Source organism: Chrysemys picta, chromosome 7, assembly GCF_011386835.1.
Source record: "Chrysemys picta bellii isolate R12L10 chromosome 7, ASM1138683v2, whole genome shotgun sequence".
Lineage (NCBI taxonomy): Eukaryota > Metazoa > Chordata > Testudines > Emydidae > Chrysemys > Chrysemys picta.
In genome coordinates this window covers 29,251,227-29,312,900 of record NC_088797.1, presented here as the reverse complement: position 1 = coordinate 29,312,900, position 61,674 = coordinate 29,251,227, and the positions used below count along the sequence as shown (strand labels likewise).

The window sequence follows — 61,674 nt, the reverse complement described above, 5'->3', positions numbered from 1 at the left end:
ATCCAGACAGGTCTTGCCCACCCTGCACATGGGAGCGCCCCCATCAGCTCCCAGTTGTGCAGAAGCAAGGTCAGAGAGGTGTGCTCCTCGAGGGGCTGTAAATGGACCCCAATGAGTCCAATGATCCAGCCAGCCCTCATCCTCCTGGCCCAGCGGTGCCCCACCACCACCATTGGGGTGTCCACATCTCTGCAGGTCACTCATCCCACTCCCTGGAGCTATCGGCTGCCATGTCTTCACACTGCCATCTGTGCTGGCATGCTCAGTGTGGGATTGCTGGGGGGGGGAGGGGAGAGAGACAGTCTCTGCCCACATACCAGCCCCCCATTGCCTGCTCCCCTGAGCTAGCTAGTCCTGCTGCCCTGGGTCTGGTGCCCTCAAGAGGGGAAAAGGCCCATATCCCACTCCCTGGGCTGGGTACGGTCTATGGTGCAGGATGGTCCTTCGCCCTCTGCCAGGGATGTGTGAAGCCAGCTGCTGCCATTGGTGTCACTCTCTCACCTTTATGGTACAAGGGGGCAATTACTTGCTGCCCCCCTTGTCCTCCACTCTGTGACCCCCAACCCCATTCTGCATAAGAAGGTCCAGGAAAGGGGGGCACAAGATCCCTGGGGCACGCAGTCTGACCACTAGATGCCCCCCTCACCCTGTACCAACATGCCCATTGCCTAGGCCTGCTGGGGGCATCTGTGCAGCTGCACCTCCCCTCTCCCTGCTACCTGCCAATGCCTCTTCCTTTGCCCCACACTGACCCCTTCTCTCCACGGCAGATCTCTGTGGTCCATGCCCTGGGGACTCCCTGCCAGGGGCTTATGGGCAGGGGGACCCCTGTTCTTGCCTCAAGACCTCTGTTGGAGCTAGGCTGAGACCTAGCAAACCCAGCTCTGGGGGACCTGCTGGAAGGGGAGCAAGGGTTGGAGGCTGGGAATGAGGCACCTGGTCCCCTCTACCTGACAACACTCCTGCAGTGAGTCCAGCATCCATCGGTGCCAGCAAGCCAGTCACCATCCTCAAGAACCAGCCCTCAACTCCTCCCCAGACACAGCTGCATTGGTCCCTAGAGTCACGCTCAAGGTGTGTGTGCAACACATGCCATGTGTGCCTGACTGCCCCCCCTCAGGCTCTGGCCACATGGAAGATAACAACCTCCTACTGCTGCCAGCTACGGGCTCCAATGTCTGCTGAGTGTCAGGGGTCACACCCTGGGGTACCCATGGGGCAATGACCCACAGAGAGCCACCCACCAGAACCTCCCACCTGCCCCCCATGAGCCACAGACACCAGAGCAGACCAGGCACCTCACAGAGTCCTTTATTGGGGGCAGGTTCCCATCCCCCTGACAGTTGTTCAGCATCAGCCTCTTCCTGGGAACCCATTACCCAGGGAATGGCTCATGGGGCGGGAGGAGCCAGGCTGTGCCCCCTTGGGGTCTCAGGGAGGGAGTCACTCCCTGCTGGGACACTGTCGCCTTGCCACACCAGTGTGGCACCCTGGCGAGGGTTGTGTGTGTGTGATTGCACAGGGGGCCAGCTGTGAGTGATTGTGTGTGTGACACTGTGCACGTGTGCAACCAGTGTTTAATTTGGGCCAGGGCTTGTCAGGGCGGCGCCCCAGCACCTCTGGGCCTGGCAGTGCCTAGCCCCAGCACCTCTGGGCTTGTTGCATCAGGTATGAATGAAAAAAAATGGCTTGAGCCCCGGCACCTGTTTCATGACAGATTAAGCACTGTGTGCAAGGTGTGTGGGTAAACACAAGTGGGGGTGGGGACTGATAGGATGTGTGCGCTATCTGTGATGAGGGGGTGCTCTGCGAGTGATGGGGGGTGTCTGTGTGCGATAGGCTGTGTGGTGTTGTGTGCCTGGCCAGGGGAGGTTCTCTCCTGCAACCCCGGTGCTAGTGTGAGGGGCCCTGCTCTGTTACCTGGGGCAGGGGTTCAAGTCCCGCCTCCCCAGGGTTGACCTGGGCCCTGTGTCTCCCATGAAGTGCTATGTCCGCATGTGAGTGGCAGCACTAGGGGGAGGTATGGGCCAATGCTGGGGCGGAGGAGCACTAGTGGAGAAAGGCTGGAGTTGGGGGCGGCCACCATCTTGGCCCCAAACCATAGACACTGTTGTTCCGTGCTGAGTTGCTGGGCGTCCCTCCCAGGCTCCCGCTGCCTCAGTCCCCAGGCTGTGATTGGTGGATTTCCAAATCCAGGTCACATGCAAACCATCCAGAACCTGCAAATGGACCCGACGCAGGCTCAGGAAGGGGGCAGCTTCCCAGTGCCAGATCAGGCCTCAATGGCGTTCAGTTCAGATCCAGCCCTCCCAAAGGGACGTGGAATGCAGGGGGAGGGAGTGGGGCTGTTGTGCAGGATGGGGACTGTCCCAGGGAGGGAGCAGGGGGCCAGCAAAGGCCGATCCGAGGGCAGGGGGCACAGAAAGCCAGGTCCACGATGCCTGCACAGCCCCACACCCAGGTGTGAGTCTCTAATCTGGGCTAAGGTCCCAGCCCCTGTTCAGGCTGCCTTGGGCATTGCGGGGTGGCGGAGTGGGAGGGCCCTGGCTGGGCGCGGGACTCCCCGGGGGGGCAGGGGGCGGTGGAGCATGGCCCTGCGGCGGGTACGCAGGCTCTGCTTGCGCAGCATATAGCGGGAGTACTGCACCTCAGGCATGACCAGCTTGAGGCAGCGCTCGTCAGGGGGGGCACCTGAGCCGGGCACAGCCGGAGGCAGGTCATAGCCCACAATGTCCACCTTGGAGCTGGGCTGCCAGGGCCGCAGCTCCTTGTTCTTGATCTGCGTGGCGGGGCGCAGCTGGGGCCGCCCCCCGAAGCAGCGGCGCAGCAGCTGTTCGCAGGCCCGGCGCAGCGCCCGCACCTCCTCCGCCACGCACTCCCGCCCTGCCTGCGCCACCTTGCGCCAGAAGGTGGCATTGAAGTGGTCGTAGAGCTGGGCGTCCAGCCCGTTCCAGGCGCGGATCCGGGTGGCCAGCGCCTCTGAGCTGACGTTGCCCTTGGACCGGGGACCGCGCATGTTGAGCTTGACGTAGAGCATGTCCTCCAGGTCCCAGGAGAGCAGGTGGCGCAGCAGCACCAGTGACTCGTCGAAGTACTCGGCGATCATCACCAGCGAGAAGACCTCCTCCATCTGGCGGATGAAGCCGGGCAGGTAGGCGGGGTCGGCGGGGCTGTGGTCGTTGTCCCCACCAAGGTCGTAGAGCAGGGTGTTGTGGGCGTACATGGAGAACTTCTCCTGGGGGCGATAGAAGGCCAGCGGGTTGGCCAGGAAGGCTTCCATGGAGCCGTTGGGTACCCGTTTGAAGGCGGAGCAGTACTGGTTGTAGTAGGTGAAGAGTGACTCGAACATGGCAACGGGCTCGCGCAGGATGGTGACGTAGAGCGTGTCGTTGGGCATGAGGCGGTGCAGCTCCTGGCGCTGGAAGCGCAGGTGGCTGGCGATGATGCGGGGGGGCAGGGTGTGTGGGTGCACGAAGCGGGCGGAGAAGTTGCGGGGGTAGCAGAACTGGTGGTCGCAGGCGTGGTGGGGCAGCGCCACCGTCACGTTGTGCTGCTCAGCGAAGCGGAAAAGGATGTTCTGCACTGTGGTGCCCGCTGTCTTGTGGGTCTTCAGGAAGGCCACCGAGGTGTGCTTGGGGCGGGACGAGGGAGCTGGGGGGCAGCCCGGGGAGGAAGGCTTGGGGGACCTGCTTGGGAGAGGGGGGGTCAGCACGAGGGGCATGGCCAGCCCAGCACTCCCCTGAACCCCTGCCCTGATCAGCCCAATGGGCCCATCCATTTCCTCCTCATGTCCCAGCCCCACGTGCCCATCTGCCCCTGTCCCTAGCCCCATACCCACTAGCTCTGCCCCTGTACCATCCCGCCCTGCCTACTATCCATGCCCCACCCCTGCCCCCATTCCCTAGCCCTGTCCCTATAGCCCCACTCGACAGGCCCCCTGCCTCATCCTCTAGCTCTACCCCCCTCCATGCTCCAACCCTTCTTCTGCCCACTCCCGCATGACCCCATCCTCCCCCTCCCCCTCCCTTGCTCTGTACCAGTTGAGGTGCGTGCTCTGGTGGATGAGCAGGCTAAGGGTGCTGAGTGCCAGCAGCAGCAGCAGCAGCGCCTTCTTGCGGGACATCATCTTGAGGGCGCAGTGCAGAGGAGGGAGGACGTAGGGCATGGTGGGCGCTGGCTCCTCCCTACCTGGGCACCATCCAGACGGGCACCTCCCTCGTCATGGAGCCACTGGGCGGGCAGCTGGGCCAGCCTCACGCCGGGGAAGCCTGGGGGAAGAGGGACAGGTGAAATGCTGGCATGCCCACTTCTCACACTCATACCCCACCCTGCCCCTTTGCGCCACTCACAACCAGCCCATGCCCCTTTTCACTGGTCCCCTTTGCACGCCGCTGCCTCACACTCCTGCACTCACGCTGACCCTCCCGCCCACCTGTGCATGCGTCCCGGGACACAGGATGTTCCAGGCTATAGTCCCCATCTCATAAACGGGACCGACGTTCTTGGGCTCTAGACGTGCTGGGCCCTGCGTAGAGGTGTGTTCAAACGAGCCCAGCTCAGCATGTGAGCCAGGTCGCTCTCTATGACAGCCCTGTCCCCAGCATTATTTACCGCTCTGCCAATCTGTGAGCCGTATTTCCTTCCAGACTATTGCATAGTGCCAGACCTAGAACCCATCCCTGCAGACCTCACGAGAAGCAGCCCCATTGGATGACAATCCCCCTTGATGATCCCCATCGAGCTCTATCAGTTAGACAGTTTTTAATCTAGTTAATAGGGGCTCATGACTGTGCTCTTCAGGGTCCAAGACACATTTCAGGGCAGACTCCAGAGGGAGCAAAAGTCCACGGAGTTTATTGAGGCAACTCCCCACATCCTCCCTGGGCAGGGGATCCCCACGAGGCCCCGCAGACCTGGCCCAGGCAGCACGGACAGCCTGATAGTCATTTTGGACTAAAGCAAAGAAATAATCCCAAATCCAAACTCAACAGTTCTGTGCCAGACTTAGCATCTTCCGGAGGACTCTGGCAATCAACAGTCTCAGCAGAGGGGCAGGGCTGGGCCTCTCCCCAGGAAGCAAAGGAAAGGAGATCTGTTCTCCACCCTGATCAGCCAGCTACTGAGCTGTTCTCCAGTGCTCTGCCCTCGTAACTTTACCTGACAGCGCACGTCTGTGTAATGGGGCAGGGCTCAGTGGGGCCATTAGCCCTTGCTGGCTGAGGCCACGTCTACACTACAAACTTTGGTTGGCGCAAGTTGCATCGGCGCACAGTCGCCAAAGCGTGTATATTGCTCGTGTGCATGCACACTTAGCTGCTTGTGTCGGAGCTGCGTGTACCCACCAGGAGTGCTTGTGCCAATGCAAAGTGTAGTGCACCACGGGCAGGCACCCCAGTGCGCCATGCGCCGCCGTCCCATGCAATGCCCTTGAGGAAATTTTCAGAATGTGCTGTGGGATAGAAGTGACTTACCCAGGGATCTCTGGGAGATGGGGTCTAGTTCCCAGCATGCAACTTCCTCCATCCCATAATACCATCAATATCCCATCATTTTTGCCCCTTTTATTTTTTTTTAATCCCACAAACCCATGTGAACTTCTCCATGTCCACCATCTCTGACCGAAGCATGGAACCCTCTCCTGAACACTAAATACGGGACTCACAGTCCTCCTGTATTTGCAGACCTGCAGGAAGTACCTCAACATTGGGAAACATATGGATTTATTTGAGGACAGTTAGCTGAGGGACACAGCAAAGAACAATTCCAGGTTGTTGGTAGCATTCATGGAGCAGCTGCAGATGACGGAGTGCCGCTTCTGGGCCTGAGAAACGAGCCTGGACTGGTTTGATCACATCATAATGCGGGTTTGGGATGATGACCAGTGGCGGCGAAAGGCCACATTCCTGGATCTGAGCCGAGCCTGCCCCAGCCCTCTAGCACATGGATAGCAGAGTGAGAGCTGCACGGCCAGTAGAGAAGCCAGCGCTGATTGCACTTCGGAAGCTTGCAATGCAGGATTGCTACCGATCAATGGGAAATCGTTCTGAAGTTGAAAAATCCACTGTGGGGGCCATTGTCATGCAAGAGCACAGGGCCGTTAATCGTCTCCTGCTAAGCAGGCCTGTGACTAGGTTTGTGCAGGACATAGCGGCTGGATTTGCAGCAATGGGGTTGCTGAACTATGATGGCATGATAGACGGCACACATATCCCTATTTTGGCCCCAGCCTGCCTTGCCACAGAGTACATCAACAGAAAGGGCTACATTTCCATGGTTATGCAAGCGTTGGTGGCAGGGCCAGCTTTAGGCCGATTCAGCCGATTCGGCTGAATTGGGGCCCGCGCCAAGAGGGCCCCGCCGCAGCTCTCTACCCTGCCCCCAGCTCACTTCCCCCTCCTCCCCTCCCCTGCTCGCTCCACCCCCTGCTCCTCCCCCGCCCCTGCTTCCCGCGAATCAGAGGTTCGCAGGAAGTCTGAAAAGAAGCAGGGGCGGGCAGGCAGCACTAGATAACCCGGGGTGGTGGGGACGCGCGAGGAGGGCTCCGGGGAGGCACGGCCTAGTCCGGCCCCGGTTCCGGCCGAGTGCGCCGGCCCGCAGCGTGGCTCCGGCCCAACCCGCGGCGTAGCTCCGGCCCCCCGGCCTGGCCCGGCCCCCGCGGTGCGGCTTCGGGTCCGGCCCCCACGGCGCGGCTCCAGTCCCTGGCCCGGCCCGGCCCCCGCGGCGCGGCTTTGGGTCCGGCCCCCGGCCCGGCCCCCGTGGCGCGGCTTTGGGTCCGGCCCCCGGCCCGGCCCCCATGGCGCGGCTTCGGGTCCGGCCCCTGGCCCGGCCCCCGCGGCACGGCTTCGGGCCCGGCCCCCGCGGCGCGGCTCCAGTCCCCCGGTCCAGCCCCCGGGCCACGGCTTCGGATCCGGCCGCCCGGCCCGGCCCCCGCAGTGCAGCTCCGGCCTGGCTCCCGTGGCTTGGCTCCGGCCGCCAAGGGGCTCTGGGCCGGACCCAAGCCCAGCAAACACGGCCGGAGTGCGGCTCGATTCCTGGGGGCGGGGCTTGCAGCAAGCCCCGCCCCCAGGAATCGGGCCCCGCTCTTGCTAAAGCTGGCCCTGGTTGGTGGATTCCCCAGGGATGCTTCACTGATATCAGGGTGGGCTGGTCAGGGGAGGTTCATGAAACTCGCATCCTTAAAAACACAGGCCTGTTCAAAAAGCTGCAAGCAGGGACCTTCTGTCCTGACCATACTGGTGATATGGAAATGCCGGTGGTGATTTGGGCAGACCCAGCCTACCCCTTGCTCCCCTGCCTCATGAAGCCGTATGCTGGCCACTTCGACAACACCACGGAAAGATTCAGATACTGGCTGAGCAGGTGCAGAATGACAATTGAATGCGCTTTTGGTAGATTGAGGGGACGCTGGTGGTGTTTACTCACTAGATTGGCTCTCTGTGAGAAAAAATATCCCACTGGTTGTAGCTGCCTGCCGTGCGCTACGTAATATCTGTGAGACAAAGGGGGGAAAGCTACCACCAGGGCAGAGGTGGAGCGACTGTTTGCCAAGTTTCAACAGCCAAACACAAGGGCCACTACAAGAGCTCCATGTGGAACTGTGTGGTTGAGGGAAGCTTTGAAAGAGCCCTTTAATGGTGAGCCACAGGAGTGTTCTGTGCTGGGCCAGGAGCTGCGGGTGCTGCTGGGAATCGGGTAGTGCTTGCTGCACATCTATAAATATGACTGTTTTCCTGAGCCTATGAGTTGTATGGTGCTTGCTGTACATTGACAAGTACAGTGTGCTGTGAGTACCACCGTGCGTTCTGCAGTACATGCTGGGAACCAATCAAGAGAATTTTATTCTCCATAAATAGGAATTTATTGAGTGGCAAAAACACTGCAGAAAAACAACGTCCAAAAAGACAGGCATCGCAATACAGACTTTAAACATAAATTAATGGAATGGGACTTTGCAATTGCAAAGGCAGCAAATATTTCTGTCCATTTCAATGCACAAAAGTAGCCTACCATGGCTACGCATATACCAACCGTGGTCTCACAGGTCAGTGTGTGTGAAGGTGTGGTTTCCCCTGCTGTCCCCTGGCCTGGAGCGGTAGATGTAAGGGTGTGGCCCGTGATGCCAAGTGGTATGTTGCGGGGACATTGGGAGCAGCTAGCATGGAGTTCTCCAAGGACTGCAAAGGGTGAGGAGTCTGGGATTTTTGGACCTGCAGGTCAAAAAGGTCTGCCGCATCGGTGTTTGCTGTCTGAGATGACCCATTATGTCCTGGTGCATCTCCCGTTTCCTTTCTCCTTTTCCATGTTGTCTGCCATGTTGGCCCTCCACTCCAGGCCCTTTGTTCATGGTCCAGTGCAGCACTGGCTGGCAGGAGCTTGCTGAACACGTCCTCCCTAGTCCTCAGGCGTTCTGCAGGTGTGTGTGTGTGGGGGGCACCCTCAAGTCCACAACAGCAGCAGCTGCTGATACATATCTTTCTATCACTGACTTTACCGTCACAATGGAAAGGGAAAGTTACATTTCAAAAACTCCCTTCCCTTAGTCCCATAAAAACGTTGAATAAGACATGCCAGCTTCAGGGTGCCCCTGCACAGCACCACTCTCCAGCCCCAGCCACAAATGTGGCCCACCCAGGGGCGAGTGGAGGGGAAGGAATTTTGGTTGCATAGAACAGTCACGTTTCAGTCCCTATTCCATGGGTACAGGTATAGGGCAGTGGCACTGAGTATTGGCACTTCATCCCACAGGCAGTGGTGATTTTAGCTGATATCTCACTCTTGAGAGTAGCAAAGCCACAGAGAGCTCAGCTGCTGCTGGTTTCAGAAAATGAGATGGATGGGCCTATTGGTTTGTGTGGTGGAAGTCCGGTGAGGAACTAAAGCCAGCGGTCAGAGCCAGAATCAGGAGTCAAGAGCTGGGTTGGAGCAGGGCTGGAGCAGGCTAAGGTCTGTGGAGTCTATCACCACTCTCAGGCAGGGGAGAGTTCCAAGCCATGAAGTGACACTGGGCAGACCGAGCTGCTGTTTCTCCTGTGAGGGTTATATACCTGCTCTGAGAGCCATCAGACCAGCTCCTGGCTTGTGGATTGGCTGGAGCCTAGCTCAGGAGTGACTCAACACTGCATGTGGCTTAATCAGGCTCTAGTTCATCACCTCACATTACCCCCCACTCACTGGGGCATACACTTCCCAGTCCACAAGTCATCATCAGAGGAGCTTAGAATCCAGCATCTGTCTCACCAGGTATCTTCCTGCCCCCGAACCATGATGAGGGGTGGGGGTGGTTGTGTGCATCCAGGAAAAGAGTTGGCCACCTATTTCTTTAACAAGGAAACATGGAATGCTGGATGTATCTTCATGGCACAGGGCAAGTGGAGCTTGAAGGCCACCGGGTTGATCTGTTGGATGATCAAAGTAGGCCAAGGTAATGGTGATCTAGTTTCCTTGAGGAGATATCCAAGTGTTGAATCAAGAGCCTTAACTTGTTTCCGACCGACAAAGGAGGAGGGTCCTATTGATGGAGGTCAATGTATCATTTGTAGTCGTCCTTGGCTGAGTTTAAGTGTGATTTTAATTCCTCTTGAAAGTGGTGAAAGTGTTGAACCAAATCAGAGGCCATGAGGACACGGGAGATTGGCGGGACGGATGGATGGAATCGAGGGTGGAAGCCACAATTGGCATAGAAGGGGTTTTGGCAGGTTGATCTGTGATTGGAGTTACTGTAAGCAAATTCAATAAAAGGTAAAAGTTGGAAACAAACAAACATCTTGATGGTAGTTGCTAAAGCAACAGAGTTATTGTTCTGGAATTTGATTTACCCATTCCAATTGTCCATCCGTCTGGTGGTGGTAAGCAAAGGAAATGTGCAGAGTCACTTCAGGACTTCGGCCAATTTTCCCCAAAAAGGGGAGACAAATTGTGGCCCACATTCTGATGTCATGTTGGTTGGTAATCCATGGAGCGTGAAGGTGTTGTTGAAAGATAAATGAGCAGTTACTTTTGCAATGGGGATCGTCTGACAAGGTGCAATGTGTGTCCTTTTGTTGAGGAAGTTGATGACGACCAGTATAGCTGTGGAGCCCTATAAGTTGGGGAGATCTGTGATGAAGTTCATTAAGATAGATGCCCAGGGTTGGGGTGAGGCCAAAAGTGGGATCAGGGCACCTAGAAGTTTGGCACGTGGTCTTCATCTGGCTGAATGTCTCATAGGACGTCATGTAAGATCTGACAGATGAGAACAGTTTGCCACCAAAAATTGCGAGAAATCAGCTTCACCATCTTCCTGTACCTGAAGTAGCCTGCAAGTGGGGAATCGTGGCATAGCAAGAGTATGGCTGGATGGGTGGTCCATCAGGAACATAAATGCAATCCTTGAACCAGAGTACGTTGTTTTTCACTGTGATGTTTGGGTCAGAACTGGCTGACATCCATCCACTGCAAGTGGATCGTTGGGCAGCGAGGCCTTTACAGTGGCCAAAAGATCAGTGCTGGTCAGCATATTTACAAAATGGCAGGGCTACAATATTGTGGTAGGCTTGGGAGGTTTAACCCCCTTATAGATGTACCCTCCCTTGTGAGATAACACCTCGTGTTTATCATTCCAGGTTCTCAGCTGGTAGGTCAGGGTGAAGTTGAATCTACAGAAGAAGAGGAATCAACATAGCCGACCTTGGTTGAGGGCTGCAAAGAGAGATGTTCCAAATTTTTATGATCTGTGAACACCTGGACTGAAAGACGTGCCCCTTCTAGATGATGGTGCCACTCCTGAACTGCAGCCTTGATGGCCAATGACTCCTTACTACAGATTTTATAATTTTGTTCCTCAGGTGTCAATTTCATAGAAGAGAAGATACAATGGCTAAGGTCATTCAAGGGCCCTTGTTGCTGTGATAGCACTGCCTCAATCATGTGATCAGAGGCATCTGCTTTGATGACAAACTTATGCAGAACAACCCTGAAGATATCATTAACAAAGTGCTGGAATGTGGCAGGGGCATTACAGAGACAAAAAGGCATGACAAGGTACTCAAAATGTCCATACCACATATGAAAGGCTGTTTTCCATTCATTGCCCTCTTGGATGCAGACCAGGTTGTAGGTGCTGCGTAGCCAAGCCAACCATCTCCTGTAGTTCACTGATCAACAGCAAAGGATATTTATTCTTGACGGTGATATTTTTCAGCACTGGATAGTCTACACAAAGGCATCCTTTTGCTTGACAACTGGGGCTAGGGCCTTGGCAGCGGACACAGAAGGACAGATAAAATTATTTGCTAGATTTTCATTGAGGTGTTCCTACAGGGCCCTGAGTTCAGGTTCTGACAAAGCATAAATTTGCCTGAAGGAGATTTTGGCCCCTGGCAGGAATTCTATGGGGTAGTCGTGAGGCCTATGTGGGGCTTGGGCATTAATGTTTCTTTTATTGACTATGTCCACAAAGTTCTAGTATTTCACAGGAATTGGAGAGTTATCCTCACTCAGAGCCTGCTGTGAGCAGAAAATGGTGGCCTTGCCCAGATTGTGTCTAGTATCTTCAACACCAGGTTGGACTAGACACTGATGCTGACAAAAATCAGACCCGAACTGCACTTCTCGTGCTCTGCAGGAAATGTCTGGATTGTGGAGGGAGAGCCAGGGGATGCCAAGCATGATCGAGAAGTGGGGTGAGTCAATCAGGTTAAATTGCAGGGTTTCCTGGTGGACTTGAATCACAGCCCAAAAGGGGTGCAGTCTCCTAGACGACCAGGCCCAAGGACAGCAAGCTGCCATGAATTGGCTCCACCACGGGGGAGCTTCCTTTGCACTGACACTGGTTTATTTTAGTAAAGCCAGTGTCCATGAAATTACTAGACATTCCTGAGTGCAGCTTGCTTCGGGTGTAGCCAGGGCCCAAAGCCGGTACTCGATCTGGAGGTGGGATTGGGCATTGTCCGAGGTGGTTAGGGTACACGTAGGAAGCAGAGGGGGTCTGCTCAGGGAATCAGATGTTGCCATTCTGTCCAGCCACATCCCCTCTAGTGAGGGTGATCCCTCCCATCTTCCTGGACTAGCCATAGAACAGGACTTGAGGAGACACCTGGTGGCAAAGTAGCTTCATTCCCCACAGTACAGGCAGAGGCCATTCAAACAACAATATTTCTTCTCTTGATCTGAGTCGCCTACACGTCATGCTTCCTGGCCTTGTGTATGCTTGCTGCAGTTGATTTTCACATGGCACTGCTGCTGATCCTTGTCGTACCCCTTTGCCTCCAGCCCCTGTTCAATCTTTTCAGAGATGTCCACATTTCTACAGCTGATCCGTAGCTGTGCCTGCACAACCTCTTCTCCCCATGGGCCCAGGATATCCAATCCCTCCTGTCTACTCCAGGCAGGGCATGTCCAGTGCATATAGCCGGCATGGTCAGTAGGGCAGTTGCACACAACAAGGGAGAGCTGCTAGGTGTGCTTGCCAAGCTGGGCAATCAGGAAAAGGCATTTCACAAATACAAGGGTGGGGGGCTTCAGGGGGTGCCTGGCTTCTGCTCTCTGTGACCCCTGAGCGGTGGAATTCATAATCGCGACCACAGCGGTCACTGTTGCAGGGAGTAGCCATTGTAGGACAGCTGCTGGAGGACTGCTAAGATCAGCACAGGTCACGCATTGACCTCATTAGGTCAGCCATGGCTCCACAGCATTCCGAGAGGTGGTTTCACTGGGTCGCTGTGGCGGGCTGCCTACCTCAGCTAGAGACAAATTTCACTATAGACGTATTCACAAATAGACTGACACAAGGCAGCTTACATCAGCCTCACTTTGTAGTGTAGACCGGGCCTCAGGGTGGGGCTGGCCATACCCTATCACAGGGCTGCAGCGTTTTTGTATTGTAGCAAAGCAGTAGCTATGCTATAGTTAAGACCAACTTTCTGTTTTAAGCTTGACTGTTCTAAGTGCTCAAAAATCTGTACAGTTACTTGGGTTGTCTTTAAATTTGGCGTGTCTTATGGGGGTTCAGGGCCAGGTCAGTGATCCAAATTGGGGGCCATTCGGCCAATGGGTTCCTGAGATACAGCCCCTCCCCAAACAGTGTTTCTGAAAGTTAATCCATTCTGGCCACATTTTTTTGCACACTAGGGTGACCAGATATCCCGATTTTATACAGAGTCCCGATTTTTGGGTCTTTTTCTTATATAGGCTCCTATTACCCCCCACCCCCTGTCCGGATTTGTCACGTTTGCTGTCTGGTCACCCTATTGCACACAGATAGAGATCAAACCAGGGCTCATGCTCTCCAACACTCGAGGTTTACCCAACAGAGTGCATGGCAGCCACCAGCCCTTTGGGGAAAGCCAAATTACAACATTGTTTGAAAAAGAGTTTGCTTTTCCAGTTAGGCATGCTCCAAGCATTTCCAAGGTGCAGGGAGGTGCCCCCCGGATTCCACTAAGCATGTGCAGACAGAGGAATTGACAGGGTTTTTAGCTGGATAGCTCAATCAGATAAGCAGCGATCCTTTGAACCTGACTCACTGTGACACAGATATGCCAAGGCATGTCCTGGCAGATATAAAATGTTTATTAAAGCTAATGTTAAAAGATTATATAGTACACCAGTTAAGAAAAGAGTGTCTGTACATCTGGGTATAGTGCTTAGATTATCCACAAATATGAAGTTTGTTTTTAAAGTCATAAGATACATATAGTGCATAATCAGCACTAACCCAAATTTAGGTGAATAAATTTAACACCTAATTTTAGGTTTAGATATTAGTATCCAAGTATTTGGGAACATTACTCATAGAAACTTACACAGAGTTGGTTGTGGAAAGCGCATATAGCAATGAGTGAAGATTGTCCCTCAGTAATTGAGAATTTAGAGTAGGTTGTCCATTAGAAAATACAATCCATCTGGGAAGTATTTCAGTTACTTTCCCTACTGTGCTTTGCATCTGCACTCCAGCTCATCCCTACTGGTATTGCCAATGTCTGGTGTTGTGATCTACGTAGATGTCTCTCAACCACCTGATGGCATCCGACACCATGTGTTGCCGCATCAGCTGAGTGTAGCATTGACTGATTCCACATTCTCTCAACACTCGCTCGTTACTGAGGTCCCATGCACCCAGGGCTCAGATGATCAGCGCGTGAGTTTGAACCTCGTAGCCCCTAGCTCTCAAAGTGTCAGCCAGAGGGGCATATTTCTCCAGCTTTAGAGATCGGTCATCGTGGAAGGCTGGCGTCCTCTTTTCAAAGGGAACTGTGATGTCCACCATGATGATCTGTATGATCTACATCTGCATCCAATCATCTTCTTGATAGTTGACTGAAGGGGTCATATGTGGTCTCTGCCAAAAGCCAGTAACTAGCTGGTTGTCAAGGTTATCACGGGATGTTTGTATGGGAAACATTTTTAGAGTTATGTAACTTGTAGAATATTAGTACTTGTGGCACCTTAGAGACTAACAAATTTATTAGAGCATAAGCTTTCGTGTCAAGTATCAGAGGGGTAGCCGTGTTAGTCTGAATCTGTAAAAAGCACCAGAGGGTCCTGTGGCACCTTTGAGACTAACAGAAGTATTGGGAGCATAAGCTTTTGTGGGTAAGAACCTCACTTCTTCAGATGGCATCTGAAGAAGTGAGGAAGAAGTGAGGTTCTTATCCACGAAAGCTTATGCTCCCAATACTTCTGTTAGTCTCAAAGGTGCCACAGGACCCTCTGGTGCTTTCGTGGATGCATCCGAAGAAGTGGGCTGTAGTCCATGAAAACTTATGCTCTAATAAATTTGTTAGTCTCTAAGGTGCCACAAGTACTCCTGTTCTTTTTGCGGATACAGACTAACACAGCTGCTACTCTGAAACTTGTAGAATATTGGTTTCCAAAACTCGGGGAGGTGAAACATGTCTTCTGAGGTGGGGTGGGTCTCCCAGCTGACTCAGTCAACACTGAGACTAATTGACATTCTTGGACTCAGCGCAGCCCTTTTTTATAGTCTGGGGCTGATGCAGACATGTGCATTGACAAAGGCCTGGGACTGTAGAGAAGGAAATAACACAAATTGTTATCCATTCGGAGGCCACATTCTGCCAGTGGGAGTGTCTCCCTGGACTGGACAAGCGCTGTAAAGTCTGACCATTGGGTAAGAAATACCTTGTTAGACAGGAAAGTCACTTATTAATAAGACTAGGCTAGAGATTGTGCTTTTATATGTTTCTTTTACCTTATGTTTCCAAATCCTTTTACTCACTTTTATTTGAATCTTTAACTCAAGCTGTGTGCAATGGTGGGGCGGTTGTCCCTCCCATATGGGTCAGAGGGAGGACACACCTTCTCACTTCATCATCCACCTAGTATTAAGGCAATTAGTGTAGTGTTAGCATCCCTACTGGTTTGACAGGCTGTGCAGTCCAACCTTATACCAGACACCTCCGTGTTCTTGGGGAACCAAGGTGCAGTATCCAGCCTGACTCATGAAAGATACCACCCTACCCCCAGCCTCTGCTTAAACCAAAACCCATCAGAGGAAGAAAAGTTGCAGAGAGCAGTAAAGGGCATTGGGAGACACACCTAGACCCCTCCTGACAAGGGTGACAAGATTAAGACATCTCCATTAGCATACAGAATGGAGAGCAGAGACAACTCCCCTAGCCTCATCTGCATAAAAGATGGGACAGGAAGACATCTCAATTTGCATACAGAATGGAGAACAGAGAACCACACTGAATTCTGGGACCAGAAAAAGCAGGGAAGCACTGCATCCTGGGAATCTCTGCTCCAGATGCTAATGAACCTACGCCTGCACACACCCAGCTCAGCAATTATCAGACCAATTCTAGTAATGAATCCTTAATTGATATCCAAATACTGAAGCAGCTTAGTTGCATTGTGAGCTCCCTGGAAGAAACCACCACCCATAGCCAAGAGCGATCAGCTCCTATTGTCTAGTCTAAAGAAAACCCTTGAGTCATCAGTTTACCTATAAACAAATCTAGTGTTCTCCCTTGAACCATTGTATTTTCTCTACAAAAATCCCTACTCACCATCTCGTCAGGGTTCAAATGCTTAGATCCAAGCTAGGCATCAGTTCCACTGGAACTCCATCTCCGGACTGATCGTGCTGGGGGCTCTGCCTGTCTCCAGCGTTCAGGATCCTGAGCTACCACCATCATCTGGGAACCTGACCAGTTCAAACCTCATGGAGTGGGTGAGACCCCTCCACCCCCTCTTTCTCTCTCTCTGGTTTCCTTTCTACCTTAGGTATTAACCTTTAATCATGTAGGTTATGTTGGTTTAGCTCTTCTTGTGTAGTTATTACTATCATTCAATAAATAACTTTTATGGTTAACTTGGTTGCTTCTCTCTCTTGCTGAACTTTATTCGTTTGTGTTTTTCGCTTCCCTCATTCACTCTACAGCGACGCTTCTTTTACCTAAGCTAAAGATCCCTGCAGCGCCCAAAATACTGTGGGGTTTGCTCGTTGAGTAGGTTACTGCCAGTACAATTGTATTGGGGGAGTGGGGATAGGGACGTGCTGAAACTGGGACGCATAAGGGTAACAGCTTGAAAGTGCTGCTTGACCCAGTCCATGGAGCCCAGAGACATATAAGGGGTCAGCTTGACAGTGCTGATTGACCCGGTCCGCTCAGACTTGCTCTGTTAATGTACGTGTGGGTGTTCATCCGGTTCTGGGGTGGGAGTAACCCAGCCCTAGGGACCCTAGGTCCTGCAGGATAGCTCCACTGGGAGGGGACTTGCAGAAGGGAGAAGTAAAGCTCCATATGAAAACGCAAGTAGCACAAGCAGTACATTGACAGGATTACAGAACCCCCTTCCCCAGTGGAGTAACCCGAATAAATGAGCATATCCCCAAAGTAATGGGCACATCTGGTAACAAACCATCTAGGGCACTTGGACCCTTCAAGCAGGGGCTGCACCCACCTTAGTCTATGGCCTCGGGGCCCTTGGGGCAGGGGCCCGGGCCAACACTGGCGTTAAGTAGCTCCAAGCCCTCCAGCCTAGTCAATTAGCTCTGGCCTCTTGGTTCAGAGACAGAGTGAATCCACTAGGCAATCAGCTCTGGTCTCTGGTTGCAGAGACAGAGCAAACCCAGTAGTCAATTAGTTCTGGGCTCTTGTAGCTAAGCCAGAGAAAACTCCAGGGGCGGGCGTTGGAGAGGGGAGGCTGTCACCCCAGGGCCCTAACAGTGGCGGAGTGGTCCGCCACCGGGTCAGTAGGGATCCCAACCACAACACACTGGCCGTGCCTCAAGCAAAGCTGCAGCCAGACTAAGGTTGGCTGCCCCTGGGCCACTTCCTCCCCTCCCCTCAGGATGTACCTGGAGCATATTAGCATCCATCTCTTCGGGGTAGATGCAGCTCTGAGCAGCTGTGGGCAGCGAGGCCCTGGCAGCTCTCAGCCACCATGGGGGGAACCTGCAGCTCTGAGCCACTGCAGACAGTGGGGGGACCCCAGAGCTCCGAGCTGCCATCCCTGGAGCTTCAAGCTTGGGCCCCACAGCTCCAGGCCACTGCAGGCATCTGGGGAACCCAGGAACTCCCAGCCACAATGGCTGTGGGTGCTGCATCTCCTCCCCCCATCCACCCCCTGCAGCAGGGCTGGGGCTCAGCAGGAACTGGCCAATGGGAACTGGGAGCGAGGCAGTGCCTGCAGGCAAGAATCGCAAGGAGCTGCTTGAGTGCCTCCGCCTAGGAGCCGGACCTGCTGCTGGCTGCTTCTGGGGCGCAGCACAGTCCACAGTGCCAGGACAGGCAGGAAGCCTTAGCATCCCTGGGAGCCGCCCGAAGTAAGCCCATGCCCCAATTCTCTACCCTGGCCCTGAGCCCCCCCAAACCCGGGGCCCCTTACAGCACCCCAAACTCCTCATCCCCAGCCCCACCTCAGACTCTTCAGCCCCAGCCCAGAGTCCTGACCCTCTCCCGCACCCCAACCCCTGCCCCAGCCCAGAGCCCCTTCCCACACCCTGAATCTCTCACTGCCAGCCCTCACCCCTGCACCCCAACTCTCTGCCCAGTCCTGAACTCCTCCCAAACTCCTCATCCCCAGCTCCGTTGGGTTGCGGGCATCAACAATTTTCTTCAACTGGGTCACCAGAAAAAAAGTTTGAAAACCACTGATGTAGTCCAGTCCCCTGCACTCATGGCAGGACTAAGTATTATGTAGACCAGGGGTTGGCAACCTCTGGCACGCGGCTCACCAGGGTAAGCACCCTGGCGGGCCGGGCCAGTTTGTTTACCTGTCGCATCGACAGGTTCGGCTGATCACAGCTCCCACTGGCCGCAGTTTGCAGTCCTAGGGCAATGGGGGCTGCAGAAAGAGGCGTGGGCCGAGGGATGTGCTGGCCGCGGCTTCCCGCCTCCCCCATTGGCCTGGAGCGGCGAACCGCGGCCAGTGGGAGCCACGATCGGCCAAACCTGCCGACGTGGCAGGTAAACAAACTGGCCCGGTCTGCCAGGTGCTAACCCTGGCGAGCCGCGTGCCAGAGGTTGCCGACCCCTGATTTAGACAATCCCTGACAGGTGTCTGTCTAACCTGCTCTTAAAAATCTCCAATGATGGAGATTCCACAACCTCCCTAGGCAATTTATTCCAGTGCTTAACCACCCTGACAGTTAGGAAGTTTTTCCTAATGTCCAGCCTAAACCTCCCTTGCTGCAAGTTAAGCCCATTGCTTCTTGTCCTATCCTCACAGGGTAACAAGAACAATTTTTCTCCTTCCTCCTTGTAACAACCTTTTAGGTACTTGAAAACTGTTATCATGTTCCCTCTCGGTCTTCTCTTCTCCAGACTAAACAAACCCAATTTTTTCAATCTTCCTTCAAAGGTCATGTTTTCTAGACCTTTAATCATTTTTGTTGTCCTTCTCTGGACTTTCTCCAATTTGTCCACATCATTCCTGAAATGTGGCGCCCAGACCTGGACACAATACTCCAGTTGGGGCCTAATCAGTGCAGAGTAGAGCGGAAGAATTACTTCTCGTGTCTTGCTTACAACACTCCTGTTAATACATCCCAGAATGATGTTTGCTTTTTCTGCAACAGTGTTACATTGTTGACTCATATTTAGCTTGTAGTCCACTATGACCCCCAGATCCTTTCCGCACTACTCCTGCCTAGACAGCATTTCCCATTTTGTATGTGTGCAACTGATTGTTCCTTCCTAAGTGGAGTACGTTGCATTTGTCCTTATTGAATTTCATCCTACTTACTTCAGACCATTTCTTCAGTTTGTCCAAATCATTTTGAATTTTAATCCTATCCTCCAAAGCACTTGCAACCCTCTCCCAGCTTGGTATCATCTGCAAACTTTATAAATGTACTCTCTATGCCATTATCTAAATCATTGATGAAGATATTGAACAGAACTGGACCCAGAACTGATCCCTGCAGGACCCCACTCATTATGCCCTTCCAGCATGACTGTGAACCACTGATAACTACTCTCTGGGAACGATTTTCCAACCAGTTATGCCCCCACCTTATAGTAGCTCCATCTAGGTTGCATTTCCCTAGTTTGTTTATGAGAAGGTCATGCAAGACAGTATCAAAAGCTTTACTAAAGTCAAGATATACCAGGTCTACCGCTTCCCCCCCATTCATAAGGCTTGTTACCCTGTCAAAGAAAGCGATCAGGTTGGTTTGACACAATTTGTTCTTGAAAAATCCATGTTGACTGATACTTATCACTTTATTATCTTCTAGATGTTTGCAAATTGATTGCTTAATTATTTGCTCCATTATCTTTCCAGGTAAAGAAGTTAAGCTGACTGCTCTGTAATTCCCCGGGTTGTCCTTATTTCCCTTTTTATAGATGGGCACAACATTTGCCCTTTTCCGGTCTTCTGGAATCTCTCCCATCCTCCATGACTCAGATCTCTCCTCAGTCAGCTCCTTGAGTATTCTAGGATACATTTCATCAGGCCCTGGTGACTTGAAGACATCTAACTTGTCTAAGTAATTTTTAACTTGTTCTTTCCCTATTTTAGCCTCTGATCCTACCTCGTTTTCTCTGGCATTCACTATGTTAAGCCTCCAATTGCCACCAACCTTCTTGGTGAAAACCAAAACGAAGAAGTCATTAAGCACCTCTGCCATTTCCACATTTTCTGTTATTATTTCTCCCCCCGCCCCTCATTGAGCAATGGGCCAACCCTGTCCTTGGTCTTCCTCATGCTTCTAATGTATTTGTAAAATGTTTTCTTGTTACCCTTTATATCTTAGCTAGTTTGGTCTCGTTTTGTGCCTTGGCCTTTCTAAATTTGTCTCTACATACTTGCATCTGAAGAAGTGAGGTTCTTACCCACAAAAGCTTATGCTTCCAATACTTCTGTTAGTCTTAAAGGTGCCACAGGACCCTCTGTTGCTTTTTACAGATTCAGACTAACACGGCTACCCCTCTGATACTTGTGTTATTTGTTCATATTCATACTTTGTAATTTGACCTAGTTTCCACTTTTTGTAGGACTCTTCCTTTTTATTTTTAGATCATTGAAGATCTCCTGGTGAAGCCAGGGTTGTCCCTTGCCATACTTACTATCTTTCCTACGCAGTGGGATAGTTTGCTCTTGTGCCCTTAATAATGTCTCTTTGAAAAACTGCCAACTGTCTTCAAGTGTTTTTCCCCTTAGACTTGCTTCCTATGGGATCTTACCTACCAACTCCTTGAGTTTGCTAAAGTCTGCCTTCTTGAAATCAATTGTCTTTATTTTGCTGTTCTCTCTCCTACCATTCCTTAGAATCATGAACTCTACCATTTCATGGTCACTTTCACCCAAGCTGCCTTCCACTTTCAAATTCTCAACCAGTTCCTCCCTATTTGTCAAAATCAAATCTAGAACAGCCTCTCCCCTGGTAGCTTTCTCCACCTTCTGAAATAAAAAAAATTGTCTCCAATACATTCCAAGAACTTGTTGGATAATCTGTGCCCGGCTGTGTTATTTTCCCAACGGATGTCTGAGTAGTTGAAGTTCCCCATCACCACCAAGTCCTGTGCTTTGGATGATTTTGTTAGTTGTTTAAAAAAAGCCTCATCCATCTCTTCTTCCTGCTCAGGTGGTCTGTAGTAGACCCTACCATGACATCACCCTTGTTTTTTACCCCTTTTATCCTTACCCGGTCACATTTATTTTTAGTGAAAGTCAGGGACAGGTCACAGGCTTCCATGGATTTCTCTTGGTTGCCCATGACCTGTCCCTGACTTTTACTGAACATAACCGAGAAAAAATCTTAACCTTAACATTAAATCTTTGGCGGGGGGAATTTGCAGTAAAAGTATTTTTGTGAAAAGAAAATTAGACATGCGAATGCTTGCTGGCAAGGGAGGGGTATTTTAGGGGGGAAGGGGTGGGAGGGGGTTGTGGCTGCACTGAGGGGAGGGGGATGAATGGAGATGGGTGGTAGAGGAAGCGAGAAGGCTTGGGGGACTCAGTTGAGGGACACTGGGAAGGGGACTTGGTGGTGAGTGGGCGGGCTGGGGAGAATAGGGACAGGGGTGTCTGTTAGCTCCACATTCTCCCATTCTATGTGTGTGCTAGGATTGGAGGGGTCTGAGCTCCTTTCTCTACCTTCATGTGTTGTGCCAGAATCTAGGGGGGCCCTGCCCCTCTTGGGGGGGGGTCTGAGCCCTTTCCCTACTCTTCCATCTGAGCTGGGACTTGGGGGTCCCTGCCTCCTAGGGATATCTGAGCCACACTCCCTGCTCCCCTGTATGTGCCAGGATCTGGGGTTCCCTGTCCATCTATGGGGCTCTGACCCCCCTGCTTCATGGTCCCCATGTGTGTGCTGGGTTCTGGAGGGCTCACCTGTTGAGCAGGGCCTGAGACCCACTCTCTACGCTCCCCTCCCCCAGTGTGATGTGGGGAAGCCCCACCTCTCTGGGTGGGCTGCTTAGAACGGACAATATTAAAGGGATAACTTCAAACTATCCCAGCGCGAAGGAAGGATAGGAAGACTAGTAAGAGGCCAATAGGACTGGATAAGGAGCCCTTTAATGACCTGAAGGAATCCTACAAAGAGTGGACAAATTGCTGAGCAGGACTACAGAAGAGTAGTAGCGCATGTAGGAACAAAATCAGAAAGGGTTAGATACGCAATGAGTTCCACCCAGCAAGGGACAGAAAAGGCAATACAAAGAGGTTCTTTATGTGTATTAAGAGCAAGAGAAAGATGAAGAAAAGTGCAGATCCTCTACTTAGCAGGTAAGAAGAGCTAATAAGCGATGACTCCAGAAAGCTGAGGTGCTTAAGGCCTATTATGCTTCAGTCTTCACTGAAAAGGTTAATGGTGACCAGATACTCAACACAATTAATATTAACAACACAGAGGAAATAGGGAAAGAACGTGTTTAAAATATTTAGATAAGGTAGATGTATTCAAGGCAGCAGCACCTGATGACATTCATCCGAGGGTACTTAAGGAACTAGCTAAAGTAACCTCAGAACCATTAGCAATTGTCTTTGGGAACTCATAGAGGACAGGTGAGGTCCCAGAAAATTGGAGAAGGGCAAACACAGTACCTGTCTTTAAAAAGGGGGAATGAAGAGGACACAGGGAATTATAGACCCATCAGCCTAACGTTGATAGCTGGAAAGATACTGGAACAGATTATTAAACAATCAATTTGTAAGCACCCAGAGGGTAATAGAGTTTTAAGGAATAGCCAGCATGGATTTGTCAAGAACAAATCATGCCAAACCAACCTAATTTCATTCTTTGACTGGGTTAAAGGCCCAGTGGATGGGGGGAAGCAGCAGACATATCTTGATTTTAATAAGGCATTTGACAAAGTCCCATATGATAGTCTCATATGCAAACTAGGGAAAGGTGGTCTAGATGAAATTAGTATAAGGCGGGTGCACAACTGGTTGAAGGACTGCACTCAGAGTAGTTAGCAATGGCTCATTGTCAAACTGCAAGGGTGTAGCTCGTGGGGTCCTGCAGGGGTCAGTCCTAGGTCCAGTACTATTCAATATGTTCATTAATGACTTGGATAATGGAATGGAGAGTCTGACTATACAATCTGCAGATGACTCCACGCTGCGAGGGGTTGCAAGCGCTTTGGAGGACAGGATTAGAATTCACAATGATCTTGACAAACTGGAGCATTGGCCTGAATTCAACAAGATGAAATTCAATAAGGACAAATGCAAAGTACAGCACTTTGGAAGGAAAAATCTAATGCACGGCTACGAAATGGGGAATAACTGACCAGGTGGCAGTGCTGATGGAAAGGATCCTGGGGGTTATAGTGGATCACAAATTAAATTTGAGTCAGCTATGAGATGTAGCTGCCATAAAGGCTAATCTCACTCAGGTGTCTTAATAGGAGTGTGTGAAGGGTGTTTGCCCCACACCAGCCCAGAAGGGGTTAAGGTGCCCAGAAGGGGCCAATTAACTTTCACAGTTGCACCTGATGGGAGGCCTGGGGAATAATAAACACTAATTGCTGCTGAAGCCCTGCTGGGATGGGATCATAATGAGGGGACATTTGTAGTAGCAGGAGGCTGCAGGGAGAGTGTCTGTAGCCACTGTGTGGGAGCAGAGTAGTGGGGAGGAGGAAACCGGCTGGGAAGAATAAGCCCTGGAAGAAGGCTCAACCCCAGAGGCGTTGTGAGGAAAGAGAGCCTGAGAAGGCAGGCTAGGGAGTAGTCCAGGGAAATAGCATCAAGGAGGGGGGGTCTTTGTAGACCTTGGCTGTTGGTTACAGAGTTCCAGTGTAGGGGGGCCCTGGGTTCCCCAACCAGCCACTGGGCAGACATGCAGGATGGTTGGAGGCACCAGCTGGTCTGGTTAGACTTCGATATCCTAGAGAGGGGGGGGGGGACTATCTAGTAACCTAGAGGAGGGCTGGGTTGTGAAGAGAGGACACGGCAGCAATGGAATGACCATCAGCAGCGGGTAGCATACAGGAAGGAAGCTGCTCCGCTATGCTTGGCCAGGAGGAGGTGCTCTTGCGGTGAGTGAACCCTGTTACAGAGTATCACATGCAAGACACCTAAGGGAATTGTCCTGCTCTACTCGGCACTGGTGAGGCCTCGGGGTTTGCATATGTAGCTGGTGATCAATTGTTCCCTGTGCCCAGTGGAGGTTGGATAAGACTTAATGGGCTTCATCTGCAGCAAGGGAGATTTAGGTTGGCTATTAGGGGAAACTTGCTAACTCTAAGGGCAGTTAAGGTCTGGAACAGGCTGTGGAATCTCTGCCAGTGGAGGTTTTTAAGAACTTGGATGAACACTTGTCAGGGGTCATTTAGGTTTACTTGGCCCTGCCTCAGCACAGGGAGCTGGACTTGCCCTTTACAGGTCCCTTCCAGCCCGACGGTTCCGATTCTAGGGTTGGAGCACGTCCTGGGAACATGCTGCTGACACTGGTGAGGTGCTGGGAACGTGTAGGGTATTAGAAACTCTCCAGGCCGGGGGACAGGAACATCCACTGACAGGTATGGAGCAGGTCAGGTCTCCAAGCCAGCTCCTCTCCATTCAGCATTCTCTTTCAGCTCAGAACGGCTCATTGAGATGAATGGGGCCACTTACCACCTCTGAGTCTGCCCTGCGGCTGATGGATGTAGAGAGTCCCTTCCCTCCACTCTCCCTCTGCTCTGTTAGTCTCATGGCGCATGCCAGCTCTGCTCTAACTAATGCTATGTGTACACTACAGCCTATGTTAGAGCGACTTATCACTCAGGGGTGTGAATAATCCCCCCAAGAGACATGAGTTACACCAACGTAAGCGCTCATGTGCACAGCACTAAGCTGGCAAGAGAGCTTTTCTCCCCCGCGAATGGCTGAAGCTGTGTCGGTGGGAGGCTGCTCTCCCGTCAGCACAGACCCTCTTCACCAGACATGCTGCAGTGGCACAGCTGTACATGGAACCCTGCCATGGGAAGTCCTCTTTTAAGTGCTCTAAAATCGCGCCTGCTTCCATGGATTGTCTTGAAATTTGCTGCGTTTCATGGGAGCACAGGGGAGGGTTAGTGACCCAGACCTGGGGTTATTTGAGCCAGGGGTTCCTGAGATACAGCCCGCCCCAGGGGAAACCCAATAGCATTTTATTATGTTAATAGGTTCAGTTTGAGAGCCACTCCGGGCAGACATCTGAGAAGGAAGTGGAAAGGGAAAATCTACCTCGGTCGATATTTTTATTGATTGGTTGTGGAGAACTGTAATCTGAACACAGCAGAGAAGTCAGGAGATGCTGAAACTCTTTCTGAAGAGAGATTAAATTGCACACGTGACCGCTCAGAGGAGCGGTACTGGGATGCAAGAGGAGGTGCTCAAAGGTGAAGAGGGGTTGGGGTCTGCAGCAAGGAATATGAGTATTATGGGAATGGGGGGGTTGGGAAGAGTGGTTGGGTGCTCAGATGGGGAGAGATGAAGGGAGAAGACAGGAGGGGTTGGAGAATGTCAGGGGTAACAGAGGAAGTTGAGGTGTGGGGGAGCCGGTCACCTCTGAGGTCACCCAGCAAGCAGGTGGGTGGGCTGGGATCTGGGGGAGCCCTAGCTCTCTGCAGGGATCTGAACCCTGCCCAACGTGTTCTGGGATCTGGGGGACCCTGCTCCTCTTGGGGTGTCTTAGGCCTTCTACCTGTCCTCCATGTGAACTGGGATCTGCGGGAGGAGGGGAATGAAGTTAATGCTCTGGCTACACAACCAAGGGAATTTGTGGCCCTCAGTTAGCTGCTGCCTGGGATGTGCATACGCAGAAGATTAGGGCAGGAGCCAGCAAGGAGCAACTTCCTACATATAAAGACCTTCTACAGTGCTATGGATTAATGGGGCAGAAGGGAATTGTGGGTGGGAGGCCAGTGCTGTAGGGTTGGGAGGGGGGACACCAGTCATCTCTCGCATGATTAAACTTACTGTAATCACCAACCTTCCTGCTAAGTCTCGCTTGTACTGAGCAGGCTGCAAACTCCGCTGAGCACTAGGCTGGGGTCGCTGGCTGCCTGCTCCCAACCCCAGGAAGAGGTAGGGCTGCCACCTTGGTAATATTTAAAAACCAGGTACTCCAGCAGGAGTGCTGGACCCGCCCCTTTCCCCCTACTCCCATTGTTTGCTGCTTTCCCCTCTCCCCACCCCAGGACTCGCCTGCAGAGCCAAGGCTTGGAGCTGCAGCTGCCCCACGCAGGTAGGAGGTGGCCCTCGCTGAGTAGGGGCTAGCGCAGGTGATGACCTGGCATCTGCCCTGGCCACAATAACCTGACTTTTGGTGTTTGGTCAGTAGATTTGACCGGACACTGGCAGATCCTCTTCTTGACCGGACTTTCTGGTTGAAAACCAGGCACCTGGCCACACTAGGAGGGAGGGCACAGGTGGGAGCGGGGGGGGGGGGGCAGGGCACATGACAACTGGGCCCCAGCTGAGGGGGTCAAATGCTTTCACACAGGGCACCATTGTGCAATGCAGCCCCCATGCCAGTGGGCACTTGGCATGGGGAGTGAGGGATGGTACATGGGGGAGAGGGGGCAGCTGACTCCAGGCTGGGCAGGAGGTCCCAGCAGTGCATGTCTCTCACTGGCGATAGCTGCTCCTGGCCCAATCACCCCAGTTCCTACCTGCTCCCTAGCTTGATCCCAGGCACCACAGTGGCCACTCCAGTCCCTGCTCCCACCTCTGCCCCCAGCAGCTGTGGAGCCTGTTCGGCCTGAGGCACCAGCTGAGCCCTGGCAGTGCCAGCTCCGAGGCCGGAGGAAATTGGGCGCAGTGCAGTTTGTGACAAGGGCGGTATATGGGAAATTTTGCGCAGCTGCAGATGAGCCCAGTTCATGGGGAATGTCGGTAACACTGTGTAACAAAACTGCCAAGGTTTGGGGGCACAGCCCAGAGATGAGATTTCTCTCCGCAGCCCTGTTAGCTGTGACACATGGGCTACTGGTGGTGCTTTGAGATGTTTGCCGACTGCACTAGACACAACGTACAGGAGGGGGAGGAGCACTGAGGAATCACATGGTGATTGTGTAGCCTATGGGAAAGCCCGCTGATCTGGGACTATCACTACCTCTGCCACTGGCTTGCTGAGTGACCTTGGGCAAGTCACTTCACCTCTGTGCCTCAGTTTCTCACCTGTGAGGTGGGGATAATGATGTAAAGATCCATTGATGAAAAGCACTATAGAAAAGCTAGGTCTCTTAATTGTTACCTAGCCACAGGAGCAGATCAGCTGCAAACCTAGGTGACAGCTACAGCTGTCCGATGACCACTTGCTCCTAGCAAAAACCATTTCCTTCTGTTTAAAAACCTAGGAAATTAAACGGCAAAGCACTTTAACGCAGAGTTATTGCCTGACGACAGCTCATGCCCATCCAGAACATCGAGCTCAGCAAAACTCAATCATGTGAAAACCAGGAAATACAGAGTTAAGGTAAACGCCCCCCCCCCTTATCTGTGCCTTCTTTGAGCAATGCCCCCTAACACACACCCTCACACGCTGCCTTTTCACTGAGGCACAGGTATTACCTGCACTTGTCCTGTGCTACTCCCCGACAGAGTACCACATCTGCAAACTCAACCAGCCGCTCCACACCCTCTTAGAACCCGTCACAGCTGCACACAGGATACCACCAAACCCTGTACTATCCCTACCCTTCATTAAATCCACAGACCCCGCTTCGATCCCACTCGCCCCCCTGTGCCCTGCTACCGACACAACCTATACAATTCTGTACTGTAACGATGCAGACTAGAACCTCTCCCCTTTGAGAACGCACGTGGGGGGGACTCACACCCAGATCTCCTCATATCACAGAGCTCTTCCCAGCTGCTCCAACTCATTCCTTCCCCCCTACAGTACGGCAACACCTAACACAGTGACGGCAGCTGGAGTGCATGCAGCTAATTCCCAATGGCTACTCCCAGCTCCTGGGGGCAGAGTTAAGGCTGAGTGGGCATTTACCTTAACTCGGAATTTCCTGGTTTTCAGATGTTTGCTGCTGAACCCGACGTTCTAGAAGGACCTGAGCTATCAGTGGGCAATTTCACCCCTGCATTAAAGAAGTGTTTTGCCATTTCAGAGCTAATAACTTCAATCAGAATGTCACATGGGATTAAGCCAAATGTCTTACTTAACCCTACTGTGTCAACACCTGTATCAACCAGACTTGCAATCTCATCTAAAAACAATACCAGGTTTGTTTGACAAGAAGTGTGTTCTATAAAACCAGGCTGATTGGCATCCATTATATCATTTACTGCTTTTTAATAAATCCTGGAACAGTGGAGACGTTCCAGAGAATTGATGTTATGCCAATTACTGCATGAATAACTTATTTATACCTGGCCTTGCATTCAGAAAACCCACAGCCTTTAATGAACATATAAACTGTGTTCATACAGAGACCCCTTACCCAGCATTGAGATGTGCCCACTTCTCAGGTGGGGTGAGGGGTTTTTTTATACAGGGATCCTTCATTCAGTGCCAGGGCCGGTTCCAGGGTTTTTGCCGCCCCAAGTGGGGCGGGGGGGAGCTGCAATCGTGATTGGCGGCAGCTCCACCGCGCTGCTTTCTTCTTCGGCGGCAATTTGGCTGCAGGTCCTTCCCTCCGAGTGGGACCGAGGGACCTACTGCCGAAGAGCCCGACGTCCCACCCCTTCCCCTTGGCCGCCTCAAGCACCTGCTTGCTGAGCTGGTGCCTGGAGCCGGCCCTGCTCAGTGCTGAGATGCAGCTGCCTCTGGGGTGGGGGGCAGGGGCTATTTATACATGGATCCCTCACCCGGTGCTGAGATTTAGCTGCCTCTGGGGTGCAAGACTGTTTAATGTTCAAATTGTCCATCACCTAGAGCTTTTCAATCCAGACCAGGGGTGCGTCTCTAGGCTCTGCTCCAGCACAGACAGAAGTGATGGAAGGGATGTAGGAATCCTTGGGGGCTGCCCTGGATGGTCTGGCCAGGAGGTCAGACTGGAAGATCAGAACAGGCCCTTTTGGCATTAGACTCTACAAGCAAGATCCTCAATTGGTGTAAACTGTCATAGCTTGGTTGAAATCAATGGAGCCAGAACAATTTACTCCAACGGATGATCTGTCCCTGTGAACAGCTGCGCACCACTGCCCTGTGATGATTTAGAACAGGAAGCGAAGGAGAGTCCTGTATCCAAAGGAAGCTACAGGGCATGGGGGATTACTTTTTGCTGATAACGTTGTGGTGGGAGTCACCAGGTGGTGCTCTTACCCATGGCCTTCCAGCTCTTTTCCCAAGGGTATGAGTGATGTTCTTCCTTGGAAGAATGCTGCATCGTTGTTTGGTTTGTGATGCGCCTTGTTTTTGGGGGGAGTTGTTGCATACAGGGGAGCTTGCTCCCTGTCCAACTCTCCCTCCCTATGGTCAATTCTGGGGACAGAGTTGTTCCCCGGGGCCCAAGACTTGGGGTTGAGCTGAGATCCCTGACAGGCAAGGGCATTGCCCGTGTGTAGGTTGAGACCATATCTGTCCCAGGACTGGCTTACAGAGTGTAAATAAACACATTACACTCTGACAGTGCCTCGCCCCTTCCTCTCCAGAGGGGAGCCCGCTCCTATGCAGAGACCACAAGAAGAACACTTAGATTTGCCAACGCTGCCTCCCCCATTTCTCTGATGCACGTTCAATCCCTTCAAACTCCCTGGCTCACGGGTCCATCCCAGCGCAGTGCTGGGGCAGCGGAGTGGGAGCCCAATGCGTCTCCACCGGCACAGAGCTGCCAGTGCCCCAGCCATGCCACTCACATAATCCAGGCCAGACGTGAGTGGTGCTGCCCAGCTTCCCCCGCCAGTCAGTCGGCCCTGTGTCCCTATGGGGTGAGCTGCCTGCCCTGGCTGCCAGCTGTCGATAAATCCATTCCCATTTCTAATTGCCCAGGGGCACGAAGAGCAGGTGGATGAGTCGCTGATACCAGCTGAACCAGTTCCCGGGCCAGTCCCCCAGGGCGCGCACCAGGCTCTGCAGAGCCAGCTGGCTCTGCTGTTAAAATCCCTGCTCATTCGGCAGAGAGTGGACCAGTTGGTTGATTAGTGCCTCAGCCCAGGGCCTGGGGCAAAGCGTGGGAAGTGAGAAGGGAGCTACAGAACCGCACAAAGGGCAGCGGGAGCTGGGGGGCTGGCCCTAACTCTGGGAGGGGAGAGGGGACTAAGGACTCTGGGTTCTATCCCTGGCTCTTGCAGGAGAGGGGGATGTAGTGGTTCGAGCAGGGGCTGAGGTTCTGGGAGCCAGGGTTCCTGGTTGGATTCCCAGCTCCAGAAGGGCTCCCAGCCCCCTGGCTGTAACCTCTACCCCCCGGCTCCCATTCCCCTCAGATCGCTCAGTTCAGCAGGGCTGAATGTGCCTCACTCCTAACTGATTCCACCCGCTCAGGTGATGTGCAGGAGGGGAGCAGCCTTTTAGATAGAAACACAATGAGGCTGCCGGGTTTGGTTTCTGCTGCCCTGGTGCAGCAAGAGAGAGATTTACTGTGGTGCAGCCTTTCCTCTGCCAGCTCAGACAACGGCTAGAATTACAGGTATTAGCAAAGCTGGGACACTGCGTAGGTGACCTCAATTCAGATCCCTCTGAGCAGCTCCTGCAACTACAAACCTGCCATAGCACGAGAGCAGGGAATAGAACCCAGGAGTCCTGGCTCCCAGCTCCTCTGCTTTAACCAACTAGACCCCACTCCCTCCAAAGTTGGTAACAGAACCTAGAAAATCTGTCCCCCACCCCCGCTCTAGCCACGAGACTCTCCTCCCAGAGCTAGGATAGAACCCAGGAGTCCTGGCTCCCAGTTCAGGCTGAATACCTCCTGGTGTGACCATAGTGGAGCAAAACCTACCCCAGGGTCCTGTGATGGTGCTGGGATCAGAATCTCTGTGTGTTCTGGATCGGGATCCCGGGGTTGGGGGGCCCCCCCAGCAGGATGTGGCTGGGCTGCTGAGGGCATATTTATATGCGGCCACGTCAGGGAGCCGTGCCAGGCTGTGACACTGCTCAAGGGCACGCAGATCTCCAGATACCTGAGCATGGCCTGGCAAAGGCTATGGAAAAGTCCTTGGCTTGCACGGTCACATCCCCAAGGACAGGGCTACTTGGAGGAGGTGGGTTGGATCAGTGCGATCCCAGAGCAGGGGCATGTGCAGGGATAGGCACCTCTGCACACAGACCTCTCCCACCTGGCCCCACAGGGATGTTTTCAGGGAGAGCCCCCCACAATATCTTCTCCCCCATGGGACTCACCTGCCCCAGAGGGGACCCTCTAGTGGGCAAGTGGGGACTCAGTCCCTGGGGCCTATGCAGACCTCTCCCAGCACAGGTGTTGATCTAGCTACTGGTTTGCGTGGGTGTCAGGAGCAGCATGTTCCAGTGGGCACGGCACTGGGCTGGGAGCCAGGACTCCTGGGTTCTACTCCCACCTCTGAGAGAGTGGTGGGGTCTAGGGGGTTAGAGCAGGGGGCTGGGGGCCAGGAATCCTGGGTTCTATTCTCTGCTCTGCCACTGACCTACTGTAAGAGGTTGGGCACGTTCCTTTGTCTCTCTGTGCCTCAGTTTCCCCTCCTGCCCTTTCTCCATTGAGACTATGAGCTGTTCTGTGCAGGGTTTGTCTCCCACTGCGTGTGCCGTGCCTATCACGATGGGGTGGGGGCACCCCATCTCTATTGGAGTTTGTGCAGAGCCTGGCATTACAGGGGCCCTGACCTCAGTTGTTGGGAGTGGGGTGTCTGTGTGGCACCTGGCATGATCAGGGTCCCCCATCTCTGTTGTGAGGTAAGTGTGTGCAGCACCTGCCTTGAGGGGGCCCCAGCCTTGGGTCTTGGGGTGTGTGAAAGTGAAATGAATGAATTAAAGAATGCTGTATGTACCTTTAAGTAGAAATGAGAAATGCTGCAATCCAGGTATCAGGAAAGCAGACGTTAACTGTTCATGAATTGCTCCATTTAAGGGCAATTGGTGAAGCATTTGCCTTAGATTGATAAAAGTTAATAAGGAAGCAGGATATGCATATTGTGTCCCAGGCAAATTTTACAGTTTTGCTCTCTCTGTCCCTTTGCTTAGTTTGCACCCTTTTATCTGTATAAATAAGACTGTTTGAATCTTGCATGGGGGCTCACGTTATCTGAATGTATTAGCAGAGCGCTGTGCTAATAAACAGAGTGGTCTTGACAAAATTGTGAGTCCTGATTCTAACTTTGACAGGTGCTACGATAATACCCTGGGCTGAGTCCCACCTGGCTGATGGGAGCTGTCCCCAGGCCCAGCCTGTTCGGGGTCCCCTCCCAGATCTCTGTAGCCACACATCTGAGTCTCCCACGAGCTAATATCTGTATTTGCAGTGGACCTGCCCTTGCCTATCTGCTACAGCTGGAGCGCACAGCCTGGGCCATGCACCTGGCACTGCACCGAACCACTGGGACCTCAGTTAGGGAATCACTTCCACACCAATTGTGGATGGGTTTCTGCTAGGGTTGCCAACCCTCCAGGATAGTCCTGGAGCCTCCAGGAGTTAAAGATTATGTCATGTGAGGAAACCTCCAGGAAAATGTCCAACCAAAATTGGCAACTCCACTTTCTGCGAGGGCAGCCACTGGAACTGGTGCGAGAGAGACCATTGTCCCAGCGCTGCATCCAGCCAGGCCCACTGGACTTCAGCTGGCAGGGGGCCTGGTGCAAAGTAGAGGGGGTGGGGCCTTTCAAAGACCCCACCCACAGACACAGCGGGATGGTGGGGGCAGGGAGGGGTGAGTCGTAGGTGTCAGCTGAAGGAGGGTGCTGAGTAGAGGCCCCCACACGCAGTGCCCTCCCTGAGGAGGGATCCAGGGAGCCCCAGGCAGCACCCTCGCAAAAGAGGGATCTGGAAACCCCAAGCGCTGACCAGATGGATGAGCAGATGTGGGGGCTGTGGAAAGAACCTTGAGCCACACGCAGCCTCCCCATGCTCCATCTGGCCAGTCTTGGGTGCAGTATCCCACCCTGTGCTCCAGCCAGACTCCTCCCAGTCTGGGGAGGGGCTGCCTCAAGAGTTCATGGGGCAGTTCAGTCCCCACAGCCCAGGTGGCTCTTGGCCCCGATGCTGAGCGAGTGCCGAGCGCAGGGGAACATCTCCCAAACTCAGATCCCCATATGGATGGGAAGGACTTTTAACCCCTGCCAGGCTGGGCTGGCCTCCTCCTGGGCATGTCCTGGCCCTGGAGAGGGGCTGCTCCAATCAGCACTGGGAATTTTCACACTTTTTTTATATAATGAAATTTGAAGTTTTTTATTGTTTTTGATTGGGGGGAAATGGAAACACATTACATTGGTCACTTTGAAAGGAAGCAAACTTTTTTTGGGGGGGGGGGGCAAACAAAAATGGCATCGATTTTTATTTTTCTCTCCTTTTTTTTTTTAAACCCTTCTCTTTCCCCCACTGGAAATAGGGGGTGGGGGGGGGTTAAAGAAAGAATGGGGGAAAGGCCCCCAAAAGAGAACCAACATTAAAAATTACTTTTTTTGGTCTGTCTGTCAAGAACTGAAATGAAGCCACCATTTGTAGTTATTTTGTTTTGAAAATGTTTGTCAAATTTCTACCAATCAAAAATGTCCCATTTGCTCAGCCAGGCATTTTCCTTAAACACTTTCAATGCACAATTTTGGATCATGTCTGGCGCACCAGAACAGATCCAGTCTTTATAAGGGTTTACGGTGCAGGTGCCTCCCTTGGCTGGCTGGCTTGAGGGATGATGGCTATGTACATACCCATCTGTCTGTATAGAATATTTTGGTTGCAAAGTCTAGCCCTTGCAGGTTTGGAGAAGCCAGGATCATAGAATATCATGGTTGGAAGGGACCTCATGAGGTCATCTAGTCTAACCCCCTCCTCAAAGCAGTACCAATCCCCAGACAGATTTTTGCCCCAGATCCCTAAATGTCCCTCTCAAGGATTGAGCTCACAATCCTGGTTTAACAGGCCAATGCTCAACCCACTGAGCTATCCCTCCGGCCATGCATACTCAGTTGTGACCCCTGGGGTAGGGGCTGGCTCCCATTCCTGGCTCAGGGAACAGAGTGCTGTTAGAATGGCAGCTGTATATAGCCAAGCACATAGATTCAGGGCCGCCCAGAGGATTCAGGGGGCCTGGGGTCTTCGGCAGCGGGGGGCCCCCACCCCCGAATTGCCGCCAAAGATCCGGAGCGGAAGAAGCTCCGGGGGCCCGGGCCCCACGAGAGTTTTCCAGGGCCCCCAGAGCGAGTGAAGGACCCTGCTCCAGGAGCCCTGAAAAACTCTCATGGGGGCCCCTGAGGCAAATTGCCCCACTTGCCCCCCCCCGGGCAGCCCTGCATAGATTTGGCATGTCCAGTGTGGGAGGCACTGTGGCAAAGTGGATGAGATGTGGGTGTCTCATAGTAGAGAGCTGCGTTCTGATCCTAGCTCTTCCTGAAGGGACCTTGTGCAGTTTCTCAGTTAAAGGAAGGGTTATACCGAACCCTACAGGGGAAAGGCCCCATTACCCCTCCCCGTGAGCCAGCCCGTCTCCCTGTCCTGGGGCTGGATTGGAGCCCGTGTCCCCTAGAGGGAAAGGCCCTGAGTCCATTCCACACATAACTTCACTGCACAAAGATTCTTCTCATCTCAAAATGCTCTTTTGAATGAACAGAGTTGAGAGAGATCCCGGGGGGGGGGCAGCTGTAAGGGGGAGCAGGAGCAGGCAGAGGATGGTGGTAACAAGGACTTACACACACACACACACACACACACACACACACACACACCCTATGTGCAACCTTCTCCTGTCCCACACAGTCTCCCTTAACTAGCATTCTGGCCCAGCCCAGACACCGAGGACATGTCAGGCGCACAGCTATCGATGGCAGCCCCAATCAATAGGACAAATGGGTCAGTGCTGGGCTGTGGACAAGGGGCTGGTGATGAGCAATGGCGTATGCTGCACAGCCTGTCCCAGGCCAGGGACAGAACTCAAGAGCCCTGATGCTCAACAAGCCCTCTCCCCGCCTCCCCCCCGCCAGGGAATGAAAGCTTTGTTCATTGCTACCAAGATTAGTTCTCCTCCCTGGTTTGTCAGTGTGGATGCCCGTGTGACTCAGTAAAGGGAGAAACAGACCTAAGGGGGTAGGAAGTGCTGAACAGAGAGTCCCAGCCCCCCCACCAGTAACAAATCCATCTGTGCAGCCCCAGCACCCCCAAGAGACCCTGCAATAACAAAGCAGTGCAGCCAACCCTGCACTGTCCGGCTCCCCATTCCCTGAAGTGTCTCAGTGGCCCTGGTTCCCCCAATGCCCTCTGTGCCCTGCCCACAAGGTGCCCCTGCCCCCCTTGCTCACAGAACTCATCCCCCTGGCCGGGGGTAAATCTTCTGGCATCCCGGGGTGAGGGCCTGGAGTAACCGTTACTGAATAAGGGAGTGCAGCAGCCCGGCAGATGTTGTTGTAGATTCTAGAGTAATTCAGCACCTGCCCCTTTTCCAGCTCCGATCGCCAGCCTCCTGTGGCAGTGAGTTCCAGAGGCTGTTAGGCTGATTCATACTGACTCGGCTCATGCACAGGCAGCAGCGTTAGTAAGGACAGCCTGGGGGCTACTCCAGACTACACTTGGCACCTCTGGACCCTGGGAGCAGAGAATAGCCGCAGCGTAGGGCATTCTAGCCATGTCCCTAACCCACCCTCCATGGGGCAGGAATGGCACTGAGCCCCACCCCGAGCAGGGAGACCACCTGTCCCTCCCTCCCCCATAAGGTCTGTGATGGATGGATGGAGGGGAGTGTTTGGAGACAGACAGCTGGATAATGTGTATATAAACACCCCCACACACACACACACACCTCTATATGTGTTAATATAATCTACACACCCACACAACCCTGTGCACCTTCCACCGGGCTGTTAATGGGGACGACTGAAACACAGAACCATGCTCTGTGTGAGTGTCTGTGCACCGCTCGCCCATGTGCACAGCTACAGAGATTAGATAGATGAGAGAGCGCAAGAGGGATTTGGGCTCATGGAGAGATACAGGCCCTAATCCTTTGCGCTCTCTCTTCACATGTACCCATCTATCTAGCCATCTAACTGCCAACCCTAATCCTGCTTTATCTGTCTAGCTATCAAGCTATCTAGCTCCATCTAAAATCGCTGTACATCTACTAATGTCGCCATCCCCTCGGTATGTAGGAGCATTTGTAGGCAGGATGCTGCCATGCTCTGCCGTGTCTCTGGAAGTGTGTCCCGGTGCTGCCTGTCTCCAGATCAGCAACCCCCTCCCCTCGGCTGGGTCAGGCGTTGCTGGCACGCCACATTATTTGGGGGTTGATTTGCTCCTTAACCTGAACAGGCCAACAATGGAAATAACCTCCAGCTGTGTGTGTGTGTGTGTGTGTGTGTGTGTGTGTGTGTGTGTGTGTGTGTGTGTGTGTGTGTGTGTGTGTGTGTGTGTGTACATTCACAGACACATGCACACAGAACAGGCATGCACGCACCTGGGGACAAACATACACAGGTTCACACAAAAACACAACACACAGATGCACATACATGTATACAGGTATGGAGACACTCCTACGCAGATGCGTGCATGCCTCTGAAGCACATGCCGTCTTGATTTAACTCACGGTGTCCTTGTTTCTCCGTTTATTCCTAATGCCCCTTCTCGGAGGGGGTCTATCCTGCCAGTAAACACTGGGCACAATCCCACCCTCAGGGCCCTTCCTGAGGACACTGGGGGGGGGGGGGTACGGCTATAGAGAGATAGATATGGGGGGGGGCATGGTGATAGATATGAGAGGGGAGTGGGAGTATGTCTGGCAATTGACAGGCCTAATTTTCAAAGGTCCTGAGCATCTCTGCTCCCGGGAGGCTGCGGCTGCTCAGCCAGTCAGAATCCCTCTCCCATCTTTCTCTCTCCCATGGGTGCCACTGTTGTTTCCAGCGGGAGGTTAGTTTGGGTGGCGTGATGGATGGGGGCAGAGATCAGCTGTATGGTGCACCAAGACTGGCACAGGCAGATGCCCGGGGGCCTCTCATTCGCACACACACAGCGCGGGGGCTGGATAAGTATCTCGCCCCGGGCATGGCCGTTCACCCCTGCCACATTTCGTGCCCGGGTGCCAAGGGATGGGAACTCCCCAGCATTTCACTGGGTTCCCCCAGCACAGTGAACCCCCACGGAAACATCACATCACACGGCACAAAATAGCCCCAATCAACCAGGCAGGGGCAGGGGGGTCTGGAAAAGATTATTAAAACCAGCAGTGCTGTTAGTGGGGTTCAAAGCAGCCCCCCAGGGCGAGACCCCCAGGCAATGCAAGCGGAGGGGGGGGGGGGGAGAAGGAACCCCCAGCCCGGGCTGAAAGCCACACGGTGCCTCGCTGGGGGGACGGGCGAAATCCCCCGGCCGGGGCCCCATACTCACCCCGTGCTGGGAGTGCGGGAAGCCGGCGGGTCTCAGTCCATCACCGGGCCGGGCGAGCGCAGGCGGCGAGGGGCGGGGACGTGTCCCGGGCTCGCCTCGGCAGCATTGCTCTCCGGGCCGGCCGGAGCGGAGCGGAGCCGGGTCCCCGCGCTAGCGGCCGGCCGGGGAGCGCCCCATCGCCATGTTGCCGGCTGCGTGTGGGCAGCGGAGCCGGGGAAATTGGAAACGCGAGCGAGGGAGGGAGCCGGAGCCAGAGCCGGAGCCGCGTCCTTTGTGGGGTCAGGTGGCCGCGTCCTCCCCGCACCGAGCCCCGCACGCAGCACGCGTGCCTTGCACACAGAGCTACACACACACTGCTACACACACTGCACTGTGCACACAGCTACACACACTGCTACACACACACCGGACGGTGCACACAGCTACACACACACAGAGCTACACTCACACACTGTTCAGTGCACACAGCTACACACACACTGCACTGTGCACACACACAGAGCAACACACACTGCATGGTTCACACAGCTACACACACACTGCTCAGTGCACACAGCTATACACACAGAGAGCTACACACAGAACTACACACACACTGTTACATACTGCTACACACACCCATGCAGCTACACACACACACTGTGTACTGCTTCACACATTGCTACACACACACACTGCATACTGATACATACAGCTACACATACCTGCATAGTGCACACTGCTACATACAGCTATGCACACAGCTACACACAGACCACACACAGCACATTGCTACACACACATTGTACACTGCAACACATACATACAGCTACACACACCCCTCTACACACACAGAGATACACCCTGCTATATACATACTGCACACTCCTACATATAGTTACACACACACTGTACACAGCTGCACACTGCTACACACACCCAGCTACACACTGCATACAACTACACACACACTGTGCACACAGCTGCACACACACTGCACATAGCTACACACACATACTGCACAGTTACACACATGGCTACACACCCACACTTGAACACATGCTGCACACTGCTACACCCACATACTTCACACTGCTACACCCCCACACACACCACTACACTCAGACTGCACACCCCTACACCCCTCGCTAACCATACGCTGCACCAGCTACACACACTGCAACACCCCACACTGCACACACAGCACACAGCTACAAACACATCACTACACACACGGCACATAGACATACACAACTACACACATACATGTCACAGAGCTACACATGCACACTGCACACACTTGCACACCTACTCACCATTACACACAGACCTACGCACATACCAGGACAGCTGCCTACACACCCACATGCACACCCCTCTGTCGTGCACACTCCCTGCTCCGCATTGCACTGTAGCTGGAATTCAGTAAGAGGGGAGAGGAGCACACACAGACCTCTTTCCCTCCCTACACACAACCAGCTTGGAGGAGGACAGAACAGTGCATACACACACACACACACACACAGAGTCACATCCTCAGCACAGCCATCATCACCATCACCAAATGCACGTCAGTGCACAGCAAGCGTCACACATTCTGTCACCATCCCAAACACACACTGGGGCCTGCACACACAGTCTGTCATACACACTTCAACACACACACTCTGTCATGTATGCACTCACACAACAGCCCATTTGCTCCTGCATGCGCGCAATCACACCACCCATCCTCATGCACACGCACATGCACACACCCCGTGCACCCTCACCCCCTGTCGTGCACCTTACAGGGCTGCTCCTGCAGCATGGGAGAAGGGTACCCGGGGATGGTGCCAGGCGGGGGCAGTGGGGTGTCTCACATTACCGCCTGGTCCACAAAGCCGTCATTGTGGTTGGAAACTCCTGCTGTGGGGGGGCAGCTGGGAATTGATACCGGAGCTGGGGCCGAGGACAATGGGGTGTGTGTCTGGAAGGGGGAGTGAGGGGCCAGCTCTCTGAGGGGACAAGGGGTAAATCCACCCCGTATCCTGGCAGGCAAACTTGGCAGCAGGGACCTCTCCAGGGGTCTAGGCCTCCACACCCTGGTCAGATCGAGGGGGGCCAATTATTTGTGTCCAGGAGGACAGCGAGCTGGGCCGAAATCCGGCAGAATCACCACACACATCGGGTGTGTGTGTGGGGTGTCTCTGCAGGATCCCTGGGGCTGGGCTGAGTCTGCCACACAGGGGTGGGTATGTTAGGGGGTTGGGGGTCCAAGCAGAGTGAGCTAGTAGTCTGGGATCAGCCTCTTGAGGGTCACATATAGCCCCGCACACTCACTCACCCCACGGGGGAAACTGAAGCACAGAGAGGGGAATGGACTTATCTATGTTCACATGGCAGGATAGCAAATAGAACCCAGGAGTCCTGGCTCCCGTTCCATCCCCACTGCTCTAACCTCTAGATCCCACTCCCCTTCCCCCCAGGATAGAATCCAGGAGTCCTGGGTCCCATTCCATTCCATCCCATCCCCACTGCTCTAACCTCTAGATCCCACTCCCCTTCCCCCCAGGATAGAATCCAGGAGTCCTGGGTCCCATTCCATCCCATCCCCACTGCTCTAACCTCTAGACCCCACTCCCCTTCCCTCCAGGATAGAATCCAGGAGTCCTGGGTCCCATTCCATTCCATCCCATCCCCACTGCTCTAACCTCTAGATCCCATTCCCCTTCCCCCAGGATAGAACCCAGGAGTCCTGGCTCCCAACCCCTCTGCTCCAACTCCTAGACCACACTGGACTCAGGGGTCCTGGTTCCCAGGTCCCTTCCCCCCTGTGCTGGAGTCTGGGGGCGGGGGATGTTGCACAGCAGCCTCAGAGAGGAGGCCAGTATAAATAGCTACTTGTTCTGCAGCAGAAGCTGGGAGCAGACAGTGACTCATCTTGGGAAGGCGCATGTGGGAACTGGTGCTTGGGGAGGGGCTCCTGCCGCAGTCAGCCCCATGGGGGCTGGGGCCATCTCAGCCAGTCCTCCTACCCAGGGGCTGAACTGGGGCAAGGGCTACCTAGAGTGGAGAGGGCCTGGATCCCATTCCTCGCCCACCCTGAACCAGCCCCCCCCCCCGGGGGGGGGCTGGGCTGGAGTTAGCACCCCCCACCACCCCCCAGGGGAAAGGGCCTGGAGCAAATTCCCCACCCCAGAGCCAGATCAGAGCTGGTGCCCCTGGAGGCAAAAGGCCCTGGATCCCCTCCTCCAGGGTCCAAGCAGTGTCTCCCCAGCAGACGCTCTCGATTATGGTTTGAGTGAAGGCTGTTCCCGTCACTCAGCAGATCAGCAAAGGGGCCAGCAGCCAGCAAGCCCTCCCTCTGGCCGCGTTGCCGTGCTCAGGGGGAGCCGAGCACCCTCCCATGTGCCTGGTTTCATGCACCCAACTGAGAGTTAAGCGGTGCCCCTCCAGGCCAGCAGCAGACAAGGTCTGGGGCCCTGGGGGGTGATTCCTGGGCATCCCAGGGGTTGGGGTGATCTGCTCACGTACAGACTGTGTGACCTTCCTCTGCATGTGGCCCATGAGCTATGGCACCGATCCCCAGCCGCCCATGCCAGCCTGGCTCCCCAGAAGTAGCTGTCCCGGTCTCCAGGCAGGACACATGCAGCACCCACACATACTGCCTTCTACCCACTGCTTTCCCAGCCCCACTGCAGCCTGCCCAGCTGTGCCATGCATGTGGGCTCGTGGCGTGCTGGCTGGGCATCCCACTGGCAGCTCCCCTTTCTCCCTGCACCCCCAGATGGAACAGACGAGCTCTTCCCACCGTGCCCAGCACAAGCGATGCTGGAGTGGCGTCCCCAGGGATCTCCATGCCTGTGAGGCTGCAGAGCAGAAGACTGTTTTCTGCAACTTGGCCTCCCGCCTCATGCCATGGCAGTGAGTGGGGGTGAGAGCCTGGACTCCTGGGTTCTATTCTGTTCTCAGCCATTCGCTCCGTGTTCCCCCGATGAAGGCAGCCCAGCAGGGGATTTGCTCTGAGCAGCTATTGGGAAGAATCAAGGTTTCAAGGATTTCGTTTTCCCCTCCTCTAGGGGCTCAGGTCACCACCTGCCCCACTCCATGGAGCTGGGGCAGACACTGGTTCTACCTGTTGGGAGGAAGGGGGAGAAGCCTGTGCCCTCTTGTGTCCAGACTGGGAAGTGCAGGCCAGAACTGGGCAGTCGGGCAGACCACAAGGTGTCTCTGTGCCTCACAGCCTTGACAGAGACACCCCTTCATGCCAGTCCCTGCCCTTTCTTAGACTCTCTGTGCCACAGAGGGGGCTCTCATTCTGGCCTCACCCCATCCCATCCCTTCCCCTGATGCCCCAAGACTGCCCTGCCGTCCCCTGCCCCCATGGCTCCACTCACCACATAATTGAGATCTCAAAGAACATTTCAAGGTCATGTTCTATTCCCAGGTTTGGGAGGGGTCTAGTGGGTTACAGCTTGGGGGCTGGAAGCCAGGACTCCTGGGTTCTGTTCCCAGCTCTGGGAGGGGCATGGGGGGTCTAGTGGGTTACAGCAGGGGGGCTGGGAGCTGCTGATCTGGCACTTTTGGAGTGAATGAGTGATTGCACCTGTACCATGACCCTGCTAGACTTGAAAGGTTCCTGTGGCTTTGGGTCCAATATTGAGCTACAGTGAATGAGGAGCAGTGGTAGGTGGGGTGGGGACAGAGCGCCCATGGCTGGGATAGCAGGAGGCTGCTGGTTGAGACTGAGGGGCACCAGCAAAGCTGGGATAGGGGAGGCCAAGGCTGGGATGACAGGGGGGCTGTTTATACAGCAACCCCTCTCCCAGTGCTGAAATGCAGGCACCTCTGGGATGGGGTGTGGAGACTACTTATAGTGGGATCCCTCTCCTGCCACTGAGATGCAGACATTTCTCGGATGGGGCATGGGGGGGGAGGGCTGTTTATACTGGGACTCCTTGCTCAGTGCTGAGATGCAGCTGCCTCTGGGGTGGTGTGCAGGGGCTGTCTATAGAGGGACCCCTCTGGCTGAGAGCTTTAGGGCAGTGGGCTGAGCTGTGGCCAGTGGGCATGTCTAAGAACAGACAGCCAAAAGCAGACACAGACAGATGGACTCAGATGTGGGGGTCTCCATACACCCCCAATGGGTTGAAGTGGGGGAGGGCTTGGCTCTGAGCTGGAAGCTGCTGACCCATGGAGGGGCGGGGGGTGTTGAAGACCCATGGGGGAGTGATTACAGGTTTAAATGTTTACAGGGTCTCCTTCCCCATGGCTGGGGTTGGGGTGGGCTGGCAGGGTCTGTCCCCTCCTAGGCCTGTGCCCCTCTGTCCCCTCTAACAAGAGAGTGAGGGGACCCACACAAAGGGGTTTCTCTGCCCATTGGGCTAGGATCCATGGTGATTAATGGCCACACAATTGCCCTTGCATCCTGCCCATGCCTGGCAGGATGGGGCATGGACACCCTGCCCCCCTTGATGCAGCCACCAAGTTCCAGAGGGAGACGTCAAATGATATGAGGGGAGGGGCCACCCCCAGCGTTAGGGAGCCCGCCATTGAGGGTCACTGTGAGGTCAGGGTCTATCCCTCCAGAGGGACAGCGGGGCACCAGAACACTCCCTCCCACACTGCAGCATCCCACAGGGAGTATGCATGACATTCCCATGTCACTGTCAGAGAGACCGGCACAGATCCACACCAGGGAACAACCCAGGGGTCCTGACTCCCAGCCCCGCCCCATGACTAACCACTAGACACCACTCCCCTTCCAGTGCTAGGGATAGAAGCAAGGAGTCCTGACTCCCCGCCGTACCTGCTAGACCCCATTCACCTTTTAGTCAGTGCCCTTTGCAAGGCACAGGCTAATGTCACCTGCCGGGACAGAGACAAAAGGCTCACTGCCATGGGACATGACAATGCTGTGCATGTACTGCCCTCTGGTGCGGGCTTTGAGACTGCAGGAGAAAAACCTGCTCCATATGTGTACAGAAGTTGGAGACACCAGATGGGAGAGGTAATATCTTTTATTTGACCGACTTCTGTTGGAGAGAGAGAGATGCTCTTGAGCCACATAGAGGTCTTCTTCAGGTCCGGGAAAGGTAGTAGAACAGATTGTTTAGCATAATTAGCACGTATTCTAAGGGACCATTCAAGGTAGAGGGCCTGTTAACACCTCTGCAGTCATAGGACAAAAAGGGGGGTTAGTGGGTGACAGATTGTTTTTATCAGCCATAAATCCAGTGTCTCTGTTCAGTCCATGATTTTTAGGCCTTGTCTACACTACAGAGTTTTGTTGATGCAAGTTATGCTGACGATGAAAACCCAATATAATTACATTGCTCTGCATATTCACACAACGCTCCTTCTGTCGGCAGAGGAGCGTGTCCACGGTTGATGTTCTAGCATCAACAGAGAGAGCAGTGCACTGTGGGTAACTATCCCACCATGCTACTCATCACCTTCTGCAGCTAGGAGTTGTGGAAAGGCAGAATGGATCGCAGTGCATCATGGGTAAGGCTTTGTGTTTGTCTCGGAAAGTCACAGATTCTGTGGCTTTCTGTGACCTTTGTGACTTCTGCAGTGGCCCACGTAGCTGGCCCGGGAGCCACCTGAGCAGCTTGGGCACCCCCTGCTGCCCCCCCAGCAGCAGGAGTTGGGGGGGGCTCAGGGCTAGGGGTTGGGGTGCTGGCGGTCCTTACCTAGGGCAGGCTCCCCGGAAGGGTGACAGGACCTCCATCCTTCAGCTCCCAGCAACGCGTGCTGCCTCTGCCTGCAGGCACTGCCCCCGCAGCTACCACTGGCTGCGGTTCCCAGCCAATGGGAGCTGCAGAACTGGGCCTTGGGGCAGAGCGGAGCCAGCATGTGGATCTAGGAGCTGGAGGTCGAAGCTTCCCAGGAGCCGGGTAGGGAACCTGCCCCAGCCCCACCAGCCCGCCCTCCCCCCCCAGCACCTGTGGCGCCCCCAGTCTGCACCCCCCCGAGCACCCGCAGTGCCCCCCCTAGGCTGTGCCCCACCGAGCACCCATGGCACCCCCCAGGCCATGCCCCTGCCTGTACCCGCAGTGTCCCCGGGGTCCTCCTCCAGCACCCCCGGCACCTCCCAGGACCACCCCTCCAGCACCCGCAGTACCCCCCAGGCTGCTCCCTGGAACCACTACCTCCAAGTTTTAGTCAGCGATATATGGTAAAAGTCATGGACAGGTGATGGGCCATGAATTTTTGTTTACTGCCCGTGACCTGTCCCTGACTTTTACTAAAAATACCCATGACTAAAACGTAGCCTTAATCATGGGTGCGTGCTCAAAGTTCCAGTTTTTTCCATCCCATCATTCCATGGGCTTTCAATTGTGCTCGTGGCATTTCTCAGGGGCACCTGTTTACTGTGCGCCAACCATCTCTGCCTGAATGGATGGATCCTGAACTGTTCTCTACTGTTGTGGTCACTGTTATGAACACATGGTGGATGGTCATGCAGTATATCATGAGCTCCCAATCCGAACAGGAAACAGAGGTGCCTGACCTGCTGTGTGCTATGGAAAGAAACAACACCGGATTATTTTGGCATTCACAGAGCAGCTGCACATGGTGGACCATCACTTTTGGGCTCAGGAAACAAGCACTGAGTGGTGGGATGGCATTGTTCTGCAGGTCTGGGATGACCAGTGGCTGCAGAACTTTCAGATGTGCAAAGCCACCTTCCTGAAACTGTGTGAAGAGCTCGCCCCAGCACTGTGGCGCAAGGACACCAAAATGAGAGCTGCCTTCTCAGTGGAGACGCATATGGCAATCACTGTATGGAACCTGGCAACTCCAGACTGCTACTGGTCAGTCGTGAAAGAGTTTGGAGTTGGGAAGTCCACTGTTGGGGCTGATTTAACGCAAGTGTGCAGGGCCATTAATCACATCCTGCTATAGAGGACTGTGACTCTTGGCAATGTGAGAGAAATAGTGGATGGCTTTGGGGCAATGGGATTCCCTGACTGCGGCGGAGTGATAGATGATATGCATATCCCAGTTTTGGCCCCGGATCATTTTGCGATGGAGTACATCAATAGAACGGGATACTTCTGTACGGTATTTCAGGCACTTGTGGATCACCGTGGCCATTTCATTGACATCAATGCGGGGTGGTCTGGGAAGGTGCAGGATGCATGCATCTTCAGGAACACTGGACTGTACAGAAAGCTGCAAGTAGGGACTTTCTTTCCAGATCAAAAGATTCCAATGGGGGATGTTGATCCTGGGAGATCCAGTGTACCCCTTACTCCCATGGCTCATGAAGCCTTACACAGGAAACCTGGACAGCAGCAAGGAGCGCTTCAACAATGTGCTGAGCAAGTGCAGAATGACCGTAAAATGTGCCTTTCTCAGATTAAAAGCATGCTGGCGCTGCCTTTATGGCAGGTTAGAGCTAAATGAGGAAAATATTCCCATGGTCACAGCAGCCTGTTGCGTGCTCCATAATATTTGTGAGGCTAAAGTTAAAAGTTTCCCCCAGGGTGGAACACAGAGGCAGTTCACCTGGCAGCTGATTTTGAGCAGCCAGATACCAGGGCTATTGGGGGGGCACAAGGGGGGACTATTCAAATCAGGGAGGCTTTGAGGCACCATTTTGATAATGAGCTCCAGTAAGCATCCAGAAACATGTCTTTCTATACAGCACTCTGCCATACTTTGTTAACTTGCCGCCATGCATGAAAATGTTGATTGTTCCTGACCATGATTTGTTCTCAGCAAATGATTAAATTGCCACTGTGTATTAATTCCAGCAGCAACCACCATGTGTAGCAGACAAATAGAGATTGGCTATCTTTCAGAGAGTATGTTTTTATTAAATACCAATTAACAACACACACAAAAGGCTTGGTGAGAAGGGAGAGAACAATGAAGGGCAGTGTAGGCTCTTATAGCTGTGTGTAAGTCCAGCTATCATTCTGGAAACTTTCCAAAGGGGTAGAATGAAGGGGTACTGAGACGAGTCAGGAAGTTACAAGGGATGTGTGGGAGGAATTTGGGAAGGGCATGGAAAACAGTTCTGTACTGACTGCAGGAGCTGCCGAGCACACATGAATTCTGCCTGCAACATGATTAGGGATTTCAACATCTCTGTTTGCTCCTCCATCACTTTTATCATCCACTCCTGGCCCATTGAAATTCGCTCCTGGCTCTCCTTTCTGTCCTGCCTGTCTATTTCATAATTTTCTTTTAAAGTCTCTCTCCATGCCCTGCGTTCTTGTTTTTCAGCCTCTGAGGATTGGAGCAACCCTTGAAACATGTCCTCCTTGGTCACTTCCTTGTCTGGTGGAGGCGCTCCACCGATGTGTAGGTGTGTCGGAGTTCCCGGGATGCAATCTGAACTGTGGGACTGGTAAGCCCTCTGTCTCACCAACCTGGGCTCCCTCTTACACTGTGATGCTGTTGGCAAGCTGCAAATCTCTGGCAGGTACTGTTTTTACACAGACATCCACAGGCAGGGACACATCCAACTGAGTTACATTAAATGCTTCTCCCAGCCACTTGTGAACCAACAACAGAGAGGCTCCTGCCAATTCCCCTCAGCTCCCCACCCTTGCACCCCAGAACTGTACCCTCTTGCCCTGGTCAGAAGCCTGAGCAGTGTAAGTTGGGAAGAGAATGGGAAGAGCCTGTCTAGGAAGGAGTACGGCAGAAAGGGATCTAGGGGTTACAGTGGACCACAAGCTAACTATGAGTCAACAGTGTGATGCTGTTGCAAAAAAAGCAAACATCATTCTGGGATGCATTAACAGGTGTGTTGTGAGCAAGACAAAATAAGTCATTCTTCTGCTCTACTCTGCTGTGGTTAGGCCTCAACTGGAGTATTGTGTCCAGTTCTGGGCACCGCATTTCAAGAAAGATGTGGAGAAATTGGAGAGGGTCTAGAGAAGAGCAACAAGAATGATTAAAGGTCTTGAGAACATGAGCTATGAAGGAAGGCTGAAAGAATTGGATCAGTGATTGAAAGAATCACTACATGCATCCGAAGAAGTGGGTATTCACCCACGAAAGCTCATGCTCCAATACGTCTGTTAGTCTATAAGGTGCCACAGGACTCTTTGCTCCTTTGAAAGAATTGGGTTTGTTTAGTTTGGAATAGAGAGGTCTGAGAGGGGACATGATAGCAGTTTTCAGGTATCTAAAAGGGTGTCATAAGGAGGAAGGAGAAAACTTGTTCACGTTAGCCTCTAAGGATAGAACAAGAAGCAATGGGCTTAAACTGCAGCAAGGGAGATTTAGGTTGGACATTAGGAAAAAGTTCCTAACTGTCAGGGTGGTTAAACATTGGAATAAACTGCCTAGGGAGGTTGTGGAATCTCCATCTCTGGAGATATTTAAGAGTAGATAAGGTTAGAGAAATGTCTATCCGGGATGGTCTAGACAGTATTTGGTCCTGCCATGAGAGCAGGGGACTGGACTCGATGACCTCTCGAGGTCCCTTCCAGTCCTAGAATCTATGAATCTATAAGTTTATTACTCAGTCTGCCCCGCCCTCAATGTGGAGAGGATGCACACTTGCCTTTGTTCACTGAGCTGAGATTTCCCACGCACTTCAACCAAAACACACTGGTTTAGATAAAATATAAAACAGATTTATTAACCACAGAAAGATGGATTATAAGTGATTATAAGTGGTAGGCGTAAGCAGTCAGAGGTAATTACCAAAGAAAATAAAAGATAAGGGCACAAGCTAAACCTTAAACCTTATTACAGTAGCGGTATTTAGATAGGGTTACCATATGTCCGGATTTTCCGGAACATGTCCGGCTTTTGGGGCCTCAAATCCCCATCCGGGGGGAAATCCCAAAAAGCCGAACATGTCTGGGAAAATAGGGACATGCGGGGCCAGGGGTGCTGGGCCGGGCCGGGCCTGGATGTGCGGGGCCGGCAGTGCTGGGCCGGGGGCCGGGGCCGGGGCGGCGGTGCTGGGCCGGGGGTTGGCGGTGCTGGGCCGGGGGCCGGGCTGGGGGTGCTCGGCTGGGGGCTGGCCCAGGGCCAGCACCCCAGGGCCCAAGCCAAGCCAGGCTGGAGGGGCCGGGGCCGGAGGGAGCCGCTCGGTTGGGGGGGCCAGACTGGGCCGCGCCTCCCCCCACAAGCTTACCTGCTGCCTGCTTCAGGTTTCCCGCGAATCAAATGTTCGTGGGAAGCAGGGGAGGGGGCGGAGTTGGGGCGGGGACTTTGGGGAAGGGGTGGAGTTGGAGCGGGGCCAGGGCCCCGTGGAGTGTCCTCTTTTTGGACACTCAAAATATGATAATCCTAATTTCGATCTAGCAGTTTTCACACCCACTGGATGTTACATCTCTTGATACACAGGCTTCTTCCTTACGCTGGACCCACACGCTGGGCTCTCCAACCCTTCAGAACGACAATTCCCTGAATGCAAAGCTACTTGGGGGGGGTCAACTCCTACACGCCTCAGAACTACAACTCCCAGTGGAAAGCGCGGTAACTGGTTTCCTTACTGGTCGCTTCATTACATGCGCGCTGACGTTGTCCTACTGGGGACGCTCTCAGGACTACAACACCCAGAAGGCAGCGCGGGAGGAACCTTTCTCCCTCATTGGTTGTGCGTGTTAATGTCATCACGCTGGATGCGCAGCCGTGGCATACATTACCCGAGAGTAGCACTTTTTCTGTTTAGCTGTGAGCCGCCCGCCGCGTGCCTGCGTGGTGACGTAGGGGCGGCGCCTACGGAGGCTGTTCAGGGTCGGACCGGGCGGGAAGATGGCCACCGAGCACCCCGAGCCGCCGAAGGGGGAGCTGCCGTTGCCGGCCTACGGGGCCTGGGCGCCCGCCGAGCTGCAAGCGAAGTTGGCCGAGATCGGAGCCCCGGTGCAAGGTGGAGCTCGGACGTGGGGAGTTTGGGGGGAGGGAACTGGCTGGGGGGCGGCTCCCTCCAGGGGCTTCAGGGGCCCATGTGGGGTGGGGGGCTGGTGAGCCCCGCTGGAGGAAGGGGACCCCACCTAGGAGAGGGGGTGGGAGCTGCTGGGGTGATGCCCGCCAGGGGGTGTCTGGGGCCCGTGGGCGGCGGGAAGCCCCACGGGGGTGGGCGTGCTTGGGGCCGTATCGGGGGGCAGGCTCTGTTCCGGCCCGTGGGCCCCGAGCTGCGTTTCCCAGACAGCCCAGAGATGTGGGGTAGGTTTGGGGGAGGACAGGAGCCTTCTGGGCTGCTAGGGGTGGGGAGCCCCTGGGTGGGGAAAGGCAGCTGGTGGTGGCTCAGGGTCGGTTTTGGCCTGTGGGCTCTGACCCTTCATCTGTGTTTTCCAGGTAGCCGTGAAGAGCTGGTGGAGAGGCTCCAGACATACACGCTGCAGGTGAGGAATAACCTCTCCCCGTGCACACACACCACCAAACACGCACTACTCACATGAGGCAAGGGACTTGCTCTGCCATCAGAAACCGCCTCCCCAGGGCCCTAGCTTGACCCCTGACAGCAGAGATGAAAGTAAGCTGGTACAGTCCACTACTGCATACCGGTAAGAGCTGGTACACAGCTGACCATACCTGCAGGGCCGCTGATGAAGGGCCCAAAAGGGACAGCTTCCTCAGGGCCTGGCAATTTAAAAGGGCCTGGGGCCCTGGCAGTGATTTAAGGGGCCTGGGGCTCCTGGCTGCTGCTACTGCTACCGCGTGGCTGGAGTCCTGGGCCCTTTAAGTCGCTGCCGCTACCCCAGGGCTCTGGTGGTGATTTAAAGGACGCCGGGCGCCGCTGTGGGCGCGGTGGTGCTGGCCAGGAGCCCCAGGCCATTTAAATTGCTGCTGACTGCCCTGAGTACTGGTAAGTCCCTTAAGTTACTTTCGCCCCTGCCTGCCACCCACATCCCAACTTCTCTATATGAAAGGGATCCATACAGAGGCCCAAACCTGGGGCTGGCAATCTGCAGTGGGAAACCTTATTGCCTGGCATGTACTGTAGTGTCACACCTCCCAGCATGCATGATAGAGCATGCAGTAGGGGGCTCCCACCTTTATTGCCCCCATAGCCACATGCACACCATGCCAGCTACACAGTGTGAGCAGTAACCACACTCAACAGCCTTGTGACTAGTGACAGTAACTAGGAACCAGGAGGCTACCAGCCTGGATTCACTGGTGTTAGAGTAAATGAACAGCGTTAGAAGATGAAGGCTGGTGTAGTGGTTAGTGCACTAGCTGGGATTCAGGAGACCTGGGTTCTAGTCCCTGCTTTGCCACAGATTCCCCTGGGAGACCTTGGGTGAGTCACCCAGCCTCTTTAGGTCTCAGTTAGGCATCTGTATAATGGGGATAATAGTGCTGCCGGACCTGTAAGGATAAACAAATTAACAACTGGGAGGCACTCAGATACTATGTTAATGGGGCCCGAGAGGTACCACTCAGAGTGAACAGTAAGCTGGGTTGTGACCATCCTCTGATTGAACCATCTTGGGTGCTAGTGACCTGTGGAAGGAAACTTGTGATCTTTATCTTAAGACTGGAACATGTGGGTGCTACGGCTATGTTGGGCGGGAGGTGGGAGCACCAGTGACATAGCCAGCGCTGTTCGGATGTCAGTAGGGAGCTCTGTCCTAGTGAGGGTCATTAAGGTTTCATCTGGGCTCCTGTATTCCTTCCTGTTCCAACATACGGTAGGGTCTGACTAGCCCACCCACCCGCCTGCCCAACAACAGAGGGTTAATGGCAAGTGCTCTGCTCAGGCCTCACCTCTCCACCCCAGTATCTCTGCTGGTGTTCGTAGTAATTAGGGCAATTATAGTGCAGCCTGGGGGGGGAAGCTAGTGTGTGGGCTGCCGGGGGTGGCCTTACTTCTATCCCCATCTCTGAGCCACATGCCCTGTGGGCATTGATATCCCCATCCTGCTTTCTGTCTTGGCTATGGAGACTCTGGTATTGTGTTGTGGGGGTGTATGTGCAGCACCTCCAGGTTCTATCTTGCTTGGAGAGCTCTACGCTACTGTCCTTCCTTGCCGTGGTAGTAAATTGGTCTCCCCAGAGCCTGGAGTTCCTCTCCTGACCCAGCGCAAGCCAGTGGAGTCTCAGAGAGAGGCTCCCCTGTGGATAGGCTTTCACCTGCTTTGCAGCCGCATTTACTGTGTCCTCTCTCCGCAGACTGGCATCGTGCTGAGCAGGCCGTCTCTTAGGGGAGATGATGGTGACAAGCCCACCCCACCCCCGATACCTGGACAGGTAAGTGAGGGGGATTTGGGAGGAGGAATCCTGGCCTGGCTAGGTCACGGGGGCTTCCCTAGGGGCTGACTGCCCTGCTGTAGCTCTCCTATGTTGGGAGGAGGCTGTCCAGCTTCTCAGGGTGACTGCCATCCATTGGTACTTCCTGCCAGGAGCTATTGCTAACCCCAGCACCGTGAAGAGCAGTGCTGTTCTACCTTCCTAAGTCCCTCCAACTGTGTCTGAGATCCAGGAGCCGCCTCCTCTTCCTATGCTGAGCATGCTCAGCGTTGCTTTGTGGCTCTTGGGCTGTTACTGCTGCCTCTGCAGTGGGGCCCAGCAGCTCCGTGCCGGGCGATGGCTCTTGGTATAAATAACCTATGAATTGCTTTGTGATCCTGCACACTCTGTGTTGGTCCTGACCTCCTCATCTTTTCTCTCACTCACAGCTCCCCGGGATCCCCTTGCCCCCTCCCCCCATGGGGATGCCACCCATGCAGCCCCCGCCACCCCCTCCTCCTCCCCCTGGCATCAGCCTCAACTTCCCCATGGGCGTGGGGCCCCCTCCGCCGCCCCCAGGCATGGGGCCCCCCCTCCGCATGCAGAGTGTGGACCCCTCGGCTCTGTCAGAGGAGGATCGTCTGAAGCTGGCGCAGCAGCAGGCAGCCATGCTAATGCAGCAAGAAGAGAGGGCGAAGCAGGTAAGGGCTGTGCTGCAGGCAGAGGTGCTCTCCCTCAATGCTGGCCCCAGGGTGGCACTAAGGGGTGCTGTGCTGTAGGGGCTCAGCCTTCGTGCTCTTCCCTGTCTGTCAGTGCTGACCCCGGTGTGGTGTGAGGCGGTGCTATGCTGCAGGGATCTGTAGGGGCCCTCTCCCCTGGCAGTGAGTACTGACCCAAATGCCCCAGTGTGATTAGCCCTGTGCTGCAGGGTATCTGCCAGATGACATACAATGAAGATTCAACCACTTTGTTTGCCTAGAGTCTGGGCTTTTTAATCCTGGGGTCCTGGCCATTTGGTCTCCTCCAATCCCCCCTTCCCAAATGCAATTTGAGTTGTGTATCGGCTTCTTCACATCCTGCCCTAAACCACTGTGAAGTGCTAATGCTGAGCAGCCTTTGTGCCCCTCCCCAGAGGTGGCCACATCTCAGCACTAGATGAAGGATCCCTGTATAGCACCATGCCCCACTTCGGAGGCAGCTGTTCCTCAGTGCTGGGTGAGGGAAAGTTCACCTTTAAATTCTAGCTTGTGCAATCTGTTCTGTCTGCCCATAGCCAGGGGATAGGGAAAGACACGTGGGAGAAACCGACCAGGTAGCAGAGCAGTGGGGTCTGTATGTCGCATCTGGGCCTGAAGGAGCCTGATCTGGTTCCTTCCCCCCTCAAGTTGCAGAAGAGACACTGCTCTCTCCTCTCTGTTATTGAACTGAATTGGACCCAATTGCAGTCCTGGCAGAGAACAGACGTTGCGATCCATTCAGCTCCCTGTCTGCCCCCTCCCCCCCCCCCCCCCCGCCAAGTTCTGCACACCCCTGCTGACCCATTCCCAGATTGCTGACCCTTCTCAAAGCCCTGAGCAGGCAGGGGATGGGTGCCACTTGCCACCTGCCTGGCCCCTGAGCTCCCGGCCGGGGAGCCTAGTCCCCGGCCCCTCCCCTGCTGTCCCCGGCCCCTCCCCTGCTGTCCCCGGCCCCTCCCCTGCTGTCCCCCCTCTCTCAGCCGTGCGGGCCGCACTCTGGCCCATCGCTCCCGCTGGGCAGTATGGGGAGCTCAGCTGGCTCTGGCTGGGTGTCGTGGCTGTGAGCTCCTGCTGCTGGTAAGGGAGCGGAGGTCCTGGGGGGCGGTCAGGGAGGAGGGGGTGGTTGGATGGGGCGGAGGTTCTGTGGGGGCGGTCAGGGGATGGTAAACAGGGAGGGTTGGGAGCCGGAGTCCTGGGGGGTCTGGCGGGGGTGTGGATAGGGGTCGGGAGGGCAGTCAGGGAGCAGGGGGGTTGGATGGGGGGTTCTGAGGGAGGCAGTTGAGGTGGGAAGTGGGAGAGGGTGGATGGGGGGTGGGGGCCAGGCTGTTTGGGGAGGCACAGCCTTCCCTACCTGGCCCTCCATACAGTTGCGCAACCCCGATGTGACCCTTGGGCCAAAAAGTTTGCCCACCCCTGGCCTACAGTCTCCCCCAATAACCTTCAGTGCCAGTGGCCCTATCCAGCACCATCCCCCAGCCACAAATCTGCTCTCTCCCCACAAATCTCCAGCTCCAGTGGGCCCTTCGATTCCAGAATCTGCCCCCTCTGTCACCAGTGGCCCTATCTGACCTGATATCTCCACCACCAGAGGGCTCATGGCCTCATGTTTCCTGGCATCCCTCTCCATGATTATGGAGCAAGCATCCAACACTCATGCATGGCAGGGGTGTTGCCTCTCCCACCCCATCCTGCCACAGACATCCTGTGGGGAAGGCTGGGGAGCAGGGCTGCTGATTTTCAGCTCCCACCCATCAGTGACCCCTCCATATGTTCTCCTTCTCTCAGGCTGCAGTCTTACTGGAACAGGAGCGACAGAAAGAGATGGCCAAGCTGGCCCCTCCGGTGCCCAGACCCCCTCTGGATGTGGGGCCTGTCCGACCTATAGGACCAAGGCCCCCAATGGTGCCACGAGGTGAGATTTCCCCAACTGGGCTATGGAATCTGCAATCTTTCGCCTCTAGCAGGCTCTGGCTCTGATCCAGTCCCTGGCAGCTGCCTCTGCTTTGGAAGTAGGGTGTCAGGAAGCAACAGGGAGCTGGTTACTTTAGATCCATTCCTTATGGGGACTCACCCCTTTGTGTGTGTCTCTCCCGCCCATCTAGGTAGTGCTCCTGTGGGACCGCCGCTGCCTGGAGTTCCTATTGGTCCCCCTGGCCCAAGGCCGCGAGGGCCACCGCCACCTCCTGGGGAAGAAGGCCGAGAGGTAAGGATGCAGAAGGTGGTGGCTGGAGGGTGGCCTGTTGCAGGTGGGGCAGCTTTCTGAGACGTGTTGGAGGTAGAGAGGAGAATTCCTATTCTTCCCACCCCCCCCACCTCCCCCCCCACACAGAGTGGGTTCTGTACCTGGCTCTGGGAGGGGAATGGGGTCTGGTTGGGGTGCTAGGAGCCAGGACTCCTGGGTTATTCCTGTCCAAGCCAGCCTGTGGGTTCTGTTGTGGTGCAACCCCCTGCTTAGTGGTCGCCTCTGTTTGTAGACAGATGATTCCACCATTGGCCCCAAGATCCCTCAGGCCCTGGAGAAGATCCTGCAACTCAAGGAGATCCGGCAGGAGGAGCTCATAACCGTGCCTGGCACCACAGGTAACAGGCTCCTTCCATTCTGTTCCTGTGTGGTTTGGGGCAGGAGCTCAGGCTGCAGGCGGAGCCCTGGCCTCTTCCTAGCAGGAGGTGCTGTAGGGAGCAAGGGCAGGAGCTCTGCAGGATCAGGATGGACACGTGGGTTCTACCCCCAGCTCTGGGTGGGGAGGAGAGTCTAGTGTGTTAGAGCTGGTGGGCGACTGGGAGTCAGGACTCCTGGATTCTACTTCTGGCTCGTGCGGGAGTAGGGCCTAGAGGTTAGAGCTGGGAATTGCATGCCAGTGATCTGTGTCCCATCATTCTAAATCCTCTTGCTTCCCCTGCCCTGCTTTTTGGTTGTGCCCTGGCATTGGTGACTGCAGTTGGGACTTGCCCAAGGGGTGGGTGCTGTTTGAAGGCCGGGGGAATTGTTCCTTCCAGGCACACCCCAGTTAACCTCTCTCTGCAGTGTCCGTACCCCAGAAGACAGGATTCGCTGGCACCCATCTCCTGTCCCTTGGTAATGCTTCCCACAAAGCAGAGGCAACTAACCCGCCTGGGTTGTGTTCTTGCTATATGCTGCAACCCCCACTAAGCCAACTCGCCCACTGGGACAAATGGGGGCTGGTTGACATGTGTCTATGGGGAGCACAGGAGAATTGCCCTCTCTTGTAATGTGGTTGGTTACTCCTGCGCCCAGCATGCAGTTCTGAGGGGTTGGCAGGGCTGTCCCCTCCTTCTCTTCCCCCCAGAGCTTGCTGCAGTGCGTCTGACACTGACCCCGCCCCCCCCTTGCTGATTTCCCTGTATTTCAGTAGATGACGATATGGAGACTGATTTGAAGACCTTGATCAGTATCTCTGCTTCAGAGACCGAGGAGGACATGGCTCTGTCAAAGAAAGAGGTGAGCAGGCTGTGTGCCACACATTAGTCCCCAGCTTGTCAAGTGGCTTAGAGGGGGGAAGCTGGGTGCTGGGACTCCTGGGTTCTATTCCCAGTCTGTCGTTGGCTTGCTGTGTAAGGTCTGGTCAACCCCTTCATCTCTCTCTGCTTCGGTTTTCCCTTCTGTTGAATGAGGCTTGTCTATCTTCAGGAGCAGAGAGCTCTGTGAGATGCAGAGATGGGCACTTCCCCCTAGTCTAACCTCAGCCTGGCTAGCGACAGGTAGATTTAAAGTGACTACATCAGCTGAGCACAGGCCTTGATGTTGAGGCTGAAAACATTGGCTTGGGATGTAATAGATTCCTATGAACCATGTTTCCAATTAGGGCGTTTGAATCTTCCCTGGCTGCCAGTGTGGGGAGGGATGGGGGAGTGAAATTGACTCTGAGTGGCATGTGAAACTCACAAGAACCTCCCTGCAACAGGGATGCTAGGGGTGAAAGGAGGTGGGAGATCTTTCCCTTTGCATTCAGGGGGCTCCAGGTTGGAAACACTTCACAGCAGCTGGGAACTGCCACATAAAGCTGAGGCCCTGGCCATGTGTGGCAAGTCTCATGAGCTGCTGTGCCGAGCCCAGCATCCTGCAAGATGACTGTCAGGATCATTTCATGCTGTCACCATAAATTCCTCCAGAGTTCTTCATGTCTGCCATATGTGGTGCAGCGCTGTCATGTGCAGTTGAAGAGCTGCCACTTACAGGATGGAGTGTGACTGCATCTCAGCGCTGGGGAGGGTTCCCTGTATTAACAGCCCCTCCCCCCCGCTCTACCCCAGAGGTGGCCGCATCTGAGCACCAGGGGCGGGACCTATAGTTATTAACACACTTCTCTCGGCAGAGGAACCGTAAGCGCCGTAACCGGAAGAAGAAGAAGAAGGCACGTGTGGCAGCACAGGGCACCGAGGGCAAAGGGGAAAAGGAGTCTCAACGTACTGAGCCCAAAGACACCGAGTCAGTGGTGGAGATTGAGTATGTCACTGAGGAGCCGGAGATCTATGACCCCAACTTCATCTTCTTCAAGAGGATCTTTGATGCCTTCAAGGTGAGCCAAGCTCAGGGTGCAGCCCTGGGGTTTTGGCGCTACACAGGTAAAGGAGCCTCTAGTGGTTAAAGTGCTGGCGTCTGGCCGAGGAGTGGGGTCTAGTGGTTAGAGCATAGAAGGGTGCCAGGACTCCTGGGAGGGCAGTGGGATCTAGTGGTTAGGGCAGTGGGGCTGGAAGTCAGGACTCCTGAGTACTATCCCTAGCTTTTTGAGACCCTTCTCTTGAGTGGGGCATGGGGAGACTCACGGGCTGCACTGAGCCCCAAATCCTGTGGTGACCTGTTTGCAATTGGGCAGGGGAAGTAGCTGCAAGCTCCATCCGCCATGGCTCTGGGGGCAGTGCTTCCTGCCTCATCAGGATACAGATCAGTGTCTGCCCTCCAACATCATGTTCCCTGCAGCCTGCGAGGGGCACAAGCTGGGTTCTCATGCCTGCTCCTGAGTTGGGAGCCTTGGCTGACCCCTAGGTGGTGGTGAGAGGAGGGGGAACTTCCCCTCCATAGTTCAGAAGTCCCTCCTCTTACGTAAGGGCCTGGCTTGCAGATCTTCATTCCCCAGGGCAGGCGCACCCCCACGTGGCCTGTATCCCCCATTTGTTCTCTTAGGGGTTCTGCTAGCTCCTCTGAGGAGATGGGAAAGGAACATCCTTCACGCTATCCCCCAAGTCTTGTGCCTTACCCCACTGTGGGGCTCCCAGCTGCTCCTTGGGGGACAATTGCTCAGGCTCATGCACTCCTGCTTAAATCCCCCTCCAGTCAGTGTCTCCTCCCTGGGGATGGAGTCTCCAGCCCTCTCACCCTCCCTTACCCCCACAGCTGACGGATGATGTAAAGAAAGATAAAGAGAAGGAGCCCGACAAGGCAGACAAGCCAGAGAACGCAGCCGCACCCAAGAAGAAGGGCTTCGAGGAGGACCGGAAGGGCAGCGACGATGACAGTTCCGATGATGAACAGGTGGGCTGGGGGCGGGGCCAGGCAGCTAGCCAGTGGAACTCCCTGCCACCACAATGTCCCAGAGCTCAGGAGAGACCTGGGGGCAGGGGCAGGGGCAGGGGCAGGTATTGCTAGGGATCAGTTAGGCTAGGATCTGCAGTGACCCCAGTTGGTGCCGTGGCCTCAAGGCTACAAAGCTGGGCCAGTGCTGCAGGGAGGTGCTTTATTGGGAGTGGGAGATCCTTCATCTGCATCTTGCACTGGCTAGTATTAGCGTGTCGGGGGGGGCTACTGGGTCCATTGGTCTGATCTGGTGGAAGTGGTGTGGGGGACTCGGGCTGGATGAGCCTATTGTGTTTCTTTCTTGGGTCTAGGAGAAGAAACCTGAGGCCCCAAAACTGTCCAAGAAGAAGCTGAGACGCATGAATCGTTTCACGGTGGCAGAGCTCAAACAGGTGAGATGGTCGGTCAGTCAGTCACCCCCAGTGCCATGTGGATGTCAGTGTCACAGCTTCTCTGAAGGGGCGCCCCCTGGGGAACATAGCTGGCCTTGTTCAGGATGCTGTAGGGAGGGATGGGACTGAATGGCCCCTCCCCTCTCAGCCCCTGGTTCAGGGCACAGGGGACTCTGCAGTGGGGTTAGTGCCCTCTGGGCTCATGGCCCAGCTTGGCAAGTGGGGTTGGCACTATTTAGGCAGTAAGAGTGAAACTGACCCAGCTGGGTGTTGCGCTGTGCTTTTTCTCGCAGGGGACACGGTACCACCAAGGGGTCTCCCAGGATGAACTTGCCTTGGGTCCCGTTGGGACCCTTCGTCCTCTGCTGTCTGGCTGGGATGCAGCTGATGGAACAGGGGGAATCGGATGCAGTGGCTGGGAATGGGGGGAGGGAAGAGAGAAGGTTCTGGTGCTCTAAAGGTTAAGCTGTAGGCCTGGGGTACAGATAATGGGAGGACGGCAAACTTTGGCACTGGAGGGTTAAGCATGTGCTGTCCTGTCCCCAGCTTGTGGCGCGCCCGGATGTGGTGGAGATGCATGATGTGACAGCCCAGGACCCCAAGCTGCTGGTTCATCTCAAGGCCACCCGCAACTCTGTGCCAGTGCCCCGGCACTGGTGCTTCAAGCGCAAGTACTTGCAGGGCAAGCGGGGCATTGAGAAGCCGCCTTTCGAGCTGCCTGACTTCATCAAGCGCACGGGCATCCAGGAGATGCGAGAGGCACTACAGGAAAAGGTACCCACACGTGCACCACACTCCAGAGGTAGCTGCATCTCGGTGCCAGTTGAGGGATCCCTGTATAAACAGTCCCTACTCTCAACTCCTTTGATCTGGGTTGCTGTGTGGTGACTTGAAGGGACTGGTGCTATATTCCCCTCCCTGGGATGACTGCAAGACTTGGTCCTGTTATCCATTACCATATTTCTGTGCCACCTGCCCCTCACTCCCTCCCCCCTGTTGGTAGGTCAGGTCTGCCTCCTGGAGAGGGGTTTACATCCTGGGCCCTGCAGGGGGTGGCAGGAGGCTGTTTGGTGGCACTGTCTGTCCCTGCAGCTGGAGGGGGCCCATGGCGTGGTTGAGGCATGCTCACAGTCTCCTTTCTCCCACCCCCCTAGGAGGAGCAGAAGACCATGAAGTCAAAGATGCGGGAGAAGGTTCGCCCCAAGATGGGCAAGATCGATATTGACTACCAGAAGCTGCACGACGCTTTCTTCAAGTGGCAGACCAAGCCCAAGCTCACCATCCATGGAGACCTCTACTACGAGGTGGGTGTGGGGCCCGGGGAAGCCCTGTCCCTATGGGAACCCCTCAGATGGGGCAGTGGCTCCGGCTGGGGTCTGGGCCCAGGGCATGCCCCAGGCCGTGACTCAGGAGGGCAGTCTCCATCTCTGGCAGATTGATGAGGATTGTGGGCTGGGAAGGAAAACCTATCCTGGCCTGGCTCTCTCTGACCCTGGGTTTCTGGTTGCTGGGAGCCTCTCCCCAGCTGGGTGCTAGGCTGTGATCAGCCCATGTGGGGTGCTGCCAGAGCCCACTAGCATTGGGGCACCCCCTCACGATTCCTCTGACCCCAAGGCTCTCCTCTCCACCAGGGCAAGGAGTTTGAGACGCGGCTGAAAGAAAAGAAGCCAGGGGACCTGTCAGACGAGCTGCGCATTGCCTTGGGGATGCCCGTTGGCCCGGTAAGTGCTCTTGGAAGCTGCCTGTCAGACAAGGGTTGCTGGTGTGACCCTCACCTGCTGACCCTACGGCCAGCCTTTGGGAGGCAGCTAGTCATGGCCACTGCATGGCTGGGCACTTCAGGGCTAGAACAGCAGAGCAGCTCTAGGTGGGATTGCAGGGCACTGGCAGAGCTATGGTGGTGGGAAGGTAGATAGCAGGGGGCTGTAGGTTGGGACTGAGGGGTGCCTGTGAGTGAGAGATGAGGTTTTCAGTCCCTCCCTTCTGCTGATGGTCCTGGGGGCTGGTTAGCCAGGGCTGGGCAAGCAAGTCTGTCCTATTGGCTAACACCATGTCTCTACTGATTCCAGAATGCCCACAAAGTGCCACCCCCGTGGCTGATCGCCATGCAGCGCTATGGCCCACCTCCCTCCTACCCTAACCTGAAGATCCCGGGCCTCAATTCACCCATCCCAGAGGTGAGTGCTGTCTGTCCTGCAGGGCGCTGGGGAATGATCCCTTGCCCCAGCATGTGCTCTTTGGGTGTCTTCAGGGCTCTTGAATGGCAGGGCTCTCTATGGCACTGCCACTGGTGCCGGGGTGCTGTTGGAGTGGTCTTATTCCAAGAAGCCCCTCCCCATTTGGACCTTTTTCATTAGGGGGAAAAGGGGACTCTTAACTTGGGGCAGTGCTAGTGCAGCTGAGGCACTGGGCTCTCCCACAAGCTCAGTCTGCCAGTACAGAGTGACTCTATCCCTGAGACTCCCATTTTCCTAGCAAAGACCAAGTTGGAGCAATGGCCTCTTTTCCACTTGCCACTCCTGAGCCCCCCCATAGATCGCTTTCATCCGACACTCCACGCTTCTTGTTCCTGTGTTCCCCACTCCGCTCTTCTTCCTCCTGCCCCACTCGCACCATCCAGAGACCTGTATTAACCATCCCAGAGTGAAATCTACCCCTTCTGCTTGGAAACCAACACAGTCACAAGGGGTGAGAGGCGCACCGGCCCAGCTTCCCAGCTGGAAGACTAAGGCCCACAGATGGGAGGTGACTTAGCCAGAGTCAGTGGCTGGGCCAGGATGAGAGCCCAGGAGTCCTGGCTTCCAGTTACCTCCTGCTGTAATCAACTGGACTCCACTGTCCTCTGGAGCCTGAATAACTCTTTCCTCTTGTCCCAGGGCTGTTCGTTTGGGTACCATGCCGGGGGCTGGGGGAAACCTCCTGTTGATGAGACCGGGAAGCCCCTGTATGGAGACGTCTTTGGGACCAATGCTTCTGAGTTCCAGGTAGGTAGTCAAGTGACCACAGCCTTGGAGAGACTGGGTGGGGGTGGGAATAGCCATTGCCTTGGGGGATTGGGGTCACATGCTACTCCTGTAGCTTTCTAGGCATAATGAGATGAGCTAGGGGCCACCCACTGGCCGGCATTCTCCCTCTTTGGTACTGCCAACCAGGCCGGGGCTCTTCCAGGGTGGTGGGAACCAAGACAAATACACAACCTGCACTGACCCATTACCTCCCCGCTGGGTATCAGTAGGACCCCTGGAACTGCTCCTCTGTGGGGCTGATGAGCTGAGGCAGAGCCGGGGGGCAGCAAGGCTGGTGCTGGGGAAAAGATTGGATCCCTGAACATTGGAGACTGAACCCCCTGTTCCTACTTGTGCTGGAATGGTGCCCCCTAGAGGAGGAAAGCCCATTTCCCTACTCCTCTGAGCCAGCCTGTCTCCCTGCTTGGCTGCTGAATTGGAGCAGCGCCCTCCAGTGGGGAGAGGCCCCTCGTCCTCCGTCCAACCCATCTCCCCTCATTTCAGACCAAGGCAGAAGAGGAGGAAATCGACCGGACACCCTGGGGAGAGCTGGAGCCATCAGAT

The 61,674-nt window shown here is 54.5% G+C and overlaps 2 protein-coding genes and 1 long non-coding RNA gene across 6 annotated transcripts in view; 2 read left to right on the top strand and 1 right to left on the bottom strand.

Moving 5' to 3' along the window:
• Positions 1 to 1,295: 1,295 nt before the first annotated feature.
• On the bottom strand, positions 1,296 to 39,112 carry GAL3ST3 (galactose-3-O-sulfotransferase 3). 3 transcript variants are annotated; one of them, XM_005305449.4, is made up of 4 exons: positions 37,326 to 39,112; positions 15,218 to 15,317; positions 4,038 to 4,268; positions 1,296 to 3,686 (listed from the first exon to the last, which is right to left on the bottom strand). In XM_005305449.4, exons 3-4 carry the CDS (start codon positions 4,163 to 4,165, stop codon positions 2,501 to 2,503), a joined length of 1,314 nt encoding a protein of 437 aa, XP_005305506.2. In that variant the 5' UTR covers positions 4,166 to 4,268; positions 15,218 to 15,317; positions 37,326 to 39,112; the 3' UTR covers positions 1,296 to 2,500. The 3 variants fall into 3 exon arrangements, with proteins under 3 accessions (XP_005305506.2, XP_005305508.2, XP_005305510.2); XM_005305451.4 differs by lacking the exon at positions 15,218 to 15,317 and having other exon boundaries at positions 37,326 to 39,111; XM_005305453.5 differs by lacking the exons at positions 15,218 to 15,317; positions 37,326 to 39,112 and adding an exon at positions 30,762 to 30,928.
• Positions 23,113 to 28,421, top strand: LOC135972572 (uncharacterized). Its single transcript, XR_010589066.1, has 3 exons — positions 23,113 to 23,939; positions 27,225 to 27,343; positions 27,902 to 28,421. It is a non-coding gene; the product is annotated as an uncharacterized LOC135972572 (long non-coding RNA).
• A 9,672-nt stretch (positions 39,113 to 48,784) lies between the features above and the next one.
• Positions 48,785 to 61,674, top strand: part of SF3B2 (splicing factor 3b subunit 2) — a 15,284-nt gene continuing 2,394 nt past the window's right edge. The window contains exons 1-17 of one of the 2 annotated variants that reach the window (XM_008179628.4): positions 48,785 to 49,137; positions 49,566 to 49,612; positions 51,387 to 51,464; positions 51,893 to 52,144; positions 53,966 to 54,092; positions 54,283 to 54,383; positions 54,655 to 54,760; positions 55,555 to 55,640; positions 56,515 to 56,718; positions 57,534 to 57,671; positions 58,025 to 58,105; positions 58,652 to 58,879; positions 59,260 to 59,409; positions 59,737 to 59,826; positions 60,175 to 60,282; positions 60,982 to 61,089; positions 61,615 to 61,674. The exon at positions 61,615 to 61,674 is cut by the window's right edge and continues 83 nt beyond it. In XM_008179628.4, coding sequence (XP_008177850.2) covers positions 49,023 to 49,137; positions 49,566 to 49,612; positions 51,387 to 51,464; positions 51,893 to 52,144; positions 53,966 to 54,092; positions 54,283 to 54,383; positions 54,655 to 54,760; positions 55,555 to 55,640; positions 56,515 to 56,718; positions 57,534 to 57,671; positions 58,025 to 58,105; positions 58,652 to 58,879; positions 59,260 to 59,409; positions 59,737 to 59,826; positions 60,175 to 60,282; positions 60,982 to 61,089; positions 61,615 to 61,674 — 2,079 coding nt within the window. In that variant the 5' untranslated portion in view covers positions 48,785 to 49,022. Of the gene's footprint in view, positions 49,138 to 49,565; positions 49,613 to 51,386; positions 51,465 to 51,892; positions 52,145 to 53,965; positions 54,093 to 54,282; positions 54,384 to 54,654; positions 54,761 to 55,551; positions 55,641 to 56,514; positions 56,719 to 57,533; positions 57,672 to 58,024; positions 58,106 to 58,651; positions 58,880 to 59,259; positions 59,410 to 59,736; positions 59,827 to 60,174; positions 60,283 to 60,981; positions 61,090 to 61,614 lie in introns of both variants that reach the window. The other variant, XM_008179629.4, reaches the window with a different exon arrangement.

Bases quoted from the DNA above. Each gene is read 5' to 3' on its own strand.
- GAL3ST3 (XM_005305449.4), bottom strand. From the start codon at position 4,165: ATGCCCTACGTCCTCCCTCCTCTGCACTGCGCCCTCAAGATGATGTCC. The intron at 3,687-4,037 runs GTACAGAGCAAG...TCTCCCAAGCAG, and splicing joins CAGAGCACGCACCTCAACTG to GTCCCCCAAGCCTTCCTCCC.